Below are 60,934 nucleotides of genomic sequence, written 5' to 3'. Positions count from 1 at the left end.
CTGTATATTTGTACGGAAGCAAAAACACTTATTTAGTAGTAGAAATGCATAACCAAAGTACTTCCTTTTTATTTATTTATACAGTATAACTCTCCTAAACTGTCATTGTATAAACTGGATGTTTGCACTCACCCGCAAAAGCAAAAGTTCCAATGCTTTTGTATGGTTTTCCATGTAATAAACACCATATATACCGGATTTAGTATAACGGATTTTCGCTCACATCGGACAAAACATCCTGTCCGATTGCAATGCCTTTCCGTTAAAAAATCCTCACATGTACTGGTCACAGCAGTCTGGATGTGCCTAGTAACACAGGTATGAAATGAAGTTCAGCACTGACACTTGCCGATTTCAGGAAAGTGGGTACCGTATTTCTGTGATTAAGACTGGGTGTATATTTTTTTCAAAGCATGCTCAGACACGGCGCCTAAACGAGGCAGGCATTTATTCATGTCTAGTGATTATTAACAAAATGCTTCTTGTTGTCTGCACTGTAATATGGTGTTGAGACCGCAATGACTGTAATTTGTCACTTTTACATTTTCACTGCTTCCTCTCCCGTTCATATTTTAAAATATTTTGTAGTGCGCATATCAAATACATTTCGATCATGGATCAAATATATTTGGTAGAAAAGTCCGCAAACTTCACAACACGGAGTCGGAAAAAAGACACTCAAATGACCTGCAATTCATGGAGGAAAATTGTACGTGCCATATTGTTGGTTTGGAGGTTGATGATTGTATGAAGAATTGGAGCTCGTTGAGGGAGAAATTAATCCAAAAAAAGCCACTGTTCCTGTGGCAAATTACATAAAGAGACGACAGAGAACTATAAATGGGTCACACACACATCACCGTCATTGCATGGCCACAAAGAAAAAAGTGACTAAATGTAATATTTTCAATGCACATAATGCCTGGCACTTATTTAAGGCAGAAATTAAATTTAATCAGAAGTTTTGACCCGGTCATTAAATGAGACAAACCCCTAGTCAAGGTCAGGCATTTAATCAAGGGAATATGCAAACGTAGTTGGTGCTGAGGATTCCACGCAGATCATTTGCCGCCTCCTGACTGAACTCATCCATTACATAAATATAAAGGATTCTGTCCATTTTCATACGTATAGCAGATGTTGTCCCTTTCATACATTTAACAGATTTTGTCCATTTTATACATACAACGGATTTCGATTATAAAAATATATAAATTCGCTGGTTGGACCAACCCCAATTCCTCATTGGAATTGTGGTTGTATGCCAAAATTTGTGATAGGGGAAAAAAAGAATATTTGAACATCGGAAAAATAAGGCCATAGCTGCTTGTCCAGTAAAGAACATAATTACACAACATCACTCTACTGGTGGTTGGCTCTCACTGCGGTATTGTATCACTTCCTGTTCTGGAGCACAGCGGTGTTTTTCTGTATCTGTTAGCTGTTTAATCTGTGCAGTTAGATTGATCTAGTTATCTAGATTACGATTTGTTTCACAGTGTAATCTTCACGTGCCTTAACTAAAGCACTCCTTCTGCTGAATCACCTCTAAATTATTTACACATTATTCACTTTGCGTGTTTTTAGGAATCCGCTAGCTTAGCGCAGCTACTAGCTCTTAGCCGATTTAGCATGGCGGCTTCTCCTGTCTCTCCCGCACTTTTCTGCTCTGGGTGTGAAATGTTTAGTTATTCCTCGGCCTCCTTTAGCAGTAATGGTACTTGTAATAAGTGTAGCTTATTCGTAGCTTTGGAGGCCAGGCTGGGCGAATTGGAGACTCGGCTCCACACCGTGGAAAATTCTACAGCTAGCCAGGCCCCTGTAGTCGGTGCGGACCAAGGTAGCTTAGCCGCCGTTAGTTACCCTCTGGCAGATCCCGAGCAGCCGGGAAAGCAGGCTGACTGGGTGACTGTGAGGAGGAAGCGTAGTTCTAAACAGAAGCCCCGTGTACACCGCCAACCCGTTCACATTTCTAACCGTTTTTCCTCACTCGGCGACACACCGGCCGAGGATCAAACTCTGGTTATTGGCAACTCTGTTTTGAGAAATGTGAAGTTAGCGACACCAGCAACCATAGTCAATTGTCTTCTGGGGACCAGAGCAGGCGACATTGAAGGAAATTTGAAACTGCTGGCTAAGGCTAAGCATAAATTTGGTAAGATTGTAATTCACGTCGGCAGTAATGACACCCGGTTACGCCAATCGGAGGTCACTAAAATTAACATTGAATCAGTGTGTAACTTTGCAAAAACAATGTCGGACTCTGTAGTTTTCTCTGGGCCCCTCCCCAATCGGACTGGGAGTGACATGTTTAGCCGCATGTTCTCCTTGAATTGCTGGCTGTCTGAGTGGTGTCCAAAAAATGAGGTGGGCTTCATAGATAATTGGCAAAGCTTCTGGGAAAAACCTGGTCTTGTTAGGAGAGACGGCATCCATCCCACTTTGGATGGAGCAGCTCTCATTTCTAGAAATCTGGCCAATTTTCTTAAATCCTCCAAACCGTGACTATCCAGGGTTGGGACCAGGAAGCAGAGTTGTAGTCTTACACACCTCTCTGCAGCTTCTCTCCCCCTGCCATCCCCTCATTACCCCATCCCTGTAGAGACGGTGTCTGCTCCCAGACCACCAACAACCAGCAAAAATCTATTTAAGCATAAAAATTCAAAAAGAAAAAATAATATAGCACCTTCAACTGCACCACAGACTAAAACAGTTAAATGTGGTCTATTAAACATTAGGTCTCTCTCTTCTAAGTCCCTGTTGGTAAATGATATAATAATTGATCAACATATTGATTTATTCTGCCTTACAGAAATCTGGTTACAGCAGGATGAATATGTTAGTTTAAATGAGTCAACACCCCCGAGTCACACTAACTGTCAGATTGCCCGTAGCACGGGCCGGGGCGGAGGATTAGCAGCAATCTTCCATTCCAGCTTATTAATTAATCAAAAACCCAGACAGAGCTTTAATTCATTTGGAAGGTTGACTCTTAGTCTTGTCCATCCAAGTTGGAAGTCCCAAAAACCAGTTTTATTTGTTATTATCTATCGTCCACCTTGTCGTTACTGTGAGTTTCTCTGTGAATTTTCAGACCTTTTGTCTGACTTAGTGCTTAGCTCAGATAAGATAATTATAGTGGGCGATTTTAACATCCACACAGATGCTGAGAATGACAGCCTCAACACTGCATTTAATCTATTATTAGACTCTATTGGCTTTGCTCAAAATGTAAATGAGTCCACCCACCACTTTAATCATATCTTAGATCTTGTTCTGACTTATGGTATGGAAATAGAAGACTTAACAGTATTCCCTGAAAACTCCCTTCTGTCTGATCATTTCTTAATAACATTTACATTTACTCTGATGGACTACCCAGCAGTGGGGAATAAGTTTCATTACACTAGAAGTCTTTCAGAAAGCGCTGTAACTAGGTTTAAGGATATGATTCCTTCTTTATGTTCTCTAATGCCATATAACAACACAGTGCAGAGTAGCTACCTAAACTCTGTAAGTGAGATAGAGTATCTCGTCAATAGTTTTACATCCTCATTGAAGACAACTTTGGATGCTGTAGCTCCTCTGAAAAAGAGAGCTTTATATCAGAAGTGCCTGACTCCGTGGTATAACTCACAAACTCGTAGCTTAAAGCAGATAACCCGTAAGTTGGAGAGGAAATGGCGTCTCACTAATTTAGATGATCTTCACTTAGCCTGGAAAAAGAGTCTGTTGCTCTATAAAAAAGCCCTCCGTAAAGCTAGGACATCTTTCTACTCATCACTAATTGAAGAAAATAAGAACAACCCCAGGTTTCTTTTCAGCACTGTAGTCAGGCTGACAAAGAGTCAGAGCTCTATTGAGCTGAGTATTCCATTAACTTTAACTAGTAATGACTTCATGACTTTCTTTGCTAACAAAATTTTAACTATTAGAGAAAAAATTACTCATAACCATCCCAAAGATGTATCGTTATCTTTGGCTGCTTTCAGTGATGCCGGTATTTGGTTAGACTCTTTCTCTCCGATTGTTCTGTCTGAGTTATTTTCATTAGTTACTTCATCCAAACCATCAACATGTTTAATAGACCCCATTCCTACCAGGCTGCTCAAGGAAGCCCTACCATTATTTAATGCTTCGATCTTAAATATGATCAATCTATCTTTGTTAGTTGGCTATGTACCACAGGCTTTTAAGGTGGCAGTAATTAAACCATTACTTAAAAAGCCATCACTTGACCCAGCTATCTTAGCTAATTATAGGCCAATCTCCAACCTTCCTTTTCTCTCAAAAATTCTTGAAAGGGTAGTTGTAAAACAGCTAACTGATCATCTGCAGAGGAATGGTCTATTTGAAGAGTTTCAGTCAGGTTTTAGAATTCATCATAGTACAGAAACAGCATTAGTGAAGGTTACAAATGATCTTCTTATGGCCTCGGACAGTGGACTCATCTCTGTGCTTGTTCTGTTAGACCTCAGTGCTGCTTTTGATACTGTTGACCATAAAATTTATTACAGAGATTAGAGCATGCCATAGGTATTAAAGGCACTGCGCTGCGGTGGTTTGAATCATATTTGTCTAATAGATTACAATTTGTTCATGTAAATGGGGAATCTTCTTCACAGACTAAAGTTAATTATGGAGTTCCACAAGGTTCTGTGCTAGGACCAATTTTATTCACTTTATACATGCTTCCCTTAGGCAGTATTATTAGACGGTATTGTTTAAATTTTCATTGTTACGCAGATGATACCCAGCTTTATCTATCCATGAAGCCAGAGGACACACACCAATTAGCTAAACTGCAGGATTGTCTTACAGACATAAAGACATGGATGACCTCTAATTTCCTGCTTTTAAACTCAGATAAAACTGAAGTTATTGTACTTGGCCCCACAAATCTTAGAAACATGGTGTCTAATCAGATCCTTACTCTGGATGGCATTACCCTGACCTCTAGTAATACTGTGAGAAATCTTGGAGTCATTTTTGATCAGGATATGTCATTCAAAGCGCATATTAAACAAATACGTAGGACTGCTTTTTTGCATTTACGCAATATCTCTAAAATTAGAAAGGTCTTGTCTCAGAGTGATGCTGAAAAACTAATTCATGCATTTATTTCCTCTAGGCTGGACTATTGTAACTCATTATTATCAGGTTGTCCTAAAAGTTCCCTAAAAAGCCTTCAGTTAATTCAAAATGCTGCAGCTAGAGTACTAACGGGGACTAGAAGGAGAGAGCATATCTCACCCATATTGGCCTCTCTTCATTGGCTTCCTGTTCATTCTAGAATAGAATTTAAAATTCTTCTTCTTACTTATAAGGTTTTGAATAATCAGGTCCCATCTTATCTTAGAGACCTCGTAGTACCATATCACCCCAATAGAGCGCTTCGCTCTCAGACTGCAGGCTTACTTGTAGTTCCATGGGTTTGTAAGAGTAGAATGGGAGGCAGAGCCTTCAGCTTTCAGGCTCCTCTCCTGTGGAACCAGCTCCCAATTCAGATCAGGGAGACAGACACCCTCTCTACTTTTAAGATTAGGCTTAAAACTTTCCTTTTTGCTAAAGCTTATAGTTAGGGCTGGATCAGGTGACCCTGAACCATCCCTTAGTTATGCTGCTATAGACGTAGACTGCTGGGGGGTTCCCACGATGCACTGTTTCTTTCTCTTTTGCTCTGTATGCACCACTCTGCATTTAATCATTAGTGATCGATCTCTGCTCCCCTCCACAGCATGTCTTTTTCCTGGTTCTCTCCCTCAGCCCCAACCAGTCCCAGCAGAAGACTGCCCCTCCCCGAGCCTGGTTCTGCTGGAGGTTTCTTCCTGTTAAAAGGGAGTTTTTCCTTCCCACTGTAGCCAAGTGCTTGCTCACAGGGGGTCGTTTTGACCGTTGGGGCCTTGCCTTGCAGTATAAGGCACCTTGGGGCAACTGTTTGTTGTGATTTGGCGCTATATAAAAAAAAAAAATTGATTGATTGAATTGATCGTACTTGTGTCCTTCAAGCCAGAGACTTTATACTGTCCGAATGCACTACAACATGGACAGACAGATTTTAGGCAGAAAATGAAATGTTTTGAAATCTTATCATCAGGGTGGAGATGTTGGATCAGGGCCGAGACAAATTTGTGTTGTTAGTGGGTTCTGGTGATGCATTTTTTGTGGATACATCAACAGATGAATGTTCAGCTTCAGCTCAGTGTGACAGATGGACAGCCTTTTTTATCCTCCAGTCCATCATGTTGGAAATTAGCTGAGTTTCATTTAGTGAAGTGATTCAGATAAAAGATAAGAGGATGCTGAGGGGACAATTTATTTTTGGATGTTGTTGACCCATTGAAGAGGAAAACAATTAACATTTTTTCTTTTGTAAATCAAATTCCAACCAACCCTCTTATCCATATACAATGAACAAAAATATAAATGCAACATTTTGTTTTTGCTCCCATTTTTCATGAACTGAACTCAAAGTTCTAAAACATTTTCTACGAGGTCTGTTAGAAAAGTATCGGACCTTTTTATTTTTTTCAAAAACCATATGGATTTGAATCACGTGTGATATCATCAGACAAGCTTGAACCTTTGTGCGCATGTGTGAGTTTTTTCATGCCTGTCGGTTGCGTCATTCGCCTGTGAGCAGGCTTTGTGTGAGCAGTGGTCCACCCCTCTCGTCGGATTTTTATTGCGAATAAATTTCTGAACGATTTGGAGCTTTGCTGCATCAATTTTGCGGCTCCACCACGATGCACGGAACTCCTCCGCACGTCTGTCTTAATGTGCTGAAAAAGTGCTGATGTCCACGTCTTTTCACAATTCCTGTGCTAGTCAGACGACATACCGGATCAAGACAGCGTCCAGTTTAGAAATGAACAGCACATTCCACTGTTACAGGAGTTTTTGTCATGGAAAGAGGAGCGGCTGGCGCAAAGCAACACCGTGATGAAGCCTTCCAGGACATGTTGGGGCATGTCCAGCTCATGCACAATCACAATCAGATAATCACACGACTGAAAAGCAACCCGAATCCATCTGAAATCCACCTGAAAGCCATCCTGTGAGACCAACACCAAGGTGGTTTTGTCCCGCGTAATGAACGGCTCCGTGGCGCGTCCCTCCGCTTTTCTTTCCGTGAAAAAAACTCCTGTAACAGTTGAATGTGCCGAAAAAGTGCTGATGTTCACGTCTCCTGCCTTTTTGTGAAAGTCAGACGAGGTCCCGGATCAACAAAGCCTTCACGTTGGAAATGATCTGGTTGTTTCAGTGGGGTCTGAGCATGTCGATCGGCGCTGGGAGCACGCCGCGCTCTCAGCAGTTGTGGGCCATCCTTAAAGCAGCAGTAACACTCCTTAATCTGTATAATCCCCATAAAATCGTCCCTGAAAGCCATATTAATTTTCCGAATGGTGTCCACCTGGAGGTCTCTCACAGTTTCTCGAAAAAAATTGATGCAGCAAAGCTCCAAATCATTCAGACATTTATTTGCAATAAAAATCTGACGAGAGGGGTGGACTACTGCTCACAGGCGAATGACGCAACCGACAGGCGTGAAAAAACTCACGCATGCGCACGAAGGTTCAAGCTTGGCTGATGCAATCACACGTGATTCAAATCCATATGGTTTTTGAAAAAAATAAAAAGGTCTGATACTTTTCTCACAGACCTCGTATATACACAAAAGACCTAGTTCTCTCAAATATTGTTCACAACTCTGTCTAAATCTGTGTTAGTGAGCACTTCTCCTTTGCTGAGATAATCCATCCCACGTCACAGGTGTGGAATATCAAATTGCTGATTAGACGGCATGCTTATTGCACATTTGTATGGCAATTCATACATAATTTGGACCATTTGAACAGCATTCGAGGGGCTGTATGACTCATTCGAGCAGGTCGAATCCTGGCTGAATGTCTTGACCGTCCTTCCCGTCATACTAGAGCACGAATGATCACAAATGCCATATGAATGGACATTCGAACATCATTTGTGCAATTTGATCTGCAGTCGAACTGTATTCGAGCTACATTCGAATTCCTCTGGCAGCATTCGTGTGGCACTTAGGAAAATATGGAAAATTCACATACCCAGCACGAATGGACTGACAATGGATCTGTGATATCATGTTCATTCTGGACGTTACACTGTGGTCACAGGCACCACACGTCAGCACATCTCTGTTACATGCTGACGCGCAGTGCAGCTGTCTGGATGGGGTCTAACAGCCATGTGAACATGATATTACAGATACATCCTCTGTCACATGAGGTGGACTGACAATGATCTGTGATATCATGCACATCTTCTTATGGCCTCGGACAGTGGACTCATCTCTGTGCTTGTTCTGTTAGACCTCAGTGCTACTTTTGATACTGTTGACCATAAAATTTTATTACAGAGATTAGAGCATGCCATAGGTATTAAAGGCACTGCGCTGCGGTGGTTTGAATCATATTTGTCTAATAGATTACAATTTGTTCATGTAAATGGGGAATCTTCTTCACAGACTAAAGTTAATTATGGAGTTCCACAAGGTTCTGTGCTAGGACCAATTTTATTCACTTTATACATGCTTCCCTTAGGCAGTATTATTAGACGGTATTGCTTAAATTTTCATTGTTACGCAGATGATACCCAGCTTTATCTATCCATGAAGCCAGAGGACACACACCAATTAGCTAAACTGCAGGATTGTCTTACAGACATAAAGACATGGATGACCTCTAATTTCCTGCTTTTAAACTCAGATAAAACTGAAGTTATTGTACTTGGCCCCACAAATCTTAGAAACATGGTGTCTAACCAGATCCTTACTGTGGATGGCATTACCCTGACCTCTAGTAATACTGTGAGAAATCTTGGAGTCATTTTTGATCAGGATATGTCATTCAAAGCGCATATTAAACAAATATGTAGGACTGCTTTTTTGCATTTACGCAATATCTCTAAAATCAGAAAGGTCTTGTCTCAGAGTGATGCTGAAAAACTAATTCATGCATTTATTTCCTCTAGGCTGGACTATTGTAATTCATTATTATCAGGTTGTCCTAAAAGTTCCCTAAAAAGCCTTCAGTTAATTCAAAATGCTGCAGCTAGAGTACTGACGGGGACTAGAAGGAGAGAGCATATCTCACCCATATTGGCCTCTCTTCATTGGCTTCCTGTTAATTCTAGAATAGAATTTAAAATTCTTCTTCTTACTTATAAGGTTTTGAATAATCAGGTCCCATCTTATCTTAGGGACCTTGTAGTACCATATCACCCCAATAGAGCGCTTCGCTCTCAGACTGCAGGCTTACTTGTAGTTCCTAGGGTTTGTAAGAGTAGAATGGGAGGCAGAGCCTTCAGCTTTCAGGCTCCTCTCCTGTGGAACCAGCTCCCAATTCAGATCAGGGAGACAGACACCCTCTGTACTTTTAAGATTAGGCTTAAAACTTTCCTTTTTGCTAAAGCTTATAGTTAGGGCTGGATCAGGTGACCCTGAACCATCCCTTAGTTATGCTGCTATAGACGTAGACTGCTGGGGGGTTCCCATGATGCACTGTTTCTTTCTCTTTTTGCTCTGTATGCACCACTCTGCATTTAATCATTAGTGATCGATCTCTGCTCCCCTCCACAGCATGTCTTTTTCCTGGTTCTCTCCCCTCAGCCCCAACCAGTCCCAGCAGAAGACTGCCCCTCCCTGAGCCTGGTTCTGCTGGAGGTTTCTTCCTGTTAAAAGGGAGTTTTTCCTTCCCACTGTAGCCAAGTGCTTGCTCACAGGGGGTCGTTTTGACCGTTGGGGTTTTACATAATTATTGTATGGCCTTGCCTTACAATATAAAGCGCCTTGGGGCAACTGTTTGTTGTGATTTGGCGCTATATAAAAAAATTGATTGATTGATTGATTGACATTCTGGATGTTACACCGTGATCACAGGAGCTACACATCAGCACATCTCTGTGAAGCGCTGACACAGTGTGTCTGTCTGGACGGAGTCTAACAGCTATGTTAATTCCAATATTACAGATACATCCTCTGACACATGAGATGGACTGACAGTGGATCTCATGCACATTATGGGCGTAAGTGGCGCACTGCGCAGAACCTTTGACTCACCGTGGGGCAGGGTGCCGCACAGCTGCACAAGATGTTACAGCTAAGATGATGATCATAATACACATATGTTAGAATCAGCCATGAGAGGGCATGACTATGTATCTGTAACAGCCCAGTCAGGTGAGCTGCACAGCGAGTCAGTGCTTGTCAGAGCCACGCTGCAGCCGAACAGCTGAATGGGCTTATCATTGTGATGCTAAGCATCAGGTGCCGTGTTTGACTGTGACATAAAACAAGTTTAAAAGGCAAAAAAATAAAATACAGGTTGAATCTGCGCCCTTTCTGAGGAAGAGGAGACTATGGAAGGTGAAAAGGGAGCCATCTGTGCTCTAGACTCCAAATGCACACACACTGATGCACACACACACACACACACACATGGATCTGGGAGTGGAGCACACGATTGGAGGTAGCACACACTTAAGGGGAAAACTTCAGTACCAACAAAACTGGCCGGCGTGGCTATTTTGTTCTCTTTATTTAATATGAAATTTTTGTGGAGTAGTGCTGCATAAAGCATCGCCGCGTTTTGGATTCAAGAGTGTAAAGAGCACTGCATTTCATTGCTTTGCGGTGGTTGGTGGTGGTGATGCTTGCAAAGATGTTTTATTTATTCATTTTTCCTTTATATCTGGCACAACTGTATAGCAATAGATGACTGTTCTCCACCCTTCCCTGTTGGCTAGTTGGATATCTGCACCAAATTACACCAGCAGTTTTACAAGCTCCGGGTTTGTGTCCATGATGGCCTGGTGGAGCGCCGTCTGTTTTTCTGGGCCGAAGGAGTTGACATTGAATTTGCAGTTTTCATGTTCTGTAGCAACAAGTTCAGCTCCTTGGTCTTGCCTTTCTTCACCGCTTCTTGGAAAATCCTCTGTGGCGCGGAACATGTTGACACATCCGCCTGGCTCATGATTTCGGCTCGGCAGGAATGTGTTGGACAAAGTAATCCTGCCTGCACCCTAAAGCTGATAATCATCTTCCCATTCCCCTGTCGATCATCACTGCTCAATGCCACAGGTTGGGTTAAGAGTAGTCTTTGATATCTTCAATATGATGTGAGCGTGCAAAGCGTGCAAGCAAAAATCTTTTTTGGTTACCACAGTTCATGCAAGAATCTAATCTTACTTTTACTCCTGCCAGTAATAACAGCTGTGGGTGTGCACGCTGGTGATCAGATGTCCATAATATCTGATCACATATGAACTCCACTGATGCAATGCTCAGGGGTCCCTGGTTTACATGTAATCGGTCCATGGGTTGGATGTCATTCGACACCCAGCAGTGAGACATGGCAGGTCTTCAAAAGAGTGGACTACAGTGCTCGCTCTGCCACTCCCCCCACCCCGCTTGCTTTCCACCTAGACCTTGGCTGGCATGTACGGCATTGGAGCTGCATTCTGCATACTCCTGCTGCATTCTGTCTGCATTGTGGGGTTTGTGCTGTGTTGTTTTTATTGTTAGTCTTTTTTATTTTATTCTGTTTTTATTTTGTTGCGGGGAAAGGTTTATGTCCGCAATTGACTTGCACTCTGGGTGGTTGACCTGGATTTGGGAGCTGCTGCACTCCAAACTGCACAAATCATTCAAGCTGGGTTTGTGCCATATTCTGGGTATTTGTAAACGTCTGTACAAATGTCTGTCCTGTACGAATGCAGTTCAAATTCTGTTTGTTTGTGTGATTCGTATGGCATTCATGCTCTAGTGTGATGGGGCCCTTGCCAATGTGAACACCATCAGCACTACAACAATTGCCAGAATCCTTGAGAAGCATGAAGTAAGGACGAAGCAACTGTGCAAAGTACCTTTTGAAAAAAATGGAGAACGTGTCAAACAACTCCCTTATCAATATGTTCAGGTAAGATGTTTGTTCAATTACTAACTATGCAGACATACATAATTATGCTTATTGTGCTGTGAAACTGTGAATTTCCTTTTTTTTTTAGACGGTCATGAAGATGGAGGCTGGACCGGCTCCACATGAATTTGTATATGTGGATGAAGCAGGATTCAGCCTGGCAAAAACAAGATGCAAAGAGGAAGAAATGTCACTGGGTAGTGGGGCAACAGTTGATGTACCAGGCCAGAGAGAGGCACAAATATTACAGTGTGCAGTGTTCTCCAAAGATGTTTTGCTTTTACATAAACCTCTTACTGGCCTGTGCAACACAGAGAGGCTCATTTCTTTTGTAGATGACATCTATATTCAACTTGTGCCAGCAGGGCAGATAGGTCCTTGAAGTAAATTTTTGCATTCCTGATTCATTCTTTTTGCAATATATTACAGTATATGCAATGATTTCTAACACCCAAAGTGCAAACATCTTATTTTATAATAAATTCTGATTATCTAAAAAATATCATTCAAATTTGAAAACTAAAAGTTATTTTATGTAACGCTCTGTGTTGTTAGTATTTTGTAGTTCAGTGTGCTAAGAGTGACAGTGTTTGTTTCCAAAGTGAGACTATTTGAATAAGCTTATTTTGAGACATGTATTAAGTGTTTTGTTGGTGAGGAACAGTTTTGGGGATAAGATTAATTGTTTAGCTGAGATGCATGATGGAAATGCAGGTTGTGTGAAGGTTTTGAACATGTGACTTCAGATTCGACCACTACTTGTTAGCAAAAAACTGTAAATGGATCATCATCAGTACAACAGTTTCATTGTTATTTTTTTCAGTCAGACTAAGAGGAATTCAAAGTGTCACCATTTAACAAACAGGCTCCTGTGACTGTGGAAGTGTAACAGCAGGATAACATTTGGAGAAAACACGTTGTGCACCAGCTGAGACAGAATTTACATAAGAACATTCAGTCCAGGTCAAGAATCACCAGAAAGAATGACAATGATTTGGAGAAGATGACTGTAGGATTACAGACAATTAATAGTTGGAGTAGAATTGAATAATTCCAGCTTTACTCAGATGAGAATTGCAAATTAAAAGGAACTTAGTTCCTTGTAACATATAGAAAATGTCATTAAGGGCCCCTTCACACACAGTGTGAAGTTTGGACGAAGTGCACACTTAGTGTGCATGACACAGGAATCGTGTACAAACCATGTAATGTCGTCCCTGTCGCCAACGCCTCATACACCTGTTGCTACAACTATTTGCACACACAACCACCTGAAAGTCAAAGTGTGCGCTGTGCGAACCCATCGCACCCTTTCGTAGCAGGTGTCAGCCAAATTCCAGGTGACACACAAGAACATCTAACACCGCTCGCATGGCACCTAGATAATGTGTGGCCAGTCGCACTCTTGGAACAACAACAGACTGCAGACAATCACTGTCGTGCTGCTGTGAAATTTGTCTAAATTCTCCATGAGTGTGACTTTGCAAACACACTGACATGTGGGTGTGTGCGCTCCACTCACGGGAGGCGTGGCTTCTGACAGAGGCAGCTGTGATGATCTGTCATTCTGGACATTCCAGCTACACAACATCTACCGTGTTTGGACAGTTATGGACTAACAACTGTCCACTGTGAGACACGTGTGTCTGATTGCTGAACAGTAGTGTTCAGAATAATAGTTGTGCTATGTGACTAAGAAGATTAATCCAGGTTTTGAGTATATTTCTTATTGGTACATGGGAAACAAGGTACCAGTAGATTCAGTAGATTCTCACAAATCCAACAAGACCAAATATTCATGATATGCACACTCTTAAGGCTATGAAATTGGGCTATTAGTTAAAAAAAAAGTAGAAAAGGGGGTGTTCACAATAATAGTAGTGTGGCATTCAGTCAGTGAGTTCATCAATTTTGTGGAACAAACAGGTGTGAATCAGGTGTCCCCTATTTAAGGATGAAGCCAGCACCTGTTGAACATGCTTTTCTCTTTGAAAGCCTGATGACAATGGGACGTTCAAGACACTGTTCAGAAGAACAGCGTAGTTTGATTAAAAAGTTGATTGGAGAGGGGAAAACTTATACGCAGGTGCAAAAAATTAGGCTGTTCATCTACAATGATCTCCAATGCTTTAAAATGGACAAAAAAAAAACAGATGCGTGGAAGAAAATGGAAAACAACCATCAAAATGGATAGAAGAATAACCAGAATGCCAAAGGCTCACCCACTGATCAGCTCCAGGATGATCAAAGACAGTCTGGAGTTACCTGTAAGTGCTGTGACAGTTAGAAGACGCCTGTGTGAAGCTAATTTATCTGCAAGAATCCCCTGCAAAATCCCTCTGTTAAATAAAAGACATGCAGAAGAGGCTACAGTTTGCCAAAGAACACATCAACTGGCCTAAAGAGAAATGGAGGAATGTTTTGTGGACTGATGAGAGTAAAATTGTTCTTTTTGGGTCCAAGGGCCACAGACAGTTTGTGAGACAACCCCCAAACTATGAATTCAAGCCACAGTTCACAGTGAAGACAGTGAAGCATGGTGGTGCAAGCATCATGATATGGGCATGTTTCTCCTACTATGGTGTTGGGCCTATATATCGCATACCAGGTATCATGGATCAGTTTGGATATGTCAAAATACTTGAAGAGGTCATGTTGCCTTATGCTGAAGAGGACATGCCCTTGAAATGGGTGTTTCAACAAGACAATGACCCCAAGCACACTAGTAAATGAGCAAAATCTTGGTTCCAAACCAACAAAATGAATGCCTCGCAGATGTGAAGAAATCATAAAAAACTGTGTTTATACAACTAAATACTAGTTTAGTGATTCACAGGATTGCTAAAAAGCAGTGTGAACATAATAGTTTTGAGTTTGTAGCGTCAACAGCAGATGCTGCTATTATTGTGAACACCCCCTTTTCTACTTTTTTTTACTAATAGCCCAATTTCATAGCCTTAAGAGTGTGTATATCATGAATGCTTGGTCTTGTTGAATTTGTGAGAATCTACTGAATCTACTGGTACCTTGTTTCCCATGTAACAATAAGAAATATACTCAAAACCTGGATTAATCTTTTTAGTCACATAGCACTACTATTATTCTGAACACTACTGTATTTCCATGGACATAAATAAAAACATATATCGCCGTGGTGGGGACAATTTGCAGCAAGCGAGTGTGCGTACGGAGCGGTCACTGACAGCCCCCCGGGTTGAAACGAACCCTGAGATCAATCAATCAATCAATCAATCAATTTTTTTTATATAGCGCCAAATCACAACAAACAGTTGCCCCAATGCGCTTTATATTGTAAGGCAAGGCCATACAATAATTATGTAAAACCCCAACGGTCAAAACGACCCCCTGTGAGCAAGCACTTGGCTACAGTGGGAAGGAAAAACTCCCTTTTAACAGGAAGAAACCTCCAGCAGAACCAGGCTCAGGGAGGGGCAGTCTTCTGCTGGGACTGGTTGGGGCTGAGGGAGAGAACCAGGAAAAAGACATGCTGTGGAGGGGAGCAGAGATCGATCACTAATGATTAAATGCAGAGTGGTGCATACAGAGCAAAAAGAGAAAGAAACAGTGCATCATGGGAACCCCCCAGCAGTCTACGTCTATAACAGCATAACTAAGGGATGGTTCAGGGTCACCTGATCCAGCCCTAACTATAAGCTTTAGCAAAAAGGAAAGTTTTAAGCCTAATCTTAAAAGTAGAGAGGGTGTCTGTCTCCCTGATCTGAATTGGGAGCTGGTTCCACAGGAGAGGAGCCTGAAAGCTGAAGGCTCTGCCTCCCATTCTACTCTTACAAACCCTAGGAACTACAAGTAAGCCTGCAGTCTGAGAGCGAAGCGCTCTATTGGGGTGATATGGTACTACGAGGTCCCTAAGATAAGATGGGACCTGATTATTCAAAACCTTATAAGTAAGAAGAAGAATTTTAAATTCTATTCTAGAATTAACAGGAAGCCAATGAAGAGAGGCCAATATGGGTGAGATATGCTCTCTCCTTCTAGTCCCCGTCAGTACTCTAGCTGCAGCATTTTGAATTAACTGAAGGCTTTTTAGGGAACTTTTAGGACAACCTGATAATAATGAATAACAATAGTCCAGCCTAGAGGAAATAAATGCATGAATTAGTTTTTCAGCATCACTCTGAGACAAGACCTTTCTGATTTTAGAGATATTGCGTAAATGCAAAAAAGCAGTCCTACATATTTGTTTAATATGCGCTTTGAATGACATATCCTGATCAAAAATGACTCCAAGATTTCTCACAGTATTACTAGAGGTCAGGGTAATGCCATCCAGAGTAAGGATCTGGTTAGACACCATGTTTCTAAGATTTGTGGGGCCAAGTACAATAACTTCAGTTTTATCTGAGTTTAAAAGCAGGAAATTAGAGGTCATCCATGTCTTTATGTCTGTAAGACAATCCTGCAGTTTAGCTAATTGGTGTGTGTCCTCTGGCTTCATGGATAGATAAAGCTGGGTATCATCTGCGTAACAATGAAAATTTAAGCAATACCGTCTAATAATACTGCCTAAGGGAAGCATGTATAAAGGGAATAAAATTGGTCCTAGCACAGAACCTTGTGGAACTCCATAATTAACTTTAGTCTGTGAAGAAGATTCCCCATTTACATGAACAAATTGTAATCTATTAGACAAATATGATTCAAACCACCGCAGCGCAGTGCCTTTAATACCTATGACATGCTCTAATCTCTGTAATAAAATTTTATGGTCAACAGTATCAAAAGCAGCACTGAGGTCTAACAGAACAAGCACAGAGATGAGTCCACTGTCCGAGGCCATAAGAAGATCATTTGTAACCTTCACTAATGCTGTTTCTGTACTATGATGAATTCTAAAACCTGACTGAAACTCTTCAAATAGACCATTCCTCTGCAGATGATCAGTTAGCTGTTTTACAACTACCCTTTCAAGAATTTTTGAGAGAAAAGGAAGGTTGGAGATTGGCCTATAATTAGCTAAGATAGCTGGGTCAAGTGATGACTTTTTAAGTAATGGTTTAATTACTGCCACCTTAAAAGCCTGTGGTACATAGCCAACTAACAAAGATAGATTGATCATATTTAAGATCGAAGCATTAAATAATGGTAGGGCTTCCTTGAGCAGCCTGGTAGGAATGGGGTCTAATAAACATGTTGATGGTTTGGATGAAGTAACTAATGAAAATAACTCAGACAGAACAATCGGAGAGAAAGAGTCTAACCAAATACCGGCATCACTGAAAGCAGCCAAAGATAACGATACGTCTTTGGGATGGTTATGAGTAATTTTTTCTCTAATAGTTAAAATTTTGTTAGCAAAGAAAGTCATGAAGTCATTACTAGTTAAAGTTAATGGAATACTCAGCTCAATAGAGCTCTGAATCTTTGTCAGCCTGACTACAGTGCTGAAAAGAAACCTGGGGTTGTTCTTATTTTCTTCAATTAGTGATGAGTAGAAAGATGTCCTAGCTTTACGGAGGGCTTTTTTATAGAGCAACAGACTCTTTTTCCAGGCTAAGTGAAGATCTTCTAAATTAGTGAGACGCCATTTCCTCTCCAACTTACGGGTTATCTGCTTTAAGCTACGAGTTTGTGAGTTATACCACGGAGTCAGACACTTCTGATTTAAAGCTCTCTTTTTCAGAGGAGCTACAGCATCCAAAGTTGTCTTCAATGAGGATGTAAAACTATTGACGAGATACTCTATCTCCCTTACAGAGTTTAGGTAGCTACTCTGCACTGTGTTGGTATATGGCATTAGAGAACATAAAGAAGGAATCATATCCTTAAACCTAGTTACAGCGCTTTCTGAAAGACTTCTAGTGTAATGAAACTTATTCCCCACTGCTGGGTAGTCCATCAGAGTAAATGTAAATGTTATTAAGAAATGATCAGACAGAAGGGAGTTTTCAGGGAATACTGTTAAGTCTTCTATTTCCATACCATAAGTCAGAACAAGATCTAAGATATGATTAAAGTGGTGGGTGGACTCATTTACTTTTTGAGCAAAGCCAATAGAGTCTAATAATAGATTAAATGCAGTGTTGAGGCTGTCATTCTCAGCATCTGTGTGGATGTTAAAATCGCCCACTATAATTATCTTATCTGAGCTAAGCACTAAGTCAGACAAAAGGTCTGAAAATTCACAGAGAAACTCACAGTAACGACCAGGTGGACGATAGATAATAACAAATAAAACTGGTTTTTGGGACTTCCAATTTGGATGGACAAGACTAAGAGACAAGCTTTCAAATGAATTAAAGCTCTGTCTGGGCTTTTTGATTAATTAATAAGCTGGAATGGAAGATTGCTGCTAATCCTCCGCCCCGGCCCGTGCTACGAGCATTCTGACAGTTAGTGTGACTCGGGGGTGTTGACTCATTTAAACTAACATATTCATCCTGCTGTAACCAGGTTTCTGTTAGGCAGAATAAATCAATATGTTGATCAATTATTATATCATTTACCAACAGGGACTTAGAAGAGAGAGACCTAATGTTTAATAGACCACATTTAACTGTTTTAGTCTGTGGTGCAGTTGAAGGTGCTATATTATTTTTTCTTTTTGAATTTTTATGCTTAAATAGATTTTTGCTGGTTATTGGTAGTCTGGGAGCAGGCACCGTCTCTACGGGGATGGGGTAATGAGGGGATGGCAGGGGGAGAGAAGCTGCAGAGAGGTGTGTAAGACTACAACTCTGCTTCCTGGTCCCAACCCTGGATAGTCACGGTTTGGAGGATTTAAGAAAATTGGCCAGATTTCTAGAAATGAGAGCTGCTCCATCCAAAGTGGGATGGATGCCGTCTCTCCTAACAAGACCAGGTTTTCCCCAGAAGCTTTGCCAATTATCTATGAAGCCCACCTCATTTTTTGGACACCACTCAGGCAGCCAGCAATTCAAGGAGAACATGCGGCTAAACATGTCACAGATCAGAACACGCAGTGGGCAACCTGACCGTCACTTCACCCATGTGACCTCTGTTCCACATGATACGGTGTCTGTGTTGTGGCATGCCGTCCACAAGACACGGGTGCGGCCGACTGGACAATCCTGACCAGTAGATGTGGACATCACAGCACACTGCTTCTCATTCATGTCATTTCATCACTGTATGTCTGTGACCATGAGTCATCTACAGAAGAACAAACGGATCATATTTGTATTGCTCACTTGATAAATGCGATTGTTTTTATATGGTGTGTGATTTAAATGTTTTTTTTTTGGAATACTTCCATGTCCTTCCTGATATGATGCTGCTTCCCGCAGCTTTCAAAGAACAGCTCTATAGCTCAGTGGGAAAGTCTCTGACTGCAGATCATAGGTTTTGAAAGGCGCGAGTTTGCATCCCGGGTGGTGTGTTTTTTTGTTTGTTTGTTTTTATTCCACATAAGCGGCGCGATGTGGTCCCACAGGTAGCGGCCGGTTTTTATTTCTTCCACATAAGCGGCAGTATGTGGTGCACCTGGCACTATTCCTGCTCGAAGAACACCAGCGCGTGTACGAACTCTTGCACCGGGTTCCAAACTTCGCACAGTGTGTAAAGGGGCCTTAACAGTGGGCCTTTTTCAAATGTGTTATTTTTATGTAGGCTGTGCATATAAAAATTGCTAACTTAATTTATTCATGTTTATTGATTTTGTTGTGCTGCTTTCCAGATCAAGTGGTGAATTGGAATTTTCCATGTGAAAAGTCTGACCTCTGACCTCAAAGTGATCCTGCTCCAAAAATGCAAACAGAAAAAAATGGCTGAATGAACGCTGTCACAATTCATTCAACAAACGGATTTATTAATAATAATAGTAATTATCCAAATCATCACTTCCATAGCCAGTTTTTTTAAGTTGTTTTTGTTTTTTCGACAAGTCAGGTGATGGACACATGAACATTTCCAAGCCGCTGAACATCCACGTGTGTTCCACTCCTTCGTGAAGCTGTGACTGGTGATGCAGCAGAAATAAAGCTGCTCTGTGCACAACACAGAAGCCTGTGACACCTTCTGAGTGCTGAGGGCTGTTTTCCTCCCTCACATGTCTCACATGTAAATGAAGACATATTCAGTGACAATGGAAATGTTATAGGAGCTAACATTGAAGCAAAGTGCTGTTGAATTGTTTCAAGCCTGGTTTAATATTTGCTCCACACATCTGTATTTTGATATATTTTGTCTTGCTCTGACCCCAGCTTAACCCATTTACCACACATTCTTCATTTTATCTAGATAATTGTATAAATATTATAAATATAACAATATTAATCATTTGAAGACATTAAAGCCAAAACCGGAACAAATACTTGCTGTATTTGTTTTTTTCGCCTGTGGTTTTATTTCTGTCACTGTGACAGCAACAGCTGACAGTGATAAGGATGGCGCCGTATTTTACCCGTTGCCACAGCAACTGTGGAGAGTGCTCGCTCCTCCATGGCGGCTGCCCTCTGCTTGGTGGATATTACTGTGTCTCCTCTGACTCCCATGTTGTACATTTGCGATTCGTTCTGAGGGGCGTTACCCAGCATCAGTGTGATTTTCAGTGTGAGAAGATGCTACATATGGTCCTCAATCACCAAAATGCATGTCTTTTTTTAATTTGTCCCACAAAGCGTGGGTTGTTCCAGAAAATTAGATCTTATGTGGTTAAAGGGGCTTTGCACTGCATTTGTTTGCTCTCCTGCTCTGTAAGAAGGCACAGGATAGTTCCATTATTAATGTGAGTGCACAGATGGAGTGTCATGTTTTATTCAGATGTGTAAAATCTAATGCAAAGTGTCGTTTGCTACAGCACAGAGCAGGGAAACAAAAATAAAACACTTAGAGTTGACGTCTCTATTTCAGGATGCTGAGTAGAGCGTTGGCTGAATGCTGTCCAGGCTGCAGGGGGCAGCCGATCATCACGTCCAAACCATTCCCACCTTAAAGAAGACATATTCCACACGGAAAGCTTTTCTTTCCTTCCTGGAATCAGTGATATTTGTGTGACTGATGTAAAATGGTTAAGACACGATGAGCATTTCTGCCTGCACTTGATTCAGACAGTAAGCAGATTATTGGGAAAGATTTAAGGGATTGTTATAAGAGGGCAAAGGTCAGCTCCTGATCCAGGCTGTGGCGTTCAGGATTGAACACGAGATCCAATAAGGAAGTGAAGTAAAAACGGCTTGATGAAGTAAGTGCTCATTCTGACTAATGATTGTTGAGAAAATCTGTCCATTGGAACACAAGGCTCATAAAAAGTTTTTAATTGCCCTGCAGCAAAAAGCAAGCAGATCATCAGCAGCTTCTGCACCTCCTACAAAGCTCTGACATGGATCAGTCTTAAAATCTACATAAACATGACAAAAATGGCAAGAATATTGGTTTTGGGGCCGTGTGTCCGTCCACCTATGCTTGACATTGGTCTTAACCAATTTAGCTGACCTTCAGACTTGGCCCCACAAATCTTAGAAACATGGTGTCTAACCAGATCCTTACTCTGGATGGCATTACCCTGACCTCCAGTAATACTGTGAGAAATCTTGGAGTCATTTTTGATCAGGATATGTCCTTCAATGCGCATATTAAGCAAATATGTAGGACTGCTTTTTTGCATTTGCGCAATATCTCTAAAATTAGAAAGGTCTTGTCTCAGAGTGATGCTAAAAAACTAATTCATGCATTTATTTCCTCTAGGCTGGACTATTGTAATTCATTATTATCAGGTTGTCCTAAAAGTTCCCTGAAAAGTCTTCAGTTAATTCAAAATGCTGCAGCTAGAGTACTGACAGGGACTAGAAGGAGAGAGCATATCTCACCCATATTGGCCTCTCTTCATTGGCTTCCTGTTAATTCTAGAATAGAATTTAAAATTCTTCTTCTTGCTTATAAGGTTTTGAATAATCAGGTCCCATCTTATTTTAGGGACCTCATAGTACCACATCACCCCAATAGAGCGCTTCGCTCTCAGACTGCAGGCTTTCTTGTAGTTCCTAGAGTTTTTAAGAGTAGAATGGGAGGCAGAGCCTTCAGCTTTCAGGCTCCTCTCCTGTGGAACCAGCTCCCAATTCAGACCAGGGAGACAGACACCCTCTCTACTTTTAAGATTAAGCTTAAAACTTTCCTTTTTGCTAAAGCTTATAGTTAGGGCTGGATCAGGTGACCCTGAACCATCCCTTAGTTATGCTGCTATAGACTTAGACTGCTGGGGGGTTCCCATGATGCACTGAGTGTTTCTTTCTCTTTTTGCTCTGTATGCACCACTCTGCATTTAATCATTAGTGATTGATCTCTGCTCCCCTCCACAGCATGTCTTTTCCCTGATTCTCTCCCTCAGCCCCAACCAGTCCCAGCAGAAGACTGCCCCTCCCTGAGCCTGGTTCTGCTGGAGGTTTCTTCCTGTTAAAAGGGAGTTTTTCCTTCCCACTGTCACCAAGTGCTTGCTCACAGGGGGTCGTTTTGACCGTTGGGGTTTTTCTGTAATTATTGTATGGCTTTTGCCTTACAATATAAAGCACCTTGGGGCAACTGTTTGTTGTGATTTGGCGCTATATAAATAAAATTGATTTGATTTGATTTGATTCAGACATTCCATCAACTTTGCTCCAAATGGGATTAAATGTATTTGAGAACTTTGTCCATACATGAACCGGCAGACAGACATATACCATATTTTACAGAGTATAAATTGCAATTTTTCAATTTGTACTCTGGAATTATAAACAGAAAAAAATAATTGTTTCTTCTTCTTCTTAATAATAATAATAATAATTAATTAATTAATTAATAATATAATAACTGTTTATATAAGTCTTTCACAGAATCAATGCTCTAAACAAAATAAGCTTAAATAATAAAAGAATAAATGCTAATAATAAATGTACACTATTGTGGCGTTTCCAACACTGTGGGCCAGCAAACCATGTCCTCTGCATCAGATAACATCCAATATTTTGTCCATTGCATGTTTATTTGTCCATCTGGCTTATTTTTCACATTTAAAAATCCTTGTGTTACGTAGCAGCACATGCTGTGATGCGCATGTGCTGCTACTCTGAGTTCTTGTGTGTTGTTAAACTTACCGCCAGGGAAGTTCCGCATAAGCATAAAATGGGTGACTTATACTTATAGACATGGCATTTTTTTTCAAGATGGTGGCATACATCGATGCAGCGGCTTCTCTAGCTCCCAGTGTAGTCCTTAGTAAAAATAGTAGTTTTAGCGATGTTAGCAGCTCTAGTGTTCCGAGTAACACAACATAAGATGCAGCTCCAACAACAACTGCCGTCATGTCCGAATCCACCCGGACCTAAAGGCAACGCTGGGCAGATTGATGATCCTGAGAACGAGTCGCAGCTGGTGCCGGCTCAGACCCAAGAGGAAGCGCTGCCCACGTCGGCAAAAATGGGGAAAAGGCGGAGGTCTGCTAAACAAGCTACAAGCTAACGGCGGAAGACCGGCTATCCCGTCACTATTTCTATCCAATGTCCGTGCCCTGGATAACAAAATGGACTTGCTACGACTGAGATTACATCAGCGGGACATGCGGAGCTGCAGTGTTTATGTCCTGACAGAGACGTGGCTCAACAACAATATGCCAGACTCTGTCTTCGAGCTACACGAGCGGATACTGTTCCGTGCGGACAGAGACCAGCAGCACTCCGGTAAAACCAGAGGAGGACGGCTGTGCATATACATTAACAAAGGCTGGTGCTCAAACTGCTCTGAGGTGGAAAGATGCTGCTCTGAAGCTGTAGAATATCTTACAGTAAAATGCCGCCCTCACTATCTGCCGCGGGAATTTACAGCAGTGTTTATTGTGGCTGTCTACGTCCCCCCATGAGCTAAAGCTAACGACGCTCTGAATCAGCTACATAACTCCATCAGTTTGCACCAAAATAAACATCCAGATGCGCTGTATGTAGTAATAGAGGACTTCAACCACGTAAGCCTGCAAGATATTCTCCCCAAATTCCACCAGAATGTAAACATTGCCACACGAGGGGAAAACATGCTGGACAAAGTGTATACAAATATACATGGAGCTTACAGAGCAGCCCCCCACCCCCATCTTGGAGCCTCAGACCACATCTCACTCCTCATGCTTCCTGCTTACAGTCCAGTACAGCGGCTGCAACAACAGGGAGCAATGTGGACCTGGAGGAATACTCATCGACTGTGCACTGCTACATCCGGAGCTGCATAGACAGTGTGACCACCTCCAAGACCATCAACATCAGGCCAAACCAGAAACCCTGGATGACCAGAAAGGTGCGCTCCTTGCTGAAAATTTGTGATGCTGCATTCAAAGACAGCGATGCAACAGCTCTCAGAGCAGCCAGAAGGAACCTGTCAGCGGGAATAAAAAGAGCTAAGTTCATATGCCCTCAAGGTTCAAGGCCACCTCCAATCCAACAACCCACGGAGCATGTGGAGGGGCATCAAATGCATCACGGACTACAAAAACAATGTAGCACAGTGCTCTGCAGACCCAGCGCTCCCGGACACTCTGAATGCCTTTTATGCGCATTTTGAGGTGTCCAACACCACCACCCCCTTCCAAGTCCCTCCGTCCCCCAAAGACCCCCAGTCAGCAACATCACTACAGCTGAGGTGAGGAATGTGCTGCAGAGGATCAACCCCCGAAAGGCCTCGTGCCCAGACAGAATACCAGGGAGGGTCCTTAAATACTGTGCTCACCAGCTGTCTGAGGTTCTGGCGGATATATTCAACACCTCTCTGGTCCAAGCCAGAGCTCCGCCGTGCCTCAAGACATCAAGGATCATCCCTGTGCCAAAGACCTCTGCACCATTCTGCTTCAACGACTACAGGCCAGTTGCACTCACCCCCATCACCACAAAGTGCTTTGAGAGGCTAGTGATGAGGCGCCTGAAGCAGACCATCGATGTGACTGTAGATGAGCACCAGTACGCATACAGCAGAACCGGTCCACAGCTGATGCCATCTCCACTGTGGTGTATCAGGCCCTCTCCCACACAGAGAACAAGGACTCCTGTGCAAGGCTGCTGTTCCTGGACTTCACTTCTGCATTCAACACCATCATCCCGCAGAACTGGTTGAACTAGGAGCCCCCTCAGCACTGTGCAACTGGATCCTGGACTTCCTGACTGGGAGGCCACAGAGTGTCAGGATCAACACCACCTCATGCTCCACCATCATCCTGAACACTGGCTCACCCCAGGGTTGTGTGCTCAGTCCATTACTGTACACATTGATGACCTTCGACTGCAGAACCCAGCACAAGAATAATCTTGTTATTAAGTTTGCAGACGATACAGCAGTGATCAGGCTCATTAGCCAAGGGGATGAGACAGCGTACAGGCGAGAAGTGGAGAACCTGACACGGTGGTGTGGAGACAACAACCTCATCCTCAACACCCAGAAGACCAAGGAGATAGTTGTTGACTGCCGCAGGTCAGCCCCCTCCAGTAGAACCATCACTAGACCATCACCTCCAATGTCTCTATTTTTTGAGGAAATTGGGAAGGGCCAGACTGAACACCGAGGTTCTCTGGGCCTTCTACAGCTGTGCAGTGGAGAGTGTCCTGTCCTGCTGCCTCCCTGTGTGGTATGGTGGCTGCACGGTGGCGGAGAAGAAAGCACTGCAGCGGGTGGTGAAGTCTGCACAGAGGACCATCTGCAGCTTACCACCCATTGGGGACATCTACATCTCCAGATGTAGAGACAAAGCCACCTGCATCCTCTGAGACTCCACCCACCCTGCGCACAGTCTGTTCACACCCCTTCCCTCTGGAAGGAGGCTGTGCAGCATCTGGGCAAAAACATCCAGACTGAAAAACAGCTTCTACCCAATTGCTGTCAGACTGTTAAACAGTTCAACATCCACCACCAAACTGTAAACATTGCACTAACATGCACATTGTCACCTTCTTAATACTCTAACGCTGCTGCTGCCAACCCTGTGCCTTGTATATATATTCTATGGCCACAGGGGTGCGCATATTGTACATTGCAAAAGTTTATATTGCAAAAGTTTATACAATAGGTTAGATAAAAAAAAATTGTCCCAGTTAACTACTCCGAGACCTGGAGAAACTGCATTTCATTCTGCCTTGTAGGTGTCGAGTGACAATAAAAGTGAGTCTGAGTCTGAGTCTGAGATGCAACGTATATTCCAGAGAATACAGTAGGATGAAAAACAATACCCGTACATGCATCACTGCTGTGCGGTCTGACTCCTGCAGTGTTCGATTCTGGAGTGCACAGAGTGTTGGGTAGGGTCATGGAAATCAGCGGCTTAGGTGCATTGATTTCTTATACTTGGGTATTAGAAGTTTATCTTAATGCAATTAAAGTGTAGAGTTGAGTGACTGAAGAGTGATTCACTCATCTCATTCATGTCCTTGGCCTTTGAGGCAGAGAAATGCCTGGGAAGAGCTTTTGGAGTCATGGGTTTTGTCGACAGAGCTGTTTGGCGTTGCCGATATCTTTGCAGGAGAACAAAGATCTGAGTGTTTAGGGTCCTGATGGTACCTGTATGGTTGTGATACTTGGACATTACCCTGTGACCTAAAGCAGTAACAAGATGTCTTTGGTTCTCTTTGGAGGATCCACTTGGTTTATGAGGCCCATGTAATGGTTCTCTGAGCATGATTATAGATGCCTCAACACTGAGGACCCCAGTGGCTGAAGAAGAAGACACCCATGTTTCCCCTGGCTGTGGAAGACAGATGGCATGGACCCAGCTCATGTTCCTAGACCAGACCAGACCTAATCTAATGAAAGACATTGCTTAGAAAAAAAGATTTACCATTTTTTGAAGATGTGGGTATGTTGTCACTCGATGGTGGCCACTTGTCATTCTGGTGGGTTTGTGTGAATTTTTTGACTGTGTTGTCTGTGATCTCTTCCATCTGAACAGACAGTTTGATCCAAACACTGAGATACAGTGTTGACTCAGAGTCATCCACATCTAAACATCCAGGCCAACAGCTGAGCAGCCAACAGTTGAACTCAGTCTGGAATTTCTGTGTCAGTCAGTCCAGGCAGCAGAATGTCTGTGCGTGCGTGCGTGCATGTGTGTGTGTGTGTGTTTCACTGCATCATAGGACGCAGCTTCCACAGCACTGCACATTTCTCAGAAAGTGGAAACATGGAATCACCGCTCTGACTAACAATGCAGACACAGTTGACATCTGAGTAACAATAAAAAAAAAACAAAAAAAAAAACTGTAACTTGTGCAGTTTGACTGTTTCCATCTGGAAAAGACAACGCAGACATTGTTTGACACAAATAGACAATGAGGTCTCAGTAATAAAGAATACTATGAAGGGGAGCTGGCACCACCACCAGGATGCAGAATTCCTGTCAGCTGTAGCAACAGACTGTAGGTGATGATGTGATGAACCGACACAGACAATAATTTACTTCATTGAAAGATATGACAGAGCTTTTGTGTTTTGCAAATTATCTATATTATAATAGCCAAGTGGGCTCTGTTTGCATGCAAACTTGTGGACAGTTGACAGTTACCGTTTGGCATGCTTATGTATTTTGCGTTAAGGATGAATGCTGCAAAAGCGGAATGTTAATAGGACTAATATGTTTTGAGAAATTACAGATTATAGCTAACCAGTAACCAGTGGACATTGTGCTGCTATGCATCAAGGGAGTTTGGGGGTTTTGTGGTTTAAAATGTTGTTATTGTGATTCATGTTAGTTTAACAGTGTTGTTAGTGTTATTGATTTATTGTGCTTTTGTAGTTCAATTGGTTTAGTCAGTTTAGTTAAGTGTTATGTTGCTGTTACCATGAGTGACCTAAATGTCATGTTCCCAGAACCATAAGGGACAAGTGTAGTGCTTTTAATGTCTTCCAGCACAGTCTCTGTTTGTCAAATTAAAAACACTTGCTTACAGCAGAATGCAGAAAAGACAAAAAACTCTGTGTAAGTGCATGTGTGCAATTTTGATCATGTGCAAACTGGGGAGAGCTGACATTTATACCATTTCATATGCTTATGTATTTTGGGTCAAGGATGAACACTGTGAAAAATGGAAAGTTGATAGGACTAATATTTTTTGAGAAATTAGCAATTATAGCTAACCAGTAAACAATGGACATTGTGCTACAATGCTCCATGGGAGCTTGGGGGTTTTAAATGTTGTTATTGTAGTTCATGTTAGTTTAACAGTGCTGTTAGTGTTATTGATTTATTGTGCTTTTGTAGTTCACTTGGTTTAGTCAGTTTAGTTAAGTGTTATGTTGCTGTTACCTTGAGTGACTTTAGTGTCATGCTCCCAGTACCATAAGTCACAAGTTGTAGTGCTTTGAATGTCTTCCACTACAGTCTCTGTCAAGTTAAAAGCACCTGCTTACAGCAGAATGCAAAAAAGACAAAAAGATCTTTGTACGTGTGTGCAATTGGTATGTTTATGTATTTTGGGTCAAGGATGAATGATTCCAAAACCGAATGTTGATAGGACAAATATTCTTAGAGAAGTTACATATATTAGCGAAAAACACTGAACAATGGACATTGATATTTGCATTCTGGACTCACACTCCATTCCAGCAAGGGGTGGTAAATCATCTATATATATTAAAAGTGTGAGTGTGTCCATAGATGCGTGAGTGTGTGCATGCCTGTGTAATTTTATTTAGTAAGTTTAGTGTAAGTCCATAATATAATTGTAAATACGCTAAAAATAGATAAATGACAGAAGAAAGTGAAAACACTTACAATGGTATAGAAAAGTTTTGGCACCCCTGATGATTTCCATGATTTTCCTCGTAAAGCATTGGTTGTTTGGATCAGCAATTTCAGTTAAATATAACATTGTTTGTTTTTGTCCATAGACAAACAGACACACACGCCAGTGAAAACAACACAATGCTCACTGCTTCACTGAAACACAGGGTAACAGGATCCTAGGTTAGAGTGGTTATCAAGCACAGTTCTTGGAGACTGGATAGCGACTGTTTCAGAGAACAAACACTGGTGATTATACAACCTCCTGTGCTGAGCCCTATAATTTCTGCTTCATATATATACACTCAACAAAAATATAAACGCAACACTTTTGGTTTTGCTCCCATTTTGTATGAGATGAACTCAAAGATCTAAAACTTTTTCCACATACACAATATCACCATTTCCCTCAAATATTGTTCACAAACCAGTCTAAATCTGTGATAGTGAGCACTTCTCCTTTGCTGAGATAATCCATCCCACCTCACAGGTGTGCCATATCAAGATGCTGATTAGACACCATGATTAGTGCACAGGTGTGCCTTAGACTGTCCACAATAAAAGGCCACTCTGAAAGGTGCAGTTTTGTTTTATTGGGGGAGATACCAGTCAGTATCTGGTGTGACCACCATTTGCCTCATGCAGTGCAACACATCTCCTTCGCATAGAGTTGAGTTCGCAGGTCGTCAATTGTGGCCTGTGGAATGTTGGTCCACTCCTCTTCAATGGCTGTGCGAAGTTGCTGGATATTGGCAGGAACTGGTACAAGTTGTCGTATACGCCGGCCCAGAGCATCCAAAACAAGCTCAATGGGTGACATGTCCGGTGAGTATGCTGGCCATGCAAGAACTGGGACATTTTCAGCTTCCAAGAATTGTGTACAGATCCTTGCAACATGGGGCCGTGCATTATCCTGCTGCAACATGAGGTGATGTTCTTGGATGTATGGCACAACAATGGGCCTCAGGATCTCGTCACGGTATCTCTGTGCATTCAAAATGCCATCAATAAAATGCACCTGTATTCTTCGTCCATAACAGACGCCTGCCCATACCATAACCCCACCGCCACCATGGGCCACTCGATCCACAACATTGACATCAGAAAACCGCTCACCCACACGACGCCACACACGCTGTCTGCCATCTGCCCTGAACAGTGTGAACCGGGATTCATCCGTTAAGAGAACACCTCTCCAACGTGCCAAACTCCAGCGAATGTGAGCATTTGCCCACTCAAGTCGGTTACGACGACAAACTGGAGTCAGGTCGAGACCCCGATGAGGACGACGAGCATGCAGATGAGCTTCCCTGAGACAGTTTCTGACAGTTTGTGCAGAAATTCTTTGGTTATGCAAACCGATTGTTTTAGCAGCTGTCCGAGTGGCTGGTCTCAGACGATCTTGGAGGTGAACATGCTGGATGTGGAGGTCCTGGGCTGGTGTGGTTACACGTGGTCTGCGGTTGTGAGGCTGGTTGGATGTACCGCCAAATTCTCTGAAACGCCTTTGGAGATGGCTTATGGTAGAGGAATGAACATTCAATACACGATCAACAGTTCTGGTTGACATTCCTGCTGTCAGCATGCCAATTGCACGCTCCTTCAAATCTTGCGACATCTGTGGCATTGTGCTGTGTGATAAAACTGCACCTTTCAGAGTGGCCTTTTATTGTGGGCAGTCTAAGGCACACCTGTGCACTAATCATGGTGTCTAATCAGCATCTTGATATGGCACACCTGTGAGGTGGGATGGATTATCTCAGCAAAGGAGAAGTGCTCACTATCACAGATTTAGACTGGTTTGTGAACAATATTTGAGGGAAATGGTGATATTGTGTATGTGGAAAAAGTTTTAGATCTTTGAGTTCATCTCATACAAAATGGGAGCAAATCCAAAAGTGTTGCGTTTATATTTTTGTTGAGTGTATATATACACACACGGTAAAATTAATTGTCTCACGTTTGTGGTGCAGCTTTTTAATCCGTACACGTTATCACTAATGTTTTCAGAAAGAAGAAGGTGTGCCACATTCCTGGCAAGATGAGAAGTGAAGTGTGCAAACGCGCAAAGAAGCAGGAAGGTGGGTGTGGAGCCGTAACTTGGACTCTGTTCAAAGAGGCTGCAGATCCTCAGCAGTTACACCAGGAAGCAGCTCTAACTTCCCTCAGTCATGAGCGCCACAATCAGTTCTGCTGTTACTCACTCATTCACCTTCAACCTTATCTGGGATCGGGCTAAAGCTATTAGCTGTGATATAATATAATATAATATAATAACTATATGAAGCAGTCGAGTAATTGTTGTGCATCTAAATGGATGGTGGCTATGCCAGAAATTAAAGTCACAGAAAGTCAATAATGTGTGGCAGCACAGTAGAGCAGTGGTTGGCCCTCCTGCCAAAGGTCCAGGGTTCATGCCCACCAATGCCCAGTGTGGAGATGGATGAGGTGCTGTGGAAACCCCAAATGAGCAGAAGCACCTTGGGTGGGTGGCCTTAAAGTTGACAATGCAAGTACAAAAATATAAACGCAACACTTTTGGTTTTGCTCCCATATTGTATGAGATGAACTTGTTGTGTGGGCTGCTGAAGAGGAGGTACTGCTGGCCCACCACCACCAGTCGGCGCCCTGCTTGGAGTGCGGGCTTCAAGCATGAGAGGGCGCCGAGACAGAGAGTGACAGCTGTCGCTCATTTACACCAGCTGTCACCAATCACCAGCGTCCCTACAAAAGCCGGATTATTACTCCACCTCCTCGCCGAGAAATCAGCTACCGTCTAAGGTAACCTTCTCTGCTGAATTATCGTTGTATCTAACATTGTTCTGTGTGCAGCCGTGTTCCTGCGGGCTCTGTCAGAAGCTGGATTGGCGGATAGTGGGAGGGCGACGTTCTTCGCCTCTCACTCCATCCAGGGATGAGACTAACAGGAGCTGCACGGGTGAAATTGTTTCTGGAGGTGGAGGTTTTCCCTCCTTGAAGATCTGTAGGTGAAGGAGTACTGGGTGTGTGGATACACACTCACCATTGACTGTTTTTCATCTTCTGCCAGCAGTATCAGGGTCTGCAACAGAAGACGGTGACCACCTGGGGACTCAGGACTTGGCGGCTCCGGTGTTCTTCAGGCCGTTGGTGGTGGAAGCTGTGTGGGTCCCGGCTCTTTGATCGCCAGAGGTCTCCTATCTTCGAGCCTGCCCGCACGTCACCTTGTGTTTAATTGGCATTGTATCTTTGTCTGTATCCAGTTGTGCGTTTCACAACATTAAATTGTTACTCTTTGTCTTATCCATTGTCCGTTCATTTGCGCCCCCTGTTGTGGGTCCGTGTTACGACACCTTCCCAACAGGATTTCTCGGCCATTCGTCATGGATCCCGAGGGGCGTCAACCACAGCTTGAACAGCCAATGGGAGAACAAGGAGCGCAGGCGTCAGCAGGAGGTGTGGTAAGTGATCTGCAGCAAATCCTTACCACTTTCACCGCTCAGTTAAATCTGGTAGCCGAGCAGAATGCAGTCCTCAATCGGAGGGTGGAGGCTCTCACCGCCAAAGTGGAAGCGCGCGACTCAAGCGCTGCTGCAGTGACTCCTCCTGCTGGCTCTGGGCCACAGACAGACGTTCCACTGGCCGTTCAACAAACCCCCCCACCGTCCCCTGAAGCTTACATAAGCCCTCCAGAACCGTACGGAGGCTGTGTCGAAATGTGCGCAGACTTCTTAATGCAGTGTTCGCTCGTTTTTGCACAGCATCCAGTTATGTACGCATCAGATGCCAGCCGGGTGGCTTATGTGATTAATTTGCTTCGAGGTGAGGCACGCGCCTGGGCTACGGCACTTTGGGAACAGAACTCGTGGCTCCTGACGTCATACACTGGGTTTGTACGGGAATTCAAACAGGTGTTTGATCAGCCCAACAGAGGCGAGACCGCCTCGAGCGTGCTGCTGTCAATGAGACAGGGAAGCCGGAGCGCAGCTGATTATGCAGTCGACTTCTGCATCGCGGCTGCGAGGTCCGGCTGGAATAATGTTGCGTTCCGCGCCGCCTTCATAAACGGACTGTCTCCGGTCCTGAAGGAGCATCTGCTGGCTAAGGAGGAACCGCAAGATTTCGACGGGCTTATCAATTTGGTTATACGCTTAGACAACCGGTTGAATGAACACCGTCGGGAGCAGGCCAGGGGGCGTGGTCGGGCTCAAGCCGTCCCTCTTTCCTCCGGGTCCGAAAGGGTGTCGTCGTCCCCACGTTCCACTGCCAGAGGGCTCCGTGTGGCAACAGCTCCCCCTGCTGACGAAGCTATGGACACGAGCAGGGCCAAATTAAAATCAAATATCAGACAAAGGAGGCTGGCCCGCGGGGAGTGTTTTTTCTGTGGCTCTTGTGAGCACAGGTTAAAAGACTGCCCCAAACGATCAAACTCCAACGCCCATCCTTAGGAACTGGGTTAAGGGTGGGCCATAATATGTACATGGGGAAAACCCATAAATCAGTACGAATCCCAGTAACAATCCTGAGTGGGGATTTAACCCTTCACGCCCCAGCACTGGTAGACACGGGGTCAGAAGGGAATCTGCTGGATAGCAGATGGGCCAGGGAAGTACGGCTTCCTCTGGTGGCTCTGCCTTCACCATTGAAGGTGCGAGCACTAGATGGCACTCTACTCCCGTTAATTACACATCAGACACAGCCCGTGACCTTGGTTGTGTCTGGGAATCACAGGGAGGAGATCGTGTTTTTTGTGACACCTTCTACCTCCCGAGTGATTCTGGGATTTCCATGGATGGTGAAGCACAATCCCCAGATTGATTGGCCGTCTGGGGTGGTGACGCAGTGGAGCGAAACCTGCTCTGGTGCAGCCTGATCCTGCTCGCCAGTTCATAGTGGAGGTGGACGCCTCTGACTCAGGGATAGGAGCCGTTCTGTCCCAGAGCGGGGAGTCCAACAAGGTTCTCCATCCATGTGCCTACTTTTCCCGCAGGTTGACCCCCGCTGAACGTAACTATGACGTGGGCAATCGGGAACTCCTCGCGGTGAAGGAGGCTCTTGAAGAGTGGAGACACCTGTTGGAGGGAGCTACGGTACCTTTCACGGTTTTCACGGACCATCGGAACCTGGAGTACATCCGGACCGCCAAGCGGCTGAACCCCAGGCAAGCCCGCTGGTCCCTGTTCTTCGGACGCTTTGACTTCCGGATCACCTACCGTCCCGGGACTAGGAACCAGCGATCCGACGCACTGTCCCGGGTGCACGAAGAGGAAGCCAAGGCCGAGTTGTCAGACCCCATCGAGACCATTGTTCCCGAGTCCACTGTCGTGGCCACCCTCACATGGGACGTGGAGAAGACCGTCCGGGAGGCCCTGGCAAGGAACCCAGACCCGGGGAACGGTCCTAAGAACAGACTCTACGTCCCACCAGAAGCCAGGGCTGCCGTCTTGGACTTCTGCCACAGATCCAAGCTCTCCTGTCATCCCGGAGTGCGTAGGACCGTGGCAGTGGTCCAGCAGCGCTTCTGGTGGGCGTCACTGGAAGCCGACGTCCGAGACTATGTCCAGGCCTGTACCACCTGTGCTAGGGGCAAGGCGGATCATCATAAGATCAGGGGCCTCCTCCAGCCCCTGCCTGTGCCTCATCGCCCCTGGTCTCACATCGGCCTGGACTTCATCACGGGCCTCCCACCGTCATCCTCACGATAGTGGACCGGTTCTCCAAGGCGGCCCACTTCGTGGCCCTCCCGAAGCTCCCGACGGCCCAGGAGACAGCAGACCTCCTGGTCCACCACGTCGTGCGTCTGCATGGGATACCATCGGACATCATTTCGGATCGTGGTCCCCAGTTCTCCTCGCACGTCTGGAGGAGTTTTTGTAAGGAACTGGGGGCCACCGTGAGTCTCTCGTCCAGGTATCACCCACAGACGAACGGCCAGTCAGAGCGGGCGAACCAGGAGTTGGAACAGGCCCTCCGCTGCGTAACCTCCACGCATCCGGCGGCTTGGAGTGACCATCTGGCCTGGATCGAGTACGCCCACAATAGCCAAGTCTCATCTGCTACCGGCCTCTCCCCTTTTGAGGCGTGTTTGGGGTATCAGCCCCCATTGTTCCCACTTGTGGAGGGAGAGGTCGGGGTCCCCTCGGTCCAGGCCCACCTGCGGAGGTGCCGCCGGGTGTGGCGGACCGCCCATTCTGCCCTGTTGCAGGCCCGGACGAGGGCTAAGGCCCATGCAGATCGCCGGCGTTCCCCAGCCCCTACATACCAGCCTGGGCAGGAGGTGTGGTTGTCAACTAAGGACATCCCACTGCAGGTTGAGTCACAAAAACTCAAAGACCGGTTCATCGGACCTTTTCCTATAATCAAGATCCTCAGCCCGGCCGCAGTGAAGCTGGGAGTTTCAGCTTCACCCAGTGTTTCATGTCTCCAGATTAAAACCATACCACGCCTCACCACTCTGCACTCCCGGACCCGTACCACCTCCTGCCCGTATCATCGACGGGGAGCCGGCATGGACTGTTCGTCGGCTCCTGGACGTCCGTCGGAAGGGCCGGGGTTTTCAATATCTGGTGGACTGGGAGGGGTACGGACCCGAAGAACGCTCCTGGGTGAAGAGGAGCTTCATCCTGGACCTGGCCCTCCTTGCAGATTTCTACCGCCGACACCCGGACAAGCCTGGTCGGGCACCAGGAGGTGCCCGTTGAGGGGGGGGTCCTGTTGTGTGGGCTGCTGAAGAGGAGGTACTGCTGGCCCACCACCATCAGTCGGTGCCCTGCTTGGAGTGCGGGCTTCAAGCATGAGAGGGCGCCGAGACAGAGAGTGACAGCTGTCACTCATTTACACCAGCTGTCACCAATCACCAGCGTCCCTACAAAAGGCGGATTATTACTCCACCTCCTCGCCGAGAAATCAGCTACCGTCTAAGGTAACCTTCTCTGCTGAATTATCGTTGTATCTAACATTGTTCTGTGTGCAGCTGTGTTCCTGCGGGCTCTGTCAGAAGCTGGATTGGCGGATAGTGGGAGGGCGATGTTCTTCGCTTCTCACTCCATCCAGGGATGAGACTAACAGGAGCTGCACGGGTGAAATTGTTTCTGGAGGTGGAGGTTTTCCCTCCTTGAAGATCTGTAGGTGAAGGAGTACTGGGTGTGTGGCTACACACTCACCATTGACTGTTTTTTATCTTCTGCCAGCAGTACCAGGGTCTGCAACAGAAGACGGTGACCACCTGGGGACTCAGAACTTGGTGGCTCCGGTGTTCTTCAGGCCGTTGGTGGTGGAAGCTGTGTGGGTCCCGGCTCTTTGATCGCCAGAGGTCTCCTATCTTTGAGCCTGCCCGCACGTCACCTTGTGTTTAATTGGCATTGTATCTTTGTCTGTATCCAGTTGTGCGTTTCACAACATTAAATTGTTACTCTTTGTCTTATCCATTGTCCGTTCATTTGCGCCCCCTGTTGTGGGTCCGTGTTACGACACCTTCCCAACAGAACTCAAAGATCTAAAACTTTTTCCACATACACAATATCACCATTTCCCTCAAATATTGTTCACACACCAGTCTAAATCTGTGATAGTGAGCGCTTCTCCTTTGCTGAGATAATCCATCCCACCTCACAGGTGTGCCATATCAAGATGCTGATTAGACACCATGATTAGTGCACAGGTGTGCCTTAGACTGCCCACAATAAAAGGCCACTCTGAAAGGTGCAGTTTTATCACACAGCACAATGCCACATGTCGCAAGATTTGAGGGAGCATGCAATTGGCATGCTGACAGCAGGAATGTCAACCAGAGCTGTTGCTCGTGTATTGAGTGTTCATTTCTCTACCATAAGCCGTCTCCAAAGACGTTTCAGAGAATTTGGCAGTACATCCAACCAGCCTCACAACCGCAGACCGCGTGTAACCACACCAGCCCAGGACCTCCACATCCAGCATGTTCACCTCCAAGATCGTCTGAGACCAGCCACTTGGACAGCTGCTGAAACAATCGGTTTGCATAACCAAAGACTTTCTGCACAAACTGTCAGAAACTGTCTCAGGGAAGCTTATCTGCATGCTCGTCGTCCTCATCGGGATCTCGACCTGACTCCAGTTCATCGTCGTAACCGACTTGATTGGGCAAATGCTCACATTCGCTGGCGTTTGGCACGTTGGAGAGGTGTTCTCTTCATGGATGAATCCCGGTTCACACTGTTCAGGGCAGATGGCAGACAGCATGTGTGGCATCGTGTGGGTGAGCGGTTTTCTGATGTCAATGTTGTGGATCGAGTGGCCCATGGTGGTGGTGGGGTTATGGTATGGGCAGGCGTCTGTTATGGACGAAGAACACAGGTGCATTTTATTGATGGCATTTTGAATGCACAGAGATACCGTGATGAGATCCTGAGGCCCATTGTTGTGCCATACATCCAAGAACATCACCTCATGTTGCAGCAGGATAATGCACGGCCCCATGTTGCAAGTATCTGTACACAATTCTTGGAAGCTGAAAATGTCCCAGTTCTTGCATGGCCGGCATACTCACCGGACATGTCACCCATTGAGCATGTTTGGGATGCTATGGACCGGCGTATACGACAGCGCGTACCAGTTCCTGTCAATATCCAGCAACTTCGCACAGCCATTGAAGAGGAGTAGACCAACATTCCACAGGCCACAATTGACAACCTGCGAACTCAACTCTATGCGAAGGAGATGTGTTGCACTGCATGAGGCAAATGGTGGTCACACCAGATACTGACTGGTATCCCCCCCAATAAAACAAAACTGCTCCTTTCAAAGTGGCCTTTTATTGTGGGCAGTCTAAGGCACACCTGTGCACTAATTATGGTGTCTAATCAGCATCTTGATATGGCACACCTGTGAGGTGGGATGGATTATCTCAGCAAAGGAGAAGTACTCACTATCACAGATTTAGACTGGTTTGTGAACAATATTTGAGGGAAATGGTGATATTGTGTATGTGGAAAAAGTTTTAGATCTTTGAGTTCATCTCATACAAAATGGGAGCAAAACCAAAAGTGTTGCGTTTATATTTTTGTTGAGTATACCTATGCATAATTGCAGCTGAAACGTATGTCAGGCTTTGACATCAAGCATTTCTGGCCCACACATCTGTCAGATTTCATCCCTTGTCTGTATGATCACATGTTCGTGTGTATGTGTATACATGCATATGTGCGTGCATGCACCTGCCTGGTTTCCCTTGTGCAATGGTTAGGTTTCTCTTTGTTGTTTGTGCACAGACACACCATCTGGTCTGTCTTACTTCCACACCTGTGTCTCATTGTAAATTCACAGACCTGTCTCATGTTTTTTGTCATTAATCATCATTTATTAGTTACTGGTTTTGACTTCGTGTTTGTTGTATCATTCAGTTTTTCTGACTTACACTGCAGCAGTCTGCTTCTGTATTTTGTTATCCTTGTTCTTCAAGGTTCTGGTTTGTTATGCCGCTGCACCAGCATTACATTTGGACTGTTATTGTACTTCAGGCATGTTTTCCTTCCCCATGTATGTTCCCCATGGAGTTTTTTGTCTTACACCGTAAATAAATATCTGTCTGACCTTGGAAACTGCTTGTTGCCCTGCATTCTGGGTTCATTCCCACAAAATGCTTCACAGGAAATGCTTCACCAGATGTCAGTAGTAAGGTCTCTCAAGATCTTTGCAACCTTATTGTTGCAAAACATACTGATGGCACTTGTTACAGAACGATTTCTAAAGTTCTGAATGTTCTCGTGAGCACTGTGTGGCCATAATCCGGAAGTGGAAAGAACATCACGTCACCATAAACCAGTCATGACCAGGGGCGTCGGACTGGGGGGTAAAGGGTACTATGTACCCAGGGCCCAGAGCATGGGGGGGGGGGCGCACAAAAAACTAGCATTAAATACATTTTTGTGTTCCATGTTATTAATGTCCATACAATTCATGCAGTAAAAGAATATAATTAGAATGAATGTATAAACGTTGCAAAACACAATTCTGCTCTAACAATAATACTGAAAGATCTCTGAGGGCCCTTCCACCCCTACACAGTTGTACAATGGTTTAGTCCAGGCGCACAGGCAACAGTCCCCCCTAGTTGTCAACTAATTTAGCCATCAATTAGTTGTTAAATAACTTTGTTTTACCGCAAATGTTTTGTTTCTTCCATATAAATCAACCGTTTCTGCAGCGTGGCTTTGCTTTGAACCTTGAACCAATCGAAGCAGTGATTCGCAGATCGAAGCAGTGATTCACAGATCAAAGCAGTGATTCGCAGATCGAAGCAGTGATTCACAGATCGAAGCAGTGTTTCGCAGATCAAAGCAGTGCTTCAATCGGGTGCTTTGTTAAATCCTGTGAACACCTAGTGACTCTTAAACCTCCACTTCATCCCTGTTTTATTAAGTTTAATGACAATTTGTTTCAGTCAAACCACATCTAAGCTGTGTTTTTACACAAGAAAAAAATAAAATGCAGTAAACTGCACATTTGTGTCTTTTTTCATGAAAATATCTTATTAAATATAACATATTATACTTTCATCAGGTCTTTAAAATACTTTTGTGGACTCTTGCTGTAATATGTTGTCAGTGGTTGAGATAGTTGCTGTCGGCATCTAAACCTGATAGAAATGTCTTTGTGGTGTGTCGGTGATGTATGTCTGTGCAAAATAAAACAAAACACTACTCCAGGTATATTTTTGACGAGAATATAACTTTGTTACAAGCTCAAACGTTGATGTTGTGTGACAAAGGCCTTTTAATAATAACTCACTTAAAGAAATAATGGCAAAACTCACATGTGAGTAAAAAAACAAAATGATTAATCGAAAAAATAATCGACCGATGAACTGATTAGTAAAATAATCGTTAGTTGCAGCCCTAGTGTTTAGGCTGAAATAAAATATGTCTTTCCTAAATAAATCAAAGTCCGGATTTCAAAAAAGAAGAGGAAAAAGCACAGGGAAAGAAAACTAAATGAGGGAAAGCAGCTGCTAACCAAACATGCCCAGCTCGTCAACCATTTGGAAGATTCAGACGTCTTTCGGTGGCTTTTCAGTCGTGTGACTATCCGAGAAATTGTGGACAAGCTGGACATGTCAGGGCATGTTACAACATGTCCTGTGAGGCTTCATCAGGGAGGCGCTGTTGCTGCGCCATCAGCTTTGTGCCGATGAATTTCGCCGCCACTCTTTTCATGGCAAAATCTTCTTTCACAGTGGAATGTGCTGAAAAAGTGCTGATGTCCACCTCTTCTGCAATTTCTTGGATAATCACACGACAGTCCCACATCATCACAGCGTTCACTTTGGAAATGATCTGGTCGTTTCAGCGTGTTGATGCCGATCGGAGCGCGGCGCACCCTCCACCGTTGTGCGGCCGTCTTTAAACCGGTTGTACCACTCCTTAATTTGTGTGATGCCCAGAGGATCGTCACCAAAAGCCGTCTGAATAATCTGAATGGTTTCCACCTGGCTATTGCCCAGTTTGTGGCAAAATTTGATGCAGTCGCACTGCTCCAGTCGTTCCGCCATTTCCTTGCAAAGAAAAAACGAGAGACTCCACCCATCCTCACACAAAGGCTGCATACAAGCAAATGACACAACCGACAAGCATGAAAAAAATCACGCATGCACACGAAGGTTCAAGGTTGGCTCATGCAAGCACACGTGATTCAAATCCATCAGGTTTTTGAAAAAAATAAAAAGGTCAGATACTTTTCTAACAGACCTCGTACAAAAGTTTCTTTAACCAAAACATCAAATCTAGCCTTTCATGTCAGATGTACGTTCTGGCAAATTGTAGCTGAACTATCGGGTCTTCTTTTTAAGAAAATCCTCCTCTACACCACTTCATCAAGAAGCTGGGTGTTATATTTTTAATCAATGTATATCAGTCGCGTTTCACTTTCATTCACTGAATATATGATTGTTAACAAAGTTAGTTTATTTTGATGGGTAAATAAATGTTCATCAGAATGTAGTAATGTACTAACTATAAAAAGATAAGTATTTTGCATTATATCGCAATCAAAAGTGCCTCAGTCACTCATTTTTATGTTATGGAGTTACCTACACTTCGAGAATTGGATGGAGGTTCCAATTTTATGCCTGTTTGTCTATCTTCCAGTTATCATTCAGAAACCAAGTGTCAGGCTGTGGTGCGGGGTGGTTGGACACAACTGCAGGATTCAAACACTGGAGTTGTGAGTTTGACAGGGTTTAAAGAAGGAGCAGGTGTTGGGAAAGTGTAGGAACACGGACCCACAACAGGGGGCGCAAATGAACGGACAATGGAATAGGTCAAATAACAACACTTTACTGTTGCGAACGTGCACAACAAACACAACAAATTACAACAATGGACAAAGTTCAATTCACAAAGGTGTCATGTGGGCAGGCTCGAAGATAGGAGACGCCTCTCCAAAGTAGAACCGGAACCACACGGTTTCCTCCGCCACAGGACCCCGGGAATACTGGAGCCGCCAAGTTCCGAACTCCCAGGTGGCCACTGCCTCCGCGTGTCGGACCTGGTACTGCTGGCGAGGAACAAGAACACAATTAACGTGGGCGCGTTTGCACCCAGCAACCTGTACGGCAGGGAAGCTACCTCCACCTCTCGTTGGAGAAAAAAGTCTGCAATCACTCACAAAAATCACAAAGGTTACTGTCAAGCAGTCAGCTGAGATTATTACCTTCCAGGTAGAACGATATCTCGGCGATGAGGTGGAGATGCCGTCCTGCTGATATACCCCAGTGATAATTGTCGTCAGCTGTCTCAGGTGATGGGTGACAGCTGTTACCGAGGCTGCTCCTGTGGGACGGCGGCGCCCTCTGGTGGTGGTGGGCCAGCAGTACCTCCTCTTCAGCGGCCCACACAACAGGACCCCCCCCCTCAACGGGCGCCTCCCGGCGCCCGACCGGGCTTGTCCGGGTGGCGACGGTAGAAGTCGGCCAGGAGGGCCGGGTCCAGGATGAAGCTCTTCTTCACCCAGGAGCGTTCTTCGGGACCATACCCCTCCCAGTCCACCAGATATTGAAAGCCCCGGCCCATCCGACGGACGTCCAACAACCGGCGCACTGTCCAAGCCGGCTCGCCATCGATGATCCGGGCAGGAGGTGGTGCCGGACCGGGTGTACAGAGGGGCGAGGTGTGATGGGGCTTGAGCTTCGACACATGAAACACAGGATGGATCCGCAGTGAGGCTGGAAGCTGAAGCCTCACTGCGGCGGGATTGATGACCTTGAGGATTTTAAACGGTCCTATGTACCTGTCCTGTAGTTTAGGGGAGGCCACTTGTAGTGGGATGTCCTTTGTGGACAACCACACTTCCTGCCCGGGGCGATACGTAGGGGCCGGGGTCCGCCGCCGAACTGCATGGGTCTTCGCCCTCATCCGGGCCTTCAACAAAGCAGAACGGGCGGCGCGCCACACCCGACGGCACTTCCGCAGGTGGGCCTGGACCGAGGGCACACCGACCTCCCCCTCAACCACCGGGAACAACGGGGGCTGATAACCCAAACACACCTCAAAGGGGGAGAGGCCGGTGGCTGATGACACTTGACTGTTGTGGGCGTACTCGATCCAGGCCAGATGAGTACTCCAGGCCGCCGGGTGCGCGGCTGTCACACAACGCAGTGTTTGCTCCATTTCTTGATTGGCCCGCTCTGCTTGCCCGTTGGTCTGGGGGTGATACCCGGACGAGAGACTGACCGTGGCCCCCAGTTCCCGGCAAAAGCTCCTCCAGACATGCGAGGAGAACTGGGGACCGCGATCGGAGACGATGTCTGATGGTATCCCATGCAGGCGGACGACGTGGTGGACCAGGAGGTCCGCCGTCTCCTGGGCCGTAGGGAGCTTCGGGAGGGCCACGAAGTGGGCCGCCTTGGAGAATCGGTCCACTATCGTGAGGATCACGGTGTTTCCCTGGGACGGCGGGAGGCCCGTGACAAAATCCAGGCCGATGTGGGACCAGGGGCGATGAGGCACGGGCAGCGGCTGTAGCAGTCCCGGAGCCTTGCGATGGTCGGCCTTGCCCCTGGCACAGGTGGTACAGGCCTGGATATAGTCCCGGACGTCGGCCTCCAGGGACGCCCACCAGAAGCGCTGCCGGACAACTGCCACGGTTCTTCGCACCCCTGGGTGACAGGAGAGCTTAGAGCCGTGACAGAAGTCCAGGACTGCAGCCCTTGCCTCTGGTGGGACGTAAAGTCTGTTCTTTGGTCCAGTCCCGGGGTCCGGGCTTCGTGCCAGGGCCTCCCTGACGGTTCTCTCTACGTCCCAGGTGAGGGTGGCCACGATAGTGGACTCCGGGATGATGGGTTCCGGTGGATCCGACAACTCCGCTTTGACCTCGTCTTCGTGTACCCGGGACAAGGCATCCGACTTCTGGTTCTTGGTCCCGGGCCGGTAGGTGATGCGGAAATCAAAACGGCCGAAGAACAGTGACCAGCGGGCTTGCCTGGGATTCAGCCGCTTGGTGGTCCTGATATATTCCAGGTTCCGGTGGTCAGTGAAAACCGTGAATGGCACGGACGTTCCCTCCAACAGGTGTCTCCACTCTTCAAGAGCCTCTTTCACCGCAAGGAGTTCTCGGTTGCCGACGTCATAGTTCCGTTCAGCCGGGGTCAACCTGCGGGAAAAATAGGCACACGGATGAAGGACCTTATCGGTCTTCCCACTCTGGGACAGCACAGCTCCTATCCCTGAGTCCGAGGCATCCACTTCAACCACTAACTGGCGACTAGGATCGGGCTGCACCAGAACGGGTGCAGACGAGAAGCGCCGTTTCAACTCCTTGAACGCGGCATCGCAACGATCCGACCAGGTGAAGGGGACTTTTGGTGAGGTCAGGGCTGTCAGGGGGCTAGCAACCTGGCTGTAGCCCTTAATGAACCTCCTGTAGAAATTCGCAAAGCCGAGGAACTGTTGCAGCTTCCTACGGCTTGTGGGTTGGGGCCAGTCTCTCACCGCTGCAACCTTGGCCGGCTCAGGAGCGACGGAGTTGGGGGTTGGCTGTTAACAAACAGCCGGTTCTCCAATAACCGCTGCAGGACCTGACGTACATGTCGGACATGGGTCTCAGGATCCGGAGAAAAGATGAGTATGTCGTCTAAATATACGAAGACGAATCGGTGCAGGAAGTCCCGCAAGACATCATTAACCAATGCTTGGAACGTCGCGGGAGCATTTGTAAGACCGAACGGCATGACCAGGTACTCAAAATGACCTAACGGGGTGTTAAATGCCGTCTTCCACTCGTCTCCCTTCCGGATCCGAACCAGGTGATACGCATTCCTAAGATCAAGCTTGGTGAATATTTTGGCTCCATGCAGGGGCGTGAACACCGAATCCAACAAGGGTAAGGGGTATCGGTTACGAACCGTGATTTCGTTCAGCCCCCTGTAATCAATGCATGGACGTAATCCGCCATCCTTTTTCCCCACAAAAAAGAAACCCGCACCCATCGTGGAGGTGGAATTCCGGATCAACCCGGCAGCCAAAGAGTCCCGGATGTAGGTCTCCATTGATTCGCGTTCAGGTCGTGAGAGGTTGTACAGCCTGCTGGACGGGAACTCAACGCCTGGAACCAAATCAATGGCACAATCATACGGGCGGTGCGGGGGAAGGGTGAGTGCCAGATCCTTGCTGAACACCTCCGCAAGGTCATGGTACTGCACCGGCACCGTCCCTAAATTGGGCGGGGCTCTGACCTCCTCCCTGGCCTGGGAACCGGGAGGAACCGAGGAACCTAAACATACCCGATGGCAGGTCTCGCTCCACTGGACCACTACCCCGGACGGCCAATCGATCCGGGGATTGTGCTTCAACATCCAGGGAAAACCTAAAATCACACGGGAGGTGGCCGGAGTTACAAAAAACTTGATCTCCTCCCGGTGATTCCCCGACACCACCAGAGTTACTGGTGGTGTCTTGTGGGTGATTGGAGGGAGTAGGGAGCCATCTAGTGCCCGTACCTGCACAGGCGAGGTAAGCGCCACCAGAGGGAACCCTATCTCCCTGGCCCATTTGCTATCAAGCAAATTCCCTTCTGAGCCCGTGTCCACCAGTGCTGGGGCCTTCAGGGTTAAATCCTCATAAAGGATTGTAACTGGGAGTCGTGTGGCGATGTGGGTGTGTCCCACGTGAACATCTCGGCCCCCCCCTAGCCCAGTGTCTAGGGGCGGGCGTTGGTGTTTAACCGTTCGGGGCAGTCTCGTACCTGATGCTCAATCGAGCCACAAACAAAACACGCTCCGCGGGCCAGCCGCCTTTGTGTGACCGGTGCCCTAAATGTTGCCCTACTCGTGTCCATAGCTTCGTCAGCAGGGGGAGCTGTGATCGCACGGAGCGCAGGGGCCGTGGAGCGTGGGGAGGGCGGAACGCGGTCGGAACCGGAAGGGAGAGGGACGACGCGTGCCTGGCCACGCCCTTCGTCTCGTTCCCGACGGCGCTCATTTAACCGATTGTCTAATCGTATGACAAGATCGATAAGCCCATCCAAATCCCGCGGTTCGTCCTTAGCCACCAGGTGCTCCTTGAGGACCAATGACAGTCCGTTTACGAAGGCGGCGCGGAGGGCAGTGCTATTCCAGCCGGACCTCGCAGCCGCGATGCGGAAGTCGACTGCATAGGCAGCTGCGCTCCGGCGCCCCTGTCTCATTGACAGCAGCACGGCTGAAGCGGTCTCTCCTCTATTAGGGTGATCGAACACTGTTCTGAGCTCCCTCACAAACCCATCATATGTCAGAAGGAGCCGTGAACTTTGCTCCCAGAGCGCTGTAGCCCAAGCGCGTGCCTCACCACGAAGCAGATTTATCACATAAGCTACTTTGCTAGCGTCGGTCGCGTACATGACGGGACGCTGTGCGAAGACGAGCGAACACTGCATAAGGAAATCCGCGCACGTCTCCACACAGCCTCCGTACGGCTCTGGGGGGCTTATGTATGCTTCAGGGGATGGTGGGGGGGGTCGTTGGACAACCAGTGGAACGTCGCTGTCACGCACAGGGTCTACGGGAGGGAGAGCCGCAGCGGCGCCCGGAGGGCGCGCTTCCACCTGCGCGGCGAGAGCCTCCACCCTGCGGTTCAGGAGGGCGTTCTGCTCGGCCATCAAGTCTAACCGAGTCGTGAAAGCGGTGAGGATCCGCTGCAACTCACCGATCACCCCTCCTGCGGACGCCTGTGCGCCTTGTTCTTCCATTGGCCGTTCAACAGCCGGTTGACGCCCCTCGGGATCCATGACGCTGGCCGAGATATCCTGTTGGGAAAGTGTAGGAACACGGACCCACAACAGGGAGCGCAAATGAACGGACAATGGAATAGGTCAAATAACAACACTATACTGTTGCGAACGTGCACAACAAACACAACAAATTACAACAATGGACAAAGTTCAATTCACAAAGGTGTCGTGTGGGCAGGCTCGAAGATAGGAGACGCCTCTCCAAAGTAGAACCGGAACCACACGGTTTCCTCCGCCACAGGACCCCGGGAATACTGGAGCCGCCAAGTTCCGAACTCCCAGGTGGCCACTGCCTCCGCGTGTCGGACCTGGTACTGCTGGCGAGGAACAAGAACACAATTAACGTGGGCGCGTTTGCACCCAGCAACCTGTACGGCAGGGAAGCTACCTCCACCTCTCGTTGGAGAAAAAAGTCTGCAATCACTCACAAAAATCACAAAGGTTACTGTCAAGCAGTCAGCTGAGATTATTACCTTCCAGGTAGAACGATATCTCGGCGATGAGGTGGAGATGCCGTCCTGCTGATATACCCCAGTGATAATTGTCGTCAGCTGTCTCAGGTGATGGGTGACAGCTGTTACCGAGGCTGCTCCTGTGGGGCGGCGGCGCCCTCTGGTGGTGGTGGGCCAGCAGTACCTCCTCTTCAGCGGCCCACACAACAGGAGGTAGGATTTAGTACACAACAAGGCTGACAGCAAACAGCAACAGTATCCGAAGCATAAGGCAAAAACAGGGTCCAAAACACAGGCAAGCAGGTCAAAACTCACAGAAGAAACATTTAAACTAAGGTACGACGATCTCTCAAGGAAGAGAGGGGAGAGGTGCAATTTATGAAGGGGGCGTGATGAGCAGGAAATGCAGGGAGAGGTGTGGTGGAAGGATCTGGAACAGGGTGTGGCAAACAGGAGGGAGGACTGGAGGGAAACGCCCAACACCAAACACAAGACAAGAAAAAACCCAATAATGAACGAAATGGAAAGCAAACAATCCCACAACCCAAACGCCACAAGTACAATCATGAGTCTGAGTCTGTAGTTGCAAAAAGAGAAGGTTAATAGCCATGAACAATGTAGAAGAGTGAAAACCCCATTGAAGAGGATGATAACTGATTGTGTGCTAGTTCAATTGAGATTAGCTGCGCCACCCACAATGACAGGTTTTGTGAGGCCAGATTGGGAAGCCCCTTCTTCCAACTCCTGATTAACAAGTTCGGCCTGACCTTTGGCTTGTGGATGATACTCCGAAGTGAGACTGGCAGTTGCACCAATTTGACAGAATTCTGACCAGAAATGGAAGATGAATTGCGGCCCCCTGTCCGAGATGATGTCCTGTGGGAAACAGTGTAATTTAAAGAAGTTAGTCAGCAGAGCACCGGTCATTTCTTTGGCTGAGGGATGCTTAGGTAATGGGATGAATTGACAGATTTTGGAAAATCAATCGACCACTGACAGAATTATGGTTAAACCCTGTGAAACCGGTAGGTCAGTTACAAAGTCTATGGAGATGTGAGACCACGGTCGCCTGGGAATATGTAACGGTACCAATTTCCCTTGTGGGCTTCGAGTAGAAATTTTGTAGATGGTGCACACTTGGCAAGCATTGACATACTCCGTAATATCCTGACTCAAGTGCAGCCACCAGAACATGACGTGGTCTTTTTAATTCCCAGATGGCAAGCAAACAGGCTGTCGTGATCCCACTGGATAACTTCCCCTTTAAGGGAGTCAGGGACCAACAGTTTACCCGATGGGCACTCTGAAGGTACTGGTACCCCTCCAGAGGCCGCTCTAACCTTATTTTCAATGTCCCACATAAGGGCTGAGACAAAACACAACATAGGCAGAATAGTTTGGGCATGGTAATCATCAGGATCCAATTTTCCAGACAGGGAATCTGTTTTGCCATTTTTGGAACCGGGTCGGTAAGATAATTTGGAATCAAATCGGCTAAAGAAAATTGACCATCGGGTCTGTCTGGCATTAAGTCTTTTGGCCGTGCATAAATATTCCAAGTTCTTATGGTCTGTCCAAACTACAAAAGGCAGTTGTGCCCCCTCTAGCCAGTGGTGTCACTCCTTTAAGGCCAACTTGACGGCCAGCAGTTCACGGTCTCCAATGTCATAAATCGCTCAGTGGAGGATAACGTCTTACATAAATAGGCACAGGGATGCAATTTGCCATCAGATGGACACATTTGAGACAAGACGGCCCCCACGCTGAAATCAGAGGTGTCCACTTCGACGACCAACTGCCGACAAGGATGCGGGAGGAAAAGCACAGGGACTGAAGTGAAGCATCGCTTTAGCTCTTGAAAAGCTTCCTCACACTCATGTGATCAGTTAATTGACAGGTGGGCGGAGGTAAGGTTATGCAATGGAGCTGCTATGGTGCTGAAATTCCTAATGAACTTCCTACAAAAAATGTGCAAAACAGAGGAACTGTCAATCAATCAATCAATCAGTTTTTTATATAGCGCCAAATCACAACAAACAGTTGCCCCAAGGCGCTTTATATTGTAAGGCAAAGCCATACAATAATTATGTAAAACCCCAACGGTCAAAACGACCCCCTGTGAGCAAGCACTTGGCTACAGTGGGAAGGAAAAACTCCCTTTTAACAGGAAGAAACCTCCAGCAGACCCCCTTGCGGCTACAAGAAGTAACCCAAACCGCCACCTTGCTAGGGTCCATCCAGATCTCCCCCTCAGCCAACACAAACCCCAGGAAAGACACTGAGGATTTGTGAAACTCACATTTCTCTGCCTTGACGTACAACTAGGGTTGGGTATCGGTTGGGTTTTATCCGATACCGATGCCTACTCGGTATTTTTTAAACGATACCGGTGCTTAAACGGTTCTCGAACCGGTACTTTAAAAAAAAAAGAACTGCACACACTTTGTCAAAAAAAACAATACCCTTTTATTCCTAAATAAATTGAAACATAATATTAAGTTGTTGTAAATCTTTAAACAATATAAATAAAACATATGATAATACTAAATATAAAATAAAATGTCCATAATATCAAATAGAACAATAACCCGAACAATCACTTTAATATAAATATAACACAAATATGGAACAAAATATTATAAAACAGTTATTGCACATATAAATAACTTCAATTCTTCAATTGCAGTTCTTCTGCAGGAATATCAGCATATTGGCCTTTTCTGGCAATATATGGCATCTTTCCTGGCTAATTGCATGTCCAGCACAGGAGAAAACCCTCTCAGAGGGGTTGCGGAGGCCTGCACGCACAAATACACCTCTGACAAGGCAGACAAATTAGGGAGGGTATCCCTCTTACCCCACCACCAAGCCACAGGGTCTTGTCCAGATGTGATTGCTGGCATGCCTTTGTAGAGCTCAATCTCTTTCTTGACCTGCTCCGTGATAGAGAGGGCACTGCTTGTGCTCATAGTTGTGTGGAGAAGTTCCCGGTCTTCATCCGCAAATAACTGCTCCAAGGCTGACATCCTGTGAGCTCCTCTTTGCTGTAAAAAACAAACAAGTTTAGTATAACACAAAAAAACAACTATTCATCATCATTGTAGACAAGATAAATAGTATATGACTGCACTTACATGTGTGTCCTCTTGCTCCACCTCCACCTCATCATCACCATCACCACCTACTTCTGCCTCACTCTGATGATGGTCCTCTAGTGGAAGCTGCAGACACAAACCGATTACACACAAAACAGAAATACTTAGTTAAAGAAACTGTAACATAGACATAGAGCATATGAAAAAGATGAGCAATTAGCCCACTGTCTCTGACAAATATGCTGTAAAATACCTGAGTTGCCGTGACATTGTCAATCGTTGCTTTCTCAAGCCTATCCCAAGCTTCTGTAACACCAACTCCCAGCTTGCCTTTAAAGCGAGGGTCCATCAATGTGGCCTCCTGAAGGAAGTTCTGAATTTCTTTATCCTGTAATGAAAACATGATTTAGTGTCCAGTAGTAAAAATTGTGTAGTTTGGCTTCTCTCTTTGTGAACATAGAGATTGGCTGCAAATAGATAGTACCTGGTATCTTTTTTCGAGATCTCCCCAGACCTTCTCTTTTATAGCAGCCACAAACATACTGTCATCATCTGTGGGTAAATATCGTGCCTCCAGCTTTGTGAGGATTGGGATGATTTGGCTGCATGTGAGGGACTTGTCACTTGACACGCAGAGGGTTGAGGTGTACAGGACTTTCATGCATTTCATGAATTCCTCTGCCTTCTCAAAATCACTGTCAGTGAGCCGCTCTAGTCTATGGAATATATACAATAATAAAAAAATGAATGAAAATAATTACAAAAGTTAAACTGACATTATTACAAGGGACCCTCCTGTCTATCACCTCACCTGTCCCTCTCCATTGGTTTCCTCAGCCTTTGATCGAGGCAAGCTGCCTGGATTGCAGGGAACTGCTCCACAAACCGCTCAACCATGATGTACAGAGAATTCCAGCAAGTCCTCACATCAAGGATAACATTATGCTCTGGCAAATCTAAAACACAGACATTTGAATTACAATAAACGACTTCTTATATTTAAATGTATCATGATTATATTAATGCTATTTACTGAGGAGTCGTTGCTTCTCTCTCAAAACAGTTTTGCTTATGGTGGAGTGCTTCAACCACACCACCACTGCACGGATCTTTGCACACCACCTGGTCACAGCTTGGATGCCATACACCTTCTGTGCTGCCAGGTTGAGTGTGTGGGCAAAGCATCCAACTTTTAAAAATTTTAAATTTTTCAGGGCAACATCCAAGTTGCTTGCATTGTCTACTGTGGCAGCAAGGACTTTTCCAGTCAACTTGAACTCCTGAAGAATTTTGTGGATTTCCTCTGCCACCACTAGCCCTGTCTGAGCCTCATAAACTGCTTCAGTGCTCAGAACTTTCTGCTGGATGCTGCCCTTGTAAATGTAGTGAACAGTCACTGTCAGATAGTGGTCCTGTGCCACACTGGTCCATCCATTGCAAGTAATTGCAGTTTTGCTGACGTGTGCAAGCTGTTGGATGACATTCTGTTTCACAACAGAATACCATGCAGGTATTAAGGTGTTGGATAGGTCATCCCTGGATGGTGGTTGATATTTAGGGTTCAGGGCAATGCTCATCTCCCTTCAAAAAAAAACAATATGTATGTGTGTGTGTGTGTGTGTGTGTGTGTGTATATTAGTCTATTTTAATATCTGCCACATTTTCACCTAAAAGATAGTAATTCCACCGTGGAAAATGGATGAAGCCCCATCACCACAAATTTGGTGACTGCCCTGTGGATTTCCTCCACCTTCTTCTTGGGTAGTGCATTCTTCTTAGCCAGGGTGAAAGGAGTCACTGTGGTTACTTGAAAGCCAGAAATAAAAACATTACTATCAAAATAGTTAATAATATACACCTGTTACTCATTAAACGAAAACTGAGACTGATGTAAATATACTGAAAGTTCAACATTTTGTTTACATATATTCAGACTTTTGCTTTAAGCAGACATTGAGCAGAAATATTTAATAGTGTAGCCTCGAGACAGGTATATCGAGACAGGTCACGTACAACTGGCCTACAGTCTTTAGCTATAGCTTACCTATTTGTTGTTCCTATGCAATTGCAAAATTGCGCATTCAATCTTGTGCAAAATGCGCATTCAATCTCGTACATTTTGCATACATACAGTACTTGTTATGAGGTTCATGTTAAGCATAACGTCAGCAGACACTAAGTGGAACTATACATAGCCAGGCGTTAGACACACGCTGTTAAAATGCAACAGTACTTGCTAATGCTAACCTAAGACACTTAATAATCAAGATTTGCGTTTGGCATTAAACTAAACTTACCTGAAGAGGAACGGCTGCTGTCATCGTCATCATCGGTGATGTGCAACGCCACACTAGCAGGGCTGGGAGTGGGACTTTCTTCAATTTGCCCTGCAGCTCCTGCTGCCGAAGTGCTGGGCCGTGAAACGTCGCTCAGTTTATCAAACACCGTGCATTGTTCAGCTTTCAAATAAACTCCGTGACTGGCCAGATGTTTCATCAAATTTGATGTGTTACCTCCCTTACATGCAATTGTTTTATGACATCTGTGGCACGTCGCAGAGTCGTTGCCCTTGGGTGTGAAATGAAGCCAAACTTTGGAGCGTTTCGCCTTCGGCATTTTTATTGATCCTCTTGCTATCAGTTCTCATCAGCTAATGCGGCGCTGACGTCACGCAGGTTGATGCCGGAACACTGTGGTCGGTCGCCCCCTTTCGGCTCATGAAAAAAAAAAAAAGTCAGGCACCGAAATGAGGCACCGAAATTTTCATTCTTATTCGGTCTTGTTACTACCATTTACATCGGAACCGGTGCTCTATTGGCACCGTGTTTCGGTACCCAACCCTACGTACAACTGGTTCTGTAACAGCCGTTGGAGTTACCTTCCAGATACATTGGGTGTGAGTGTGTTGTGTGGGCCGCTGAAGAGGAGGTACTGCTGGCCCACCACCACCAGATGGTGCCCTGCTTGGAGTGCGGGCTCCAAGCCCGAGAGGGCATCGGAGCCGCTGGAGGTGACAGCTGTCACCTATCAACACCAGCTGTCACCCATCACCACCACTACAAAGGCCGGACTGCAACTCCACCTCCTCGCCGAGAAATCTTCTACCATACAGGTAAATAATTCTCTGCTGAACCTTAATCCGAGCATTAGTCTGATCTCTTTGCAGCCGTTTTCCTGGGACGGATACCCTGTCTGCTGAGTTGGCGTTTGGTGTGGACTGCGACGGCTTCGCCTCCCACCCCACCCAGATAAGTGGTTATCTCGGGAGCTGCACGAGTGTGTGATTTGGAGGTGGAGGTTCTCCCTCCTAACTGTATACAGACTGTGGGATTACTGAGTGTGCGAACTCACACTCATCCAGAACTGTTTCTGTTTTCTGCCAGCAGTACCGGGTCTGACTGCTGAAGACAGTGGCCACCTGGGGCGCAGGGCTTGGCGGCTCCGGTGTTCTTCAGATCCGTTGGTGGTGGAAGCTGTGTGGGATCCGGCTCTTCGGATTGATATAACGCATATTTGTATTTGTCTGTACTACGTTGTGCACCTTCACAACATTAAATTGTTACTTTTTGGCTATTCCATTGTCCCTTCATTAACGCCCCCTGTTGTGGGTCCGTGTCACAACACTTCCCCAACAGGATTTCTCAGCCAGCGTCATGGATCCCGAGGGGCGTCAACTCGAGCCTGAATGGCCAATGGAAGAGCAAGGTGCACAGGCGCCAGCAGGAGGCGTGTTAGGGGAGCTGCAGCAAATACTAACCGCTTTCACTGCTCGGTTGGACCTGGTAACTGAGCAGAACGTTATCCTCAATCAGAGGATGGAGGCTCTCACCGCCAGGGTGGAGGCGCGCGATCAAGGCGCTACTGCAGCACCTCCTCCTGCTGGTCCCTTGTCAGACACAGACGTTCCACTGGTCGTTCAACAACCCCCCCCCCCCCCCCCCCCACTGTCCCCTGAAGCATACATAAGCCCTCCGGAGCCGTACGGAGGTTGTGTCGAGACGTGCGCGGACTTTCTAATGCAGTGCTCGCTCGTCTTTGCACAGCGTCCCGTCATGTACGCATCAGACGCTAGCCGGGTGGCTTATGTTGTTAATTTGCTTCGAGGAGAGGCACGCGCCTGGGCTACGGCGCTCTGGGAGCAGAACTCACGGCTCCTAACGTCATACGCTGGGTTTGTAAGGGAGTTCAAACAGGTTTTTGATCATCCCAACAGAGGCGAGACCGCTTCGAGCGTGCTACTGTCAATGCGACAGGGGTGCCGGAGTGCAGCCGAGTATGCAGTCGACTTCCGCATCGCGGCTGCGAGGTCCGGCTGGAATACCGTTGCACTCCACGCCACCTTCATAAACGGACTGTCTCCGGTCCTGAAGGAGCACCTGCTGGCTAAGGAGGAACCGCGGGATTTTGACGGGCTTGTCGACCTGGTTATACGCTTAGACAACCGGTTAGAGGAACACCGTCGGGAGCAGGGCGGGGGGCGTGAGCGGGCACGGGCCGTCCCTCTTCCTTCTGGGTCCGAAAGGGTGCCGTCGTCCCCACGCTCCACAGCCAGAGGGCCCCGTGTGGCTACAGCATCCCTTCTGCTGACAAAGCTATGAACACGAGCAGGGCCAAAATGAAATCAAATGACAGACAAAGGAGGCTGGCCCGCGGGGAGTGTTTTTTCTGTGGATCTAGTGGTCACATACAGAGGAACTGTCCCAAACTGTCAAACTACAACGCCCGTCCTTAGAAACTGGGCTAAGGGTGGGCCATAACACACATGCGGGGGAACCCCGAAAATCAGCACGAATCCCAGTCACAATCCTTAGTGAGGATTTAACCCTTCATGCCCCAGCACTTGTAGACACGGGGTCGGAAGGGAATCTGCTGGAAAGCGGACGGGCAAAGGAAGTAGGGCTCCCTCTGGTGGCTCTGCCTTCCCCTGTGAAGGTATGAGCACTAGATGGCACTCTTCTTCCATTAATCACACACCAGACACAGCCAGTGACTTTGGTGGTGTCTGTGAATCACAGGGAGGAGATTGTGTTTTATGTAACACCTTCTACCTCCCGAGTGATTTGGGTTTTCCTTGGGGGTTGAAACACAATCCCCGGATTGATTGGCCGTCTGGGGTTGTGACGCAGTGGAGCGAAACCTGCCACCGGGAGTGTTTAGGATCCTCGGTTCCACCCGGTGAGAGACAGCTAAGGAGGAGGTCAAAGTCCCCCCCCAATCTGACGGCGGTGCCAAGTGAGTACCACGATCTTGCTGACGTCTTCAGCAAAGATCTGGCACTCGCCTTTCTCCCGCACCGACCGTACGATTGCGCCATCGATTTGATTCCGGGCGCTGAGTATCCGTCCAGCAGGCTGTACAACCTCTCACGTCCGGAACGTGAATCAATGGAGACCTACATCCGGGACTCCTTAGCTGCCGGGTTGATCCGGAACTCCACCTTCCCGATGGGCGAGGGTTTCTTTTTTGTGGGTAAGAAGGACGGCGGACTCCGTCCATGCATCGATTACAGAGGGCTGAACGAGATCACGGTTCGCAACCGATACCCGTTACCTCTGTTGGATTCTGTGTTCACGCCCCTGCATGGAGCCCAAATATTTACTAAACTTGATCTTAGGAATGCGTACCACCTGGTTCGGATCCGGAAGGGAGACGAGTGGAAGACGGCATTTAACACCCCATTAGGTCATTTTGAGTACCTGGTCATGCCGTTCGGCCTCACAAACGCCCCCGCGACGTTCCAAGCATTGGTTAATGACATCTTGCGGGACTTCCTGCACCGGTTTGTCTTCGTGTATCTAGACGACATACTCATCTTTTCTCCGGACCCTGAGACTCATGTTCAGCATGTACGTCAGGTCCTACAGCGGTTGTTGGAGAACCGGCTGTTTGTGAAGGGCGAGAAGTGCGAGTTCCACCGCACTTCTTTGTCCTTCCTGGGGTTCATCATCTCCTCTAACTCCGTTGCCCCTGATCCGGCCAAGGTTGCGGCGGTGAGAGGTTGGCCCCACCCAACAAGCCGTAGGAAGCTGCAACAGTTCCTCGGTTTTGCGAACTTCTACAGGAGGTTCATTAAGGGCTACAGTCAGGTAGCTACCCCTGACAGCCCTGACCTCCACAAAAGTCCCCTTCACCTGGTCGGATCGGTGCGAAGCCGCGTTTAGGGAGTTGAAACGCCGGTTCTCGACTGCACCAGTTCTGGTGCAGCCCGATCCTACTCGCCAGTTCACAGTGGAAGTGGATGCCTCTGACTCAGGGATAGGAGCCGTGCTGTCCCAGAGCGGGGAGTCCAATAAGGTCCTCCACCCTTGTGCCTATTTTTCCCGCAGGTTGACCTCGGCTGAGAGGAATTATGACGTCAGCAATCTGGAACTCTTGGCGGTGAAGGAGGCTCTTGAGGAGTGGAGACACCTGTTGGAGGGAGCGACGGTGCCCTTCACGGTTTTCACGGACCATCGGAACCTGGAGTACATCTGGACCGCCAAGCGGTTGAACCCCAGGCAAGCCCGCTGGTCACTGTTCTTCAGGCGCTTTGACTTCCAGATTACATACCGCCCCGGGACCAAGAACCAACGGTCGGATGCACTGTCCCGGGTGCATGAAGAGGAAGCCAAGGCTGAGCTGTCAAACCCCCCAGAGACCATCATCCCCGAGTCCACTGTCGTGGCCACTCTCACCTGGGACGTGCAGAAGACCGTCCAGGAGGCCCTGACACGGAACCCGGACCCGGGAACCGGCCCGAAGAACAAAATGTACGTCCCACCAGAGGCCAGAGCTGCGGTTTTGGACTTCTGTCATGGGTCCAAGCTCTCCTGTCATCCCGGAGTGTGCAGGACCATGGCAGTAGTCCAGCAGCGCTTCTGGTGGGCGTCTATGGAAGCCGGCGTCTGGGACTACGTCCAGGCCTGCACCACCTGTGCCAGGGGCAAGGCGGACCACAAGAGAACCTCAGGACTCCTCCGACCCCTACCGGTGCCTCATCGCCCCTGGTCCCACATCGGCCTGGACTTTGTCACGGGCCTCCCGCTGTCCCAGGGCAACACCACCATCTTAACGATGGTGGACCGGTTCTCCAAGGCGGCCCACTTCGTGGCCCTCCCGAAGCTCCCTACGGCCCAGGAGACAGCAGACCTCCTGGTCCACCACGTGCTGCGTCTGCATGGGATACCAGCGGACATCGTCTCACACCGTGGCCCTCAGTTCTCCTCTCAGGTCTGGAGGAGTTTCTGCAAGGAACTGGGGGCCACCGTGAGTCTCTCGTCCGGGTATCACCCTCAGACGAACGGACAGGCAGAGCGGGCCAACCAGGAGCTGGAGCAGGCCCTCCATTGCGTTACCTCCGCGCACCCGACGGCCTGGAGCACCCATCTGGCCTGGATCGAGTACGTCCACAACAGCCAAGTGTCGTCTGCCACCGGCCTCTCCCCATTTGAGGTGTGTTTGGGGTACCAGCCCCCATTGTTTCCGCTTGTGGAGGGAGAGATCGGTGTGCCCTCGGTCCAGGCCCACCTCAGGAGGTGCCGCTGGGTGTGGCGGACCGCCCGTTCTGCCCTGTTGAAGGCCCGGACGAGGGCCAAGGCCCATGCAGACCGCCGGCGTTCCCAGCCCCTGCATACCAGCCCGGGCAGGAGGTATGGTTGTCAACAAAGGACATCCCGCTCCAAGTGGACTCCCAAAAACTGAAAGACAGGTATATCGGACCATTTCCCATCACCAAGGTCCTCAGCCCGGCTGCAGTGAAGCTACGGCTGCCAGCTTCACTGCGGATCCATCCTGTTTTTCACGTGTCACGGATCAAGCCATACCACACCTCACCGCTCTGCACCCCTGGGAGGGGTATGGCCCAGAGGAATGCTCCTGGGTGAAACGGAGCTTCATCCTGGACCCGGCCCTCCTGGCTGACTTCTACGCCCGGCACCCGGATAAACCTGGTCGGGCGCCAGGAGGCACCCGTTGAGGGGGGGGGGTCCTGTTGTGTGGGCCGCTGAAGAGGAGGTACTGCTGGCCCACCACCACCAGATGGCGCCCTGCTTGGAGTGCGGGCTCCAAGCACGAGAGGGCGTCAGAGCCGCTGGAGGTGACAGCTGTCACCTATCAACACCAGCTGTCACCCATCACCACCACTACAAAGGCCGGACTGCAACTCCACCTCCTCACCGAGAAATCTTCTACCATACAGGTAATTAATTCTCTGCTGAACCTTAATCCGAGCATTAGTCTGATCTCTTTGCAGCCATTTTCCTGGGATGGATACCCTGTCTGCTGAGTTGGCGTTTGGTGTGGACTGCGACGGCTTCGCCTCCCACCCCACCCAGATAAGTGGTTATCTCAGGAGCTGCACGAGTGTGTGATTCGGAGGTGGAGGTTCTCCCTCCTAACTGTATACAGACTGTGGGATTACTGAGTGTGCGAACTCACACTCATCCAGAACTGTTTCTGTTTTCTGCCAGCAGTACCGGGTCTGACTGCTGAAGACAGTGGCCACCTGGGGCGCAGGGCTTGGCGGCTCCGGTGTTCTTCAGATCCGTTGGTGGTGGAAGCTGTGTGGGATCCGGCTCTTCTCGCACCGGACGTCTCCTATCTTCGAGCCTGCCACACGTCACCTTGTCTCAGATTGATAAAACGCATATTTGTATTTGTCTGTACTACGTTGTGCACCTTCACAACATTAATTGTTACTTTTGGCTATTCCATTGTCCCTTCATTAACGCCCCCTGTTGTGGGTCCGTGTCACGACACTTCCCCAACAGAGTGTCCTCATTGAGGGAGAAAATTAAAATGTCATCTAGATATACGAAGACAAATTTATTTAAATAATCCTGCAGAACGTCATTTACCAATCCCCAAAACACTGCAAGTGTGTTTGTTAGCCCAAAGGGCATTACCAAATACTCATAGTGTCCGGTAGAGGTATAAAGGCAGTGTTGTGTGTTGGGGGGTGTGGCTGGACATTTTGGTGTTCTTTTCTTTTCTTTGCTCTCCAGGTGGCATGAGAACTGATTTGTCTGTGGAGAAGGTGCTGGCTGAAGAGTCTTTCACCCTCATCAACATCATGTGCAGCACCTGTGAATGGTCCTCACGTGCAGCCTTAAAGACTTTCAGCTGAAGCAGATAATTGGATGGCGTTCTGCATTTAAGTCATGTGTGATTCAAGCAGAATTGCCGGGAACTCGACCTTGTGATGTTCGTTTGTGAGACGCTGAGGACCGCGCCTGGGTTTGACACATCGAGCCTGTGAAGCAGGAGGGGTGAGGGACACATGCTGTCAGCACACATCAGAGGTGATTAATTGTTTGACTACTTGTTGATAGTAACTTGGTATTTTGTTACGCAGTAGATTTGAATTGTGATGAGGATTGTGCAGCTCGCTTCTCACTGCTGTGGCGTGCGGACAAGTGATCCTCCACCTGTTGTGAGAAGCTGCTCATTTGCATAAAGCTTAAAATACAGACCTGAATGTGTTGCTGATGGTGTGTGTCTTTTGAAGGATATTAGTTGTAACTGCTGACTTACCTCACCTCTTCTATCCTTCGCAGAGAGTCGGTTTGTCGTGTCCACCTGCGGGGTGTTTGGCGGTGATTGTGAGTCCAGAAGCACCGGGCTTCGATCCTTTTGGGCGCTGGAGAGCGTGCCAGCCTTCACTCCACCGTAATGATGCTATTTTAGTTTTTACACTTTATTATGCACTAGAGGGTGAATAAATAAATTGTTTTTGTTATTGGAACCGCTTTCTGGTTATTTTAGCGCTGGGTTCCGTCAGACGCAGGTTCGCTCCTCAACCCGCGTCGACACATAACACTAAGACAGAGGAAAAAGATGTAATTTTAGCCTGGACTGTGTTCTGAGCTGCAAAAAGCAAACTTTGACTCACCCGAAAAGCCACATATTTTGCATGGAAGCACCTCTGACCTAGAAACCTGAGATGTGACTGTGTTGACCACAAAAAAACACCGTTCATCGAGCTGACAGCGAAGGTGTTCTTCCGGAGAAAGGCGAGTGCGTCCCAGCTGCATGGGTTCCTCGACTTCGTTTCTGGACATGGTGGAGCTGGATCCAACTGGATGGACCTGGTGTGCAGAGTCAGACCAGCTGCTGTGGGATGGAGAACTGTGATCACGGTTGCATGCTCCATCCTGCTGTCTGTCCGTCAGCTGTCTGTCAACCTTAATCGCTAACGTGATGAGCACATCCAGATTCTCTGGCAGATCCACAGCAATCAGCTGATCCTTTACGTCATCAATGACGCCTTGGAAAAATGCTTCTGTTAATGCTGCTGTGTTACACTCACTCTTGGTAGCGAGGATGCTGAAGTCGATGGCGTAATCTGCCACCCTTTGTCTGTGTTGCCTCAGCCTCATCAGTGACCTTGCTGCCAGGAGAGGTGTGCTGCAGACCTGCAGCAATGTGGAGATGAAGTAGCGGAGTGACAGACAAGACTCCGACCGGCGGCTGCACTGGGGGTTGACCCAGGTCGTCACCTGTGCAGTCAGGTGAGATATCATAAATGCTATCTTCCCCCTGTCAGATGGGAATGTCGATGACATCAGTTCTAAATGCAGTTTACATTGGGTGATGAGTGGCTTAACGTCACCTGACTCCTTGGAAAAGCGTTCCGGTCGGGTGAGCTGATTGCAAGTGTCGGAGTTAGTGATGGGTGACGACAGCTCCGCCGACGGACCCAGAAGTGGGCTAACGGTAGCTTTTGGCTTGTGGCTTAGAGTGAGGTTGGCTGTCCAGTCTGTTCAGGAGCTGTCCAACCTGAGAGCCGAGAGAAACATCAGAGTGTCTTGGCGTTTGGCCAGCTCACTGAGAATGGTGCACAGAGGAGCCAGCTTTTCTTTCTGTTGCGACAGCTGCTGATCTTGGGCATGCAGCACCAAATGAAACTGGTCTGAATCTGCTGCGTCTATGTCTGGGGAGATCAACCGTCAGACTATGTGGTGCAAGGTGGTTGGTTGCAACTGCAAGATTCAAACATTGGAGCTGTGAGTTCAACAGGGTTTAATGAATCTTCAGACAAGGCTGGCTGTAAAACGTAACAGTATCCGAAGCATGAGGAAAAAAACAGCGTCCAAAATACAGGCAGTCAAAAACACAAGAAGGCGGGGACAGGACAAAACTCACAGAAGAAATGTTCAAACAATGGCACAAGGCACGATGATCTCGCAAAGAGAGGGGAGAGGTGCAACTTCTAAAGGGGAAGTGATAAGCAGGAAATGTAGGGCAAGTGTTGTTGAAGGATCTGGAACGGGGTGTGGCAAACAGGAGGGAGGACTAGAGGGAAACGCCCAACACCAAACACAAGACAAGAGAAATGTCTCACAATAAACCCAATAATAAACGAAAAGGACAGCAAACAATCCCACAAGCCAAACACCAACCAAGGCGCCACCAGTACAATCATGAAACCAAGAGCTAAAAAGCAATGACAAATTGTGCATAGCAGAGATAACCAATGTTCTGTGAAAATTATCTGAAAAAGAATTCAACAAGTTGAACACA

General features: G+C 46.7%; 1 protein-coding gene across 1 annotated transcript; it reads right to left on the bottom strand.

The window, feature by feature from the left end:
* Window positions 1–24,127: 24,127 nt before the first annotated feature.
* LOC117501081 lies at window positions 24,128–50,332 on the bottom strand. The gene is made up of 6 exons (XM_034159889.1): window positions 50,247–50,332; window positions 49,920–50,151; window positions 49,689–49,823; window positions 49,475–49,561; window positions 49,149–49,384; window positions 24,128–24,290 (listed from the first exon to the last, which is right to left on the bottom strand). Exons 1-6 carry the CDS (start codon window positions 50,330–50,332, stop codon window positions 24,128–24,130), a joined length of 939 nt encoding a protein of 312 aa, XP_034015780.1.
* Window positions 50,333–60,934: the final 10,602 nt, after the last annotated feature.

The sequence above is a fragment of the Thalassophryne amazonica genome, chromosome 19 (assembly GCF_902500255.1).
Source record: "Thalassophryne amazonica chromosome 19, fThaAma1.1, whole genome shotgun sequence".
Taxonomy (NCBI): domain Eukaryota; kingdom Metazoa; phylum Chordata; class Actinopteri; order Batrachoidiformes; family Batrachoididae; genus Thalassophryne; species Thalassophryne amazonica.
The sequence above is the reverse complement of the archived record's forward strand: the minus strand, read 5'-3'. Positions and strand labels throughout refer to the sequence as shown.

What these genes read in the sequence shown, in the direction of transcription:
- LOC117501081 (XM_034159889.1), bottom strand. Translation starts at nt 50,332, where the DNA reads ATGGTTGAGCGGTTTGTGGAGCAGTTCCCTGCAATCCAGGCAGCTTGC. An exon ending in TGGAGCAAGAGGACACACAT is followed by an intron (nt 49,385 to 49,474) that starts GTAAGTGCAGTC and finishes TGTTTTTTACAG; the next exon opens with CAAAGAGGAGCTCACAGGAT. An exon ending in GCCTTGTCAGAGGTGTATTT is followed by an intron (nt 24,291 to 49,148) that starts GTGCGTGCAGGC and finishes TCCCGCTGACAG; the next exon opens with GTTCCTTCTGGCTGCTCTGA.